At 32.8% G+C, this 64,377-nt stretch overlaps 8 protein-coding genes across 13 annotated transcripts; 3 read left to right on the forward strand and 5 right to left on the reverse strand.

Moving 5' to 3' along the window:
• The first annotated feature begins 804 nt into the window (after positions 1-804).
• On the forward strand, positions 805-4,952 carry LOC111015393 (transcription factor bHLH133). The gene is made up of 8 exons (XM_088116832.1): positions 805-1,188; positions 1,265-1,556; positions 1,630-1,710; positions 1,877-1,942; positions 2,149-2,214; positions 2,423-2,488; positions 3,140-3,184; positions 4,394-4,952. The coding sequence occupies exons 1-8, from the start codon at positions 1,052-1,054 to the stop codon at positions 4,547-4,549; spliced, it is 909 nt and encodes a 302-aa protein (XP_087972958.1). The 5' UTR covers positions 805-1,051; the 3' UTR covers positions 4,550-4,952.
• A 1,909-nt stretch (positions 4,953-6,861) lies between these two features.
• Positions 6,862-9,158, forward strand: LOC111021389 (Isochorismatase family protein). Of its 2 annotated transcripts, XR_002602834.2 has the most exons (6): positions 6,862-7,022; positions 7,095-7,208; positions 7,640-7,874; positions 7,967-8,083; positions 8,230-8,358; positions 8,851-9,158. XR_002602834.2 is itself a non-coding variant. In XM_022298346.2 (5 exons), the coding sequence occupies exons 1-5, from the start codon at positions 6,975-6,977 to the stop codon at positions 8,301-8,303; spliced, it is 588 nt and encodes a 195-aa protein (XP_022154038.1). In that variant the 5' UTR covers positions 6,862-6,974; the 3' UTR covers positions 8,304-9,158. The 2 variants fall into 2 exon arrangements, 1 of the variants encoding a protein (XP_022154038.1); XM_022298346.2 differs by having other exon boundaries at positions 8,230-9,158.
• A 9,731-nt stretch (positions 9,159-18,889) lies between these two features.
• LOC111020557 (protein NRT1/ PTR FAMILY 1.2) lies at positions 18,890-25,133 on the forward strand. Its single transcript, XM_022297255.2, has 5 exons — positions 18,890-19,117; positions 19,210-19,427; positions 20,277-20,827; positions 21,878-22,838; positions 23,548-25,133. The coding sequence occupies exons 1-5, from the start codon at positions 18,985-18,987 to the stop codon at positions 23,563-23,565; spliced, it is 1,881 nt and encodes a 626-aa protein (XP_022152947.2). The 5' UTR covers positions 18,890-18,984; the 3' UTR covers positions 23,566-25,133.
• On the reverse strand, positions 23,279-30,755 carry AAE13 (AMP-dependent synthetase and ligase family protein). 4 transcript variants are annotated; one of them, XM_088117289.1, is made up of 18 exons: positions 30,389-30,529; positions 30,079-30,230; positions 29,559-29,728; positions 29,036-29,194; positions 28,494-28,683; positions 28,321-28,409; positions 28,113-28,184; positions 27,958-28,008; positions 27,702-27,809; positions 27,237-27,335; positions 26,922-27,014; positions 26,703-26,780; positions 25,544-25,636; positions 25,146-25,236; positions 24,164-24,237; positions 23,881-24,060; positions 23,620-23,673; positions 23,279-23,541 (listed from the first exon to the last, which is right to left on the reverse strand). In XM_088117289.1, the coding sequence occupies exons 3-18, from the start codon at positions 29,706-29,708 to the stop codon at positions 23,497-23,499; spliced, it is 1,626 nt and encodes a 541-aa protein (XP_087973415.1). In that variant the 5' UTR covers positions 29,709-29,728; positions 30,079-30,230; positions 30,389-30,529; the 3' UTR covers positions 23,279-23,496. The 4 variants fall into 4 exon arrangements, with proteins under 4 accessions (XP_087973415.1, XP_087973417.1, XP_087973414.1 ...); XM_088117291.1 differs by lacking the exons at positions 30,079-30,230; positions 30,389-30,529 and adding an exon at positions 30,609-30,755; XM_088117288.1 differs by lacking the exon at positions 30,079-30,230 and having other exon boundaries at positions 30,389-30,746.
• Positions 30,756-34,801: 4,046 nt separating this feature from the next.
• LOC111020535 (PLAC8 family protein) lies at positions 34,802-37,499 on the reverse strand. Its single transcript, XM_022297235.2, has 4 exons — positions 36,753-37,499; positions 36,289-36,360; positions 35,874-36,086; positions 34,802-35,208 (listed from the first exon to the last, which is right to left on the reverse strand). The coding sequence occupies exons 1-4, from the start codon at positions 37,066-37,068 to the stop codon at positions 35,117-35,119; spliced, it is 693 nt and encodes a 230-aa protein (XP_022152927.1). The 5' UTR covers positions 37,069-37,499; the 3' UTR covers positions 34,802-35,116.
• Positions 37,500-37,635: 136 nt separating this feature from the next.
• CCMH (cytochrome c biogenesis protein family) lies at positions 37,636-40,519 on the reverse strand. 2 transcript variants are annotated; one of them, XM_088117096.1, is made up of 5 exons: positions 40,406-40,519; positions 40,234-40,266; positions 38,910-39,086; positions 38,176-38,307; positions 37,636-38,083 (listed from the first exon to the last, which is right to left on the reverse strand). In XM_088117096.1, the coding sequence occupies exons 3-5, from the start codon at positions 39,051-39,053 to the stop codon at positions 37,883-37,885; spliced, it is 477 nt and encodes a 158-aa protein (XP_087973222.1). In that variant the 5' UTR covers positions 39,054-39,086; positions 40,234-40,266; positions 40,406-40,519; the 3' UTR covers positions 37,636-37,882. The 2 variants fall into 2 exon arrangements, with proteins under 2 accessions (XP_087973222.1, XP_022152937.1); XM_022297245.2 differs by having other exon boundaries at positions 40,234-40,458.
• Positions 40,520-41,001: 482 nt separating this feature from the next.
• GC5 (golgin Putative 5) lies at positions 41,002-49,931 on the reverse strand. The gene is made up of 20 exons (XM_088117095.1): positions 49,648-49,931; positions 49,087-49,297; positions 47,173-48,284; positions 46,868-46,939; positions 46,263-46,337; positions 45,769-45,883; positions 45,446-45,507; positions 45,309-45,356; positions 44,764-45,048; positions 44,601-44,660; positions 44,412-44,495; positions 44,241-44,306; positions 44,056-44,154; positions 43,764-43,982; positions 43,325-43,439; positions 43,035-43,255; positions 42,745-42,804; positions 42,537-42,650; positions 41,339-41,413; positions 41,002-41,216 (listed from the first exon to the last, which is right to left on the reverse strand). Exons 2-20 carry the CDS (start codon positions 49,232-49,234, stop codon positions 41,181-41,183), a joined length of 3,066 nt encoding a protein of 1,021 aa, XP_087973221.1. The 5' UTR covers positions 49,235-49,297; positions 49,648-49,931; the 3' UTR covers positions 41,002-41,180.
• Positions 49,932-51,329: 1,398 nt separating this feature from the next.
• On the reverse strand, positions 51,330-54,599 carry LOC111014410 (CURVATURE THYLAKOID protein). Its single transcript, XM_022289130.2, has 6 exons — positions 54,315-54,599; positions 53,121-53,209; positions 52,765-52,851; positions 52,556-52,618; positions 52,229-52,266; positions 51,330-51,589 (listed from the first exon to the last, which is right to left on the reverse strand). Exons 1-6 carry the CDS (start codon positions 54,415-54,417, stop codon positions 51,535-51,537), a joined length of 435 nt encoding a protein of 144 aa, XP_022144822.1. The 5' UTR covers positions 54,418-54,599; the 3' UTR covers positions 51,330-51,534.
• Positions 54,600-64,377: the final 9,778 nt, after the last annotated feature.

Here is a 64,377-nt window from a genome sequence, read left to right on the forward strand (position 1 = left end):
TCTAATATAATTGATAGTTAATCGAGAGTGCTTCTAATCTAATTAAAGTTTTTAGATTTTTTACTTGAAATCATAATGTTTTGGAGTAACACAAAAATATTTTTGAACACACTTGGAAATGTGAGTGAAAAAGTAATTTATAAAATGCTTATGATTCACGTGCTTGATGAGGAAGTACTTTAAAAATTGAAAATAAAAAAACAAAATTTTTATCAAAAACTCATGTCTAGATATATATATATTTTTCTTTATTATTTATATATATGTCACAAGTATATATATTGATTTTATGCGTTCAAAGATTAGGTTACATTAGGAAATAAGAAGATTCATGATATATTAAGTAATTAAAAACATCTCAACATGGGTGAAATATAATCAAATTTATGTGGATTTACAAAAAGGTAATATTCATTACTATAAACTTATGAATAGATCTGTCACGTCTTAATACATAATACTCACCTAATTTTGTAAATACATATAAATGAAATACTATAAAATCTTTATTTAAAAAGAAAACCTACAAATGTAAAAACAAAAATATTTGTTCAATTTAAGTATGACTCAATTAAGGTAGGCTACCCATGACCTCTTTAGGTCAAAGGTGTAAATCTCTTGTCCGACCGAGTTCAATAAGAGAAGGATCCATTAGTAAAATGACACCCAATTAAAACAGTAGTCTAACTTTTGTGGCCTTCCACTCATACTAAAGCAAAGCAAACCATAAAAAAATAAAATAAAATAAAACATAGGAAAAAGAATTACCAAATAAATGAAACAAAAGGAAAGAGAAAAAGAAAAAAAGATACAAATTAAAGTGCTCCCTCAACCTTCTCATCCTCCATTGAAATCTCCCTTTCAAGTTTTCCTTCATCTCCTCCACACAAAATCAAAACTCCAAAAACCTTCACTCCTCCATAAGAGCATGCTCAAAAATTCCTCCATGAAAATTTCCCACTAGAGCTTCTTCTTCTTCTTCTTCTTCTTCCCTCAAAAGGGTTTCTGTGTTTCTTCTCCATATCAAAATATAAGACCTCAAATTACACAAATGATGGCTGGAAACCCTAATTGGTGGGCCATATTTCCACCTTCTTCTTCTTCTTCTTCTTCTTCTCTTTTTCCCCCTCAGTTTCCTTCTAATTTCTCTGATCACCTTCACCCTCACTCATGGAGCCAACTCCTTTTGTAAGTGTGCAATTAATCAATTTTAATTTGCATGTTTTTTTCCTTCTCTTTCTTATAATTATTACCCTTTTTTCAGAGGTGATGAAGATAGGGTTATTAATAACCAAACCCAGATGGGTCATTATCAGCCAAAAAATTTGGAGAATTGGGAGGACCAAATATTGAATAATAACCATAATCAATCCCCTAATTTTGTTGATATTGTTAAGCAAGAAGTCTCCAACAACAGGGATCAGTCTCTAATTCTTCAGCCTGACTCTACTTTAACTTCTTCTTCTTCTCACTCCAACAAATTCCTAAACTTTACTTACAATAATTCCAACCCAGATCACAACATCAATCAATCTGCCTCACAACACTCCCCAGAGGTGAGAATTTTAATATTACTGCCAAAATTATATTTCCTCCCTTCTCTCCTTCTAACTCTCTCTCTCTGAATAGTCTAACCGGTCCGCCGCCTCCGGTGGAGCGTGTAAGAAGGCTAGGGTTCACCCGCCGTCTTCCAGCCAGCCACCTCTGAAGGTACACCCGACTAGTCTAAGCATAATCTAAGCATAGTTCCGTTGTTAATATATATTTAAAGGGTATCGCTTAAACATGTGGGAATAAACATTTTTGCATGAAAGTTTGCATCTTTTTGTTATGATTGTATTTTATGGTGATCCTAAGTTTGAATATGGCATAGCAGGTGAGGAAGGAGAAACTTGTGGATCGAATAACCGCTCTTCACCAAATTGTTTCCCCATTTGGAAAGGTAAAGTTTATTTTTGGTACTGTTTAACACTAAAAAACGAAAACGATTCGTAATTTAACTGATTAAGACATATATTTTTGCATTCAGTTAAACCCTCTAATTTGTTTTTTCAAACAATCAAAAGGATTGCAGGCTTTAAATGCAAGCTGGTTTTGATGCTTTTTTTTCTTTTTTTTTTTTGTATCCTTTTCTCTACCCTTTTGCAGACTGATACTGCCTCTGTGTTGTCAGAAGCTATTGGGTATATCAGATTTCTTCAGGGACAAATTGAGGTGATGCCAATTTTATATAATCACTTTTTTTTTTTTTACCATCATAAATTGTAGGCTCTGCAAAAGAAACCCCATTAACAATATAAGTGGAGACTGGAAAAAGCTTTGCAGTTAAAAAAAAAGTAACTGTAAAATCCCCATGCTTTTCTGAACATTCTTTTTTGAGGATCCTCAAGTCATGAATTTTATTTACTTTTTTGACCTGCAGGCTCTTAGTTACCCTTATCTGCGCAGCAGTGCTCCAAAAGATCTCAGAAACTCACAACAACCCGCTGTAAGTATACTAAATTTATACACATTTTCATAAATAGTATGAACAGGGTATATATACACATATATATTTGAAATTTCAAAAATTCAACTTCTGGGTTTTGATATTTGAGAGCTCAATTGAGAAGGGTTAGCTTTCTTTTTGTTGATTTGAATCATTTTTATGAACTTTTTTTCCGATATTAATTGAGATAAAATTCATACAGTTTGAATCATTATTGATCGAGAATGCAATTAAAGTCTCACATTGGTTAAATAAACAGAATATCACGAGTATATAGGATGGGACAATATCTCGATTGAGATTATTTTTAAAACAATAAAAAACAAAGTTGTGAGAGTGTACCGTTGTTCCTTACAGAAAAGAGATTTAGAAAGGGGGCAGTGGGGGACTCGGTCTAAAATATAAAGCATCTAATAGACTATAATATATTGAAATAAAGTTAGTGAAAAAGAACAAGGTTCTCAGCTTTATACACCTTTAATACTTATTAAAAAGTAAGCCAAAAAAAAGTTGTTGCTTGGGGCTGCCTAATTGTTTTAGAATCCCAAAAATAAAAAAGAAAATTAAAAACAAAGAAACAACAAAAGTTTTGAGAATGATGGAGATTTATTAACACTTTTTCTTCCCTCTTTTTCTTTTTGGCCAATCCAGCTTTTGAACGACTCGTGTCCCAGGAGAAAAGCCACCCTCAACCAGGTATTTTCCCTTGTAAAAAAAAAAAATCATTATAAATTAATCTACTCACTTTTGGGACCCTTTAAATTAAGGTCTTGATTGATAATCATTTTATTTTTTAAAATTATACTTATTTCTCATAGTATTTTTTATATGTTCTCTACCTTCCGTAGAATACATTTGAATCCTTGAACCAATATCGAAATAAACAAATTTTCAAAAACTATTTCTTTTTAATTTTCAAATTTTATTTTAGATCTTGAATTTTTCTTTTTTTAAAAAATAGATAATAAAACAATGGAGCACAAAATTGAAGTAGTGTTTCTAGGTTAACGAGGCTTAAATAATTATCAAACAAGACCTAAATATATATGTTTTAGTATCTAATATTTCAATGTTTTTTCAATTTAATCTCTGTAGTTTAAAAAGTCTTGATTTAGCATCTTGAATATTAAAATTTTAAGTTATATCATTGCATTAAAATTAGGTTATGAAAAGCTTATAATTTGTCCTCTAAAAAGTTAGGTAAAAATTTAATTTTTACTTTTCACTTAACTACTCTTTCAGATTTTTGTCCACTCATCAAAGTAGTGTATCAGGTAAACTTCATTATTAATTAATTTTAATAACACTCACTCACAAGAATGATATAATGAAAATTTTCTAAAACATTGAGAGACTAAAGCAAAATCTTTTTACCGATCTAAGTTTAACTTAGGAATAATTGACACCGTCTCTGACCAAGAAGTCATGAGTTCAAATTCTCCAGAAAAGAAAAAAACAATTTTTTTTTAAATAATGAAAGACTAATCGAAAAAAACACTAAAAAGTCCACTTAAACCGGTCTAAAACATAAAAAAAATGATCAACTTTAGCCAACATGATTAGCATAGTTTCTAAAAAGACTTTTTATTAAACAAAACCACACTGAAAAAAAAACCCAAACTTATTCTACGTAGTTTCTTGAGATATACTTCAGTGGAATCGAACTCACAATCTTTTGGTTAGAAATATATGTCAATTAGCTCTGTTCACTTTGGTTGATATATTTTTATGATGCATATATAAACCCTTTATATATCTCCACTAATTTTATTGTATAAGAATGAGTATTATTGTCAACTTTTAGTACAGTTGAACTAGTTAATACATATAAAGATCAAACAATCGAATTCTCATCTTCATATAAAAAAAATAATATTATTTTGATGCGAAAAATGACAAAATTAGGGAGAGGAAATGATGAACCAAGAGAAGCCATTGAAGCCATTGAAGGACCTGAGGAGCAGAGGGTTATGTTTGGTACCAGTTTCATGCACACAGCTTGTTGGAGGAGACAACAATGGAGCTGCCTACTGGGCTCCTGCCTACAGCACTGGCTTTTGAAATATTCTAATAATTTCCAAACCAAGAAGAAGGCAGCCATTGAAGACCCCATCAAAAGCTTGCCAAATTAATGCCATTATTAATTATGATTAGCATATATAACATCATGACCAGTCACCCCTAAGTGCAAAACCCTCCATGGCTGTGACTGCTCAAGATGCTATATAATAATATATATACCATCTTATTCATGTAAGGTTTTAAATTAATCATAATCTTATATTATTGCAGCCTCTTTTTTGTTTTCTTTTGTTTAATAAACATTGTCATTAGGGCTTAATTAATTAATTTTCTCTTTTGAGCTGTAACCCACCAGATGTATAGGGCAAAGTTTCAAAATAACACAAAGTTATATTGTGTGGACAAAAGATATATGATTCACTCTTATCTTATCTATGCTTCATTTCTAAATTGCTAAATATATATATATTTCCCTTTTGGGCTTTTGTTTGTTAATTGGGTTTAATTAAGTATATTCTCCCTATTAGTTATATGTTAATAACTTCAAGTAGTTGACATTTTATTTCTAGTTTTTTATGTGTAAAATAAAGTGGTGTTTTGTTGGTTATAAATGTTTTTTTCGTTTATACAATTTTTAAACAAATTGATATCTTTAAACAAAGTTAAAAGAAGGAAAAAAAAACTAGATTTTTTCAAAGTCCCAATATAATATTTTTAGTTTTTTTTAAGAAAATTATTTATTAATTTTTTTTACAACATGTTGGGGGGATTCGAACTCATAACCTCTGAGTTGGAATTATATGGAAATTGTTGTTTATTTTGTTTTAATATGTTTTTAAAACCATGTCAAAAATCTTTAAAAATTTGTACGTACATTTTATAATTATTATTTACAACTTTTATTCATTCTCTCTTTTCTCAAGGAAGATATATGTCAATTACGCCGACTTATACTCCTTTAGTTAATAAGACTAATTATGACTTTTTAATTAATTGTGTTACATTTTTATTATTATTTTATTTCTATCTACTAATACTTTTTTATACAACTTTTATTAGATGATGTCATTATTACAAATTTATATTTAATTTTTTAATGTTAATTTTTCGTATTATTTAATATCAATAAATTTTTGAAAATAAATTTATTATTTTAAAATAGTAGAACAATAAAATTTAATAATATTTTATTAATGGTGTGGTTGGTCTAATAAAAAACTCTTTTTAGTTGGTGCAATTTTATTATAATTATTAATTATTTATTAGTATTAAATAAATTGTTATAATAAAAAAATATTATTATTTTAATTAAAAAAGTATTAGCATAATAATATATTTATAATTATCTAGAATAAGAAATAGGTATACTCAATCTTATATATTTGAGTCTTATTTCGAATATTTATTAAACAACATAAAAAAAATTTATGATTTTGATGTCATTGTGATTTCGATTGATTTTGATTTCATTTCGATTTTTTATTATTCTGATTTCTTAATGTTCTTATTTCAAATTGATTTAGCTCTCATTTCATTTCGATTCCTTATCAATCTGATTTTTTATAAGTAAATAGGTATTTCATAGGCCCGACCTGATCGACAAACAATAATAATATATGGAAATACACAAAGAAATTTGTCAAAAATATGCCTAATGTGGAATGGGGTTCTGATAAAAAAACTCTTTTAATTGCCTAATTTTATTTTAATTATTTATTATTTGATAATATTAAATAAATTGCTATAATAGCAAAAATGATAAAATAAAATAAATTTTATTATTATTTTAATTAAAAAAGCTATTAGCACAATATATATTTGTAATTATCCATAATAAGAAATATGTACATGAATAATGGTTATACATTTGAGTCTTATTCAGATTTTTTAGTAAATAATTTTAAAGGGTTTTTTATTTTGATTTCAGAATATCATTATCATTTTAATTGATTAATTTTCATTTCGATTTTTTGATGTTGTGATGTTCTTATAAGTAAATTGGGCTACTCATTGTTTTGTGGGTCTGATCTGGTTCGAAACAGTAACAAAAAATAAAATATATAAATGTACTAATAAATTTGAATGGGGTTGATTCACTCTAATATCATATTAAAATGTTAAAATGTTGGGGAGGATTGCCAAAAATATCTCACTGCCTTATGTTAAAAAACTATGATACCGAGGAGATTTTAAAACAACTTATTAGATAATTTATAATAACTAACCAATCTAAAATAATATTGAACAAAATATTTTAAATAAAACAAAATTATGTAATTTCTATTTAAAAATAAAAAAAAATAATAGTAATTTGATCGGTGGATTGGTTCACCCGTTCACGAAACTTTTGCGATATTTATCATTTTTCAAGGAATTCTGCGTCCATAGAAACGTCGCTTTACCACACCCAATTCATTGTTTCGCTGTTCCACAAAATTGAATAATCTTTGATTCTCTGTTGGCCATGGCGAATCAGTGGAACCACACTGCTCTTCTCGTCATTGACATGCAGGTTTTCCTATTTTCTACTAATTTTTCTTTCCCTTCCTTCCTGCTCACGATCAATTTCTTCTCCTTATTTCAGAGAGATTTCTTTGACGAACGGTCTGTCATAGCTATACCAGGAGCCTATGCTATAGTTCCGAGCGTGGTAGATGCAGTCGAAATTGCTAGGAAGCGGAGAATGCTCATTGTTTGGGTCAGTTTCTTCCTCTATTTTCGGTTCTTTTCTCCTTGGAATTATTCCCGCTGTCAAAATCCCCGAAGAGTAGTCTCTGATCGTTTTTACTTCACAGAATGAATTAGGTTTTCTAAATTGTGAAACATTAGGGTTACAGATTAGTCTGATATGTATAACAAAATGAACCCAGGTGCCCTGTTTTAAGTGTTTGGTAGCTGAGAAAATGTCTGAATGAAAACTATTGGAAAGAAAGATAACCTCTTTTGTGTTTCTGTTCCTTTGTTTATCTGATTGCTGCGCATGTTAATTATGCTTATTTCAAGCTGCAGCATCCATAAATTTATTTCATTGACTTTGTTAGTTAACTCTTCCAACTCTTGAATTCAACTGATTGCTATTCAATTAGCCTAATTGAAGAATAATGGGGGTGATTTTTTTCTTTATCATAGGTTGTACGGGAGCACGACCCTGAAGGACGAGATGTCGAACGCTTTCGTCGCCATTTCTATGGCAGTGGGAAGCAGAATCCGGTTGCGAAGGGAAGCAGAGGGGCAGAGTTAGTAGATGGCCTTGAAATCAAAGAAGGAGAATACAAGTTGGTTAAAACCAGGTTCAGTGCCTTCTTTAACACAAACTTGCATTCACTTCTGCAGAGGGAGGGTATTAACAATCTGGTTGTCGCGGGTAAGTTTCGACATATACATATCTGACGTTACCATATTTCGAATATGAATTTGTAGAGTGGAATGTTAATGAATGGTTGATGCATATTATAGGTGTTCAAACCCCGAACTGTATTAGGCAGACTGTTTTTGATGCTGTAGCGTTGGATTACCATTCTATCACCCTTCTTCATGATGCAACAGCAGCCGCTACGCCTAAAACTCATCATGGTATGTCATCTAAATCCTTTCCCTTTCTAAGAACAATACATAGATGGCTATGATTTTGCTACTGGTGAAGAACATTGCTGACAAAGTTTGGGAGATGAAATCAAATGAATGATGAGGGAATTTCTGAATTTTTTTTTCTGTATCAGACAATATTGCTGACATGGAAAATGTGGGAGTTGTGGCCAAACGAGTCGACCAATGGGGCGAGTCTGATGATTGAACCATCTAACATTGGAAATGAAGTTACCATTCCTATGTAGATCTTGGTGTTGCTGGTAATTGATATTTTGTTGTGCTGATGTGTAGTTGAGTTGGAGTTTTTTCTTTTTTAGTATTACAGTATCGAGATTTCATTGCCAAGATTTTGGCTACCTGTCCGTGTGGGAATCTCAAGTCCTCTTTGAGCCGGAAATCTTTCCTAGCCTCATCTTGTTATCCCTTACTCGTTTTTGGGTTGGGTTTCTGGGCACCTTTTCTCTCTCCTTACCCGTGCTGTTCATTTCGAATTTTGTTTTGCTTTGCTGAAAAGAGATACCTCCCTTTGTGTTGATCTGATGACCTTCACTCTTTTTGTACCAAGCCAAATTCTTCTTGAATAATGACTATCTTCTTTTCAGGAACTTCATAGTACACTGCAATAAATCACTGTTGGATCTCAACCCGCTCAATATTACACGTCCATCTTTTCTTATTAGTATTTTGATATCTCGATACGTTGATATCGAAATTATCTTAACAACCCCATCTTCTATTGCTCTTTTTCCTAGGAAATTTGGTTTTCTTTCTCTGCAATCTGCATGATGAAAGACAGCCACATCCTTTCATTGTATACAAGGGTCTTCTACTGTTGCTTAGAAACGAAAAAGAAGCCTTACACAAATCAGACTCTCCAAAACAGAGAGCCAATGGTGGTTGGAAGAAGTTGTGATCATGGTAAATTATTAAGTGAAATTTCATATTTATTCTTAGCCATCATGTGTGTTACTTTCCCCCTACAAAATTTTCAAGAAAGTGTGAGATGATAATGAATTATTGATAACTTAGTGAAGTTACATTGATTTAATGTTTTTATTTAGATTTCAACCTCTCAGTTATCTTGTGTGCCAAAATAAACAAAGAAAAAAGAAAATGTTAGTTTGATTGATTTTTTACTTTAAAGAGTTTTAGTTCTTTATGGGGCAGGAGGATCCGGTTGTCTCCACCCCATTTAATTTCCCGTCCTTGAAACTTTTTTCATGAATTATGTCGTGAAATTACGTTGCGAGATCCGGTTTAATTCATGAAATTATTTTTCATTTATTATTTTATTTTTTTAAATAATTTATTGATTATATAATTTTTTTAAAATAAATTTTTAATACAAAAGGTTTAATTCTCAATAATAAATCTCCATTTACATGGTTAATTCATCATATATACGTGTGTATATACACGTATATATATAATGGAGTGGAGACTATTTCCCTCCTCGTCCTGTTTAGGCGGGTCCTCGTGGAGAAAATGGACATCCTTAATAGTTGGGTCAGTTCATGGAAATTTAAATTGTTTATTAGATGCACGTGGATTTTAATAATATTTTCGTCATCACATTTTTATGTCCAAATTAAAAAGTGTAGTTCATGTTGATAGTACTTGTACAAGTTAATACAAGATTTATTTTATAATACAATTTTGTAATATATAATATTAATAAATAGCATAATAATTGATATATTGAACCATAATATTAGAAACTTATGTCAAAAGATTATATATATATATATATTTTTTTTTGGTTTCTGAATGATTTGAAAAATAAAATATCTAGATGAAAAATGTTTTTGGAAAACTTACAAAATTTTAAAAACTAACAAATTTTATTTAAAACAAATTTGTTACCAATGTAATATTATTAAAAAGTATGCATATATAAAATAAAAAAGAAAATCTGATACTAAACACTTCGAATCTTATTATAAGATTTGTGGATGGTCGTGTATTCACCTGCACTGAAAAAAATTAGTTTATTATTTTCTATTATCAATTACAAAAAGACAATAAACTATTATTTCTTTTCCATTTCAACATACATTCCCTTGAAACGATAGAGAATATGAAAACAATAATACATTTTTAATCATTAAAACCTTGTCCTAACAATAAAATTTTCAAAATTTTAATCATATAATATACAACATATTTAACTTCACTTAAAAAAAAATCCAAACGTTTCATATCATATTAAAAAGAAAAATCTATTTTCCTTTCAACTAAACTTTCAAAATTTCTATTGAACAAGTGGGATATTGCGTTAGGTACTACATCTTCCAATCCTACAATTGAAAAATCAAATTGTGACAAATTATCCAAGGGTTAAAAAAAAAAGTAGATATTATTAATTTCACACCAGACCAAAATAAATAAATAACTAAAGAGGAGGAATAAATACCCAAAAAAAGTTCCATTAAAATTTTTGTTTCAAAACTGTCAAAATTGTGTGTAATTAAATTTTTAACAATAAAAATATCTAATTAATTCCTAAATTGATCTTTATATTTTAAAAAATGTCTAATAGATGTATGAACTTTAATTTTGTAACAAATAAGACTCTAAAGTTTGAATCTATCGGATACTTTTTAAAATTCAATAATTTATTATATATAAAATTTAAAGACCTATTAAAAACAATTTGAAAGTTCGAGACTTAACATTAAAATACACAGATCTGTCATATACGACTTAAAAAATTTAGTGACCAATCTTATAATTTAACAAAAAGAAGAAAGAAAGAAGAACGTTCGAGTCCCGTGACAACTTCCATGCTACTACGAGTCAGTAATACTAAATGATTTAAGAAACAGTTTATAAGATGGTGAAGGGAAACAAATCATGTGATTTATTCAACATCACTTTTATAGTGTATCTACGAATATTTGGTACTGATTATTATTATTTAAAAAATGAAATTAAAAAAAAAAGTTTTCCAGCTGTGAAGGAAGGTTGATAGATTAGTCGCTGTTAATGGGTCAAATCACCCATGCGGAGTGGGCTCACGAGTGGTCAAAATAGTCCAACAAATATGTGGGCCCAGTGGGCCGCCGGTCCATCGAAACAGGCCATATTTTAAGTCAAACCAAAGTTTGACCAAATTATTTCTGAAAACGACGTCGAATTTTAGATCTATGTCGGGAGGCGGACGCGCAACGCAACCTCTCCCCCGTCCGGCCCGTGCCACAGAGGCTCTACAAATTATTAATTTATTTCTTTAAGATAATTCAACAATGTTATTTATTATTACATTAAAAGCTTTCTTTTCTAATTTAAAATAGGTAATTTTCCTTTAACCCAACAAGAGAATGTCAATTTTTATCGCTTTTTATACCTTTAAATAAACCATGAATTTGGTCACTTTGGCCTTTAATTTTCAAAACATACACTTTAGTCGCAATTTTGAGAAATAAATTTTAAAAGTAACATAATTATTAGTTTTCAAACCATCAATCTAAGTTTTTTCCTAGAAACTACTGGTTATGTTAGCGAAGGGATCTTTAAGTCTATTTCTCAAAATTTAATCAATACACCTCCTTAAAATTTAAAATTTAAAGTGACATAATTGTAAAATTCAATGACCATCTTGAAAAAAGAGTCCAAATTTTAACATATGCGATTACTTAAATATTGACATAACATGTTATGTTGACATGAAATGACGTGGCCGTATAAAAGAAATAAACTAGCTAGATAAAATAAGAAGAGTCGAACGAGCCAAAAAAAATACAATAGTGTGGATAAACCTAATAAATTGTAAATAATTTTTTTGCCATCGTCTCTTAACTGTTTTTATCAAACTAGTTTATTCATTTGTGTTACGTCATGTCTCTAAATCCTTATTAAAATTAAAATCCGATCAAATAGATACAATAATCATGTACTAACTTCACAATTTAACCTTAGACAAAAACCCTATCACCAAAAGCTTTTTCCAAAAATACCTTTAAAGAGAATACGAAAAAATCCAAGCAAGAAAGAGCCACAGAAAGGGGAAGGATGAACAGAAGAATTAAATTATTCAATAATGATTTGAATTGAAAATGACCGAAAAAAAAGGAGAAAAAGAAAAAGGAAGATTCAAAGCATCATCTATAGAGGTTTGTTATAAATTGAAAAAGAAAAAAGAAAAAAGAAAAAAGAAGAAAAAAAAGTGAAGTGTGGCCGTGTGTCTTCTAATTCTATAACCTCTCTTTTTTACTTTAAGATTCGGATAATCTTTGTTAAATATTTTGTGGCCTACCCTTGAGATGACCTATCAAAACTAATAATTCTAATTATAAAATCATTCATTAATTCATGTTCATTTTTCTGTTCTACTATCTTCCTTTTTGTTTTAGTTTATTTCAAATAAAATAACAAAATATTTGCATCTTTTTTTTATGAAAGATTGTGTCTTTTGAATGAAAACATTTGTGTAATGTCTTTCATGAATAGTAATGCTTTTTTTCTTTTGTCTTAAAATTTGGCTTCTTTTCATAGCGAGAATTTAATTTAGAATCGTTGATTTGCATTTTCATGTTATTGACGGGTTCGTTGTATCTTTAGTGCAAGATCCTTGATCCACATTTTTTTGTTTCCTAAGACATCACAATCTCAACCACGTTTTTTTTTCCTTTTTCACAATTTGAGAATGAAAATATTATCATTAGCGTTCAAGAGAAATTTATATATGAATAATGTTTAGACAACTATATTTGTTTCATGAGATTGATTTCATAAGTTTGTCCATGATTTTAAATCTTAATTTGGTTTTCAAATTTTCATGTTTATTATCTCTGTTATAGTTCTTAAGTTTTCAAATTGTTTTGTTTTAGATCACCTAAACTTTTCATAATAAATAACTTAAATCATTTTAGTTAACTTTTTAAAATCATTTAACAGAAAAACCTAACATTGAGATCTGTATTTTGAAGCCTGTGTGAGCTTTGTAACAGTCAAATAATTTTCTACTTTACTAAAACTATTTAAAATATATAGGAAAAAAAAACAGAGAAAATTTTCACTTTTTTTTTTTTTTTTTGAATAATCTCTCCCTCAAATCACAATAAATATGATTAACATTTAAAGATCCCATACTTAGACAGACCATAAAGAAACAAAACTTCCATTTGTTTGGCATTCAATCTTGAAAACAAACTTGTACTGTCTTCTCTCTTTCATCAACCATTTTCTTTATGTATTCTTTATGTAATTTATGAACTTTGTTTCCACTCTCTTTGAATTCTAGCCATGAAAAATTATATAAATACTAGAAAATGAATTTTTTTTATTGTTAGATTTCTTAAATTGGGGGTGGGGGGAGGGGCTGATTTTGTTTAAAAAAAAATCTTTATCAATATTTCTAATCAAAGTCGATTCAAGAATTTTCCATTCATATATAGTAAAGTTTTACTCTTGATAGTGATATAATAATTTTTTGCTAAAATTAAGGAGCGATGAAAATTAAAATTAACCCGAAACCTAACTAATGGAAAAGAAAGCGAAACACAATCATGATTGAAAATATTTAATTGGGTGACGTAATTGAAAATATTTACTTGTACTCTATCCATCCCCTATTTCCTTCCTTCACTCAACATGATTGAAATTTGAACCAAGTCCAAAAGGGTGTAAAAGAATGTTTTAATTAACAAAAAAAAAAAAAGAAAACAAAATTGGAAAAAAGAGAGATTAAAAGCAATAATAGATTGGAATTTATGCTTATATTTGGGGGGATGTTGAGTGGGTGAAAAGGAAATGAAAAAGCAACTTCTAGATATGGACATTTAGACCAAACCAAGTACAGAACACTCACAACATGTAAATATAAACCATCTCTCACATATTTATATATTTATATAATAAATTTAAATATTTAAATATTTAAATATTTAAATATAGAGAGAGTTGTTGAGTTATGGACAAGTGCACATCATAGGCAGTGAAATAGCTCATTTGAAAAGTTAAATGGTAACTTGTAAACTCAAAAATGTTCCCATTTCCCAAGAAAAAATTCACCCCTTGTTTCTTTGCCCCCCACCACAAGAAACCTCTTATATTCTTACTCTTACTTGATAGGGTTATTTTACTTTTTAGCTTTAGGTTATTTTTTCATCTCACTATTCTCAAAAGGTTTATTTTAGTTCATGTTTTTTAATTTGTCTATTTTAGTGTGTATTTGTTCTCTCAAATGTCTATTTTTGTCTCTATACTTTTAAATGTGACTAATTTAGTCTTTATTTGTACAATTTCAACAAAAAAATTATACGTAATGGAAACACTTTAATCCAAATATATGGTTACGTTTTAAAAAATTTAGCGAGTAAAGTGTTATGTTGTTAAAATTATGGTTGAAAGAAATGAGATGAAAATGATATAATAAAGAGATCAATATGACAACTTTTGTTAAAGTAGAATAATCAAAATGGATGTTTTGAGAATACAAATAGTAAAATGAACAAAAGTCAAAACTACAACGATCATATAAAATAAACCAAAGCTGAAAGTACATGGATCAAAATAACCTTTATTTTTCTCTTTTAGTTTAGCGAGTCAAGTGTTATGCTGTTAAAATTATGGTGGAAAGAAATGAGATGAAAATGATATAATAAAGGGATCAATATGACAACTTTTGTAAGAGTACCATGATCAAAATGGACATTTTAAAAACACTGATAGTAAAATGAACAAAAGTTAAAACTACAAGGACCATATAAAATAATCAAAGTTGAAAGTATAGATACCAAAATGGTATTTAAATCTTAAATATATTATGACGTATTTGGGAGTGATTTTTGCATAATTAGAATTATTTTTTCCATTTTCTAAAGCCACTTATATATATTGCCAAAAGATTAGAGCATGTTTAGATTTTCTAAAACCACCTATCATTACCAAAAGATTATGACATGTTTAGAAGTGATTTTGATTTTTTTTTTAAACGATTGGTCATATTTTCTAAAATAAGGTGTATATTTTTGTCAATTATTAGGACATGTTTATAAGTGTTTTAGCATTGTCATTACTAAAATCGATCACTTCCATTTAAAATTATAATATTTTACAATGATCAAAATGAACGTTTTAAGAATACATATAATAAAATGAACAAAAATTAAAATATATAAAATAAGCAAAAGTTGAAATTACGGGGATGAAAATGATATTTCAATCTTAAATATATTATGTCATATTTGAGAGTGATTTTGGCAAAATTAGAATCACTTTTTCCATTTTCTAAAACCACTTGTATATATATATTGCCAAAAGATTAGAGCATGTTTAGAAGTGATTCTGATCCTATTTTCTAAAACCACTTGTATATCATTGTCAAAAGATTAGGACATGTTTAGAAGTGATTTTGGTTTTTTTTTTTTTTGGAAACGATTGGTCATATCTTTGTCAATTATTAAAACATTGTTATAGGAAGAAAATAGAGGTTAGACTAAACAATCGAAAAGAGGAAAGAGAGTCGAAGAAAGAGCGGACCTGAAGAGAGGTAAGTGGGTCGGGGCCCAGCGGCCCGGGCCAGCCATAGGTGAGCCAGGGTTGGCGCCGTGCAGTGCTCGGTGCCAAGGGGTTCTTGGCCCAGTGGTCGAGAACCTCTCTGATGAACCTCGACCCCTGTGCAAGCCCAGTCCGAATCGACTTGGTCTCGGTCCTATACTTTATACTCAACTACTCCGATTCTGACTTAAGCATCGGAGCCTGTGTGGCAAGAGCCACACCGGTCTTTAGTGCTTTTATACTTTGCAGGTCTCGTCGATCTCTTTTATTATTGAAGATTGGTACGAATTTGGCGAAATCTCAGGTGACCAAGTGTTTTTAACATTGTTATTACTAAAATCGATCACTTCCATGTAAAATCATAATGTTTTACAATGATATATGAGTGATGTTAGAAAATGCCCAACAAACTTTCATTGTTTTGCTTTGTTATTGTTGATTAATTGTTATACTATATTGAACATAAAATTTAGGTGATCTCTATTCTTTTTTTAATTGGATACCATGTTAGACATTAGTCTAGAATATAGTACAAGTTAAACAATGTTATACAATATTTCTATCAAATAATAATGTAATATGAATATCTAATGACAATGACCACACACACGCACAAATAGTTGATGCCAGAGTCTTTCTTTAACATTTATTTTACTTTTTCTTTATTCGTGAGTAATAAACAATATTTATTTCAGGATTTTTTTTGTTGGATTTAAATAAATATTGTGAATTTATTCGTTTATACTTTTTTTTTCTTTTAGAAATATCATTAGACATCAATAATGTATTGAGATATCTATCATTTTCATAAATTTGAGAAGTAGCTATCCGTATTAAACTCAAATTCTCTCTACCGTACCCACAAATTCATAACTAAACATCTATATTAATTTTTTAAAAAAAAGCTAGGTAAAATTTAAAAAAAAAAAAATCACATTTACTTCGCTTAATCATAAACTTAAAAAATTGACTTAATTTTAACTTAACCTTAAACTTTTAATTTCATCCATTTATATTTATTCGAAACTAAATTTAAAACTTTTCTCTAAATTGTAAATTATAAAAAATTCAACGACTAAGCACACAAATCATCAAAACCTAATCACTAGAAGTATTTAAATTTATTCAACAGTAAGTCTTTATTTTTTCTTATTAAGAAAAGTCTTTTTCAATATTTTTTATTCTTATTGGATCATTTGTATTTATATGTATTAGGATCCCGATTCATAGATCTCTCGATTCGATAAATCAAAATAAGAGACTTCAAGACGAGCAAATAATCGATGCTCAAACTTAAGAAAAGTAAAATGTCCAAATCCAACCAAATAAAAGCATTCAACACAATTAAGAAAATTGCGATCTATAAAAATAGTCTTAACTAGGAGGTAATTTAAACATAACTAATGGAGAATAGTAGTAACCTTCTTTACTCTCGAGATTTGAATGAACGAAATTGAAAGTTCAAGATTAAAACGGTTGAGTAAAAATGGGAGTTTCCCCATAGAAAAACAAAACCAAAATTGATCGAACAGCATGGGATGGGATCAGAAAGTCAAGATTCACTTATGATTCATCCATTCATAGCATCTGTCTAAGGACACTGAAGAAATATTTTTTTTATTCTTTTCTTTTCTTTTTTATTCTATTTTTTAAAAAATTAATATTCTTTTTCAACAGTGGCCCGTGATTGCAATGCAAGAAAGGGCACGCAAAAATGGACACGGTGGACCATTGTAATTATTGTAAAGCCTACCGCACTATATCCCCTCATGCCCCCGTTATTATCCTCCATTTTCCCCTCTTTTTTATTTCAACCTCAACCCCTCCTTTTTATTACTTTTAAATTTTTAATTTACTACATGCTAATATAGTTTCTAGCTTAATTCATTCTTAAGAATAGTATTTACCGTTTGATGGATAAAATAAAGATTTTTGTTGACCACGAATACAAATTTTACACTTACCTTTTCTTTTCCTTGCAAGGAAAGATAAAATTTCTCACCTTTGTCGTTGACTATATTATTTTTTAGGGAGAAATCCGAACAGGGAACGTGTGAAGTCTTGGAGGATGATAATTGGAAGGCGGACTGCATACGCGTGAATCGTACGAACTAGAGATCAGGACTGGGGGTTGCATGCCCTACTACTGCACAATATAGGAGACGTGTTGCAGCTGCAGACGACAGTATGTAGATAAGACAGACTGGTAGATGACAGTGTGTCTACTGTGCATCAAGAATATCCTCGCATGTCCCTTTCAATCTCGTACGATGAGGAGCACCGCTGCACCACATATAAAATGTCCTCCTTGGTCGGCCATGAACAACTATAAAATGGAAGAACCACCACCATTTAATAAGTGAAACTATCACTAATTTTCTAAGGGTCTCTTTGCTATTTTTACTCTAACGATTATTGACTTGGTTGTTGGAGTCCATTAGGCGGAGCACTGCACCGGTGTCGAGGATCGTTGTTGCAAGCTCGTTTGTGCATGAAACTCCGTTCTAAAGAATATGTGGACATTTTCGAAACTCGTCATCAACACTCTTATTTATAAAAAATAAAAAAAAAAAACATAACGGTGAGCAATTAAAAGTTCCTACAAACGAGCCATAAAATAAATATTATTCAAACTCTAACACAAAATACAAAACACTAGCTCATTATCGCGTAACTTTAAAACATACCACATAGACAACTTGGACAACCACATGTGTACGATTTTATAAAATAAGGACCGCCAGAGCTTAAAGTAAATCCACACAATTACGGGAGTCAAAATTAAAACTTCTAAATACAAGGAGTAGATTGAAATTAATCCAAAATAATAAGGATCGAAATACAATTATTTTCCTTTAATTTCACAAATCAATATTGTTTGTTTTTTAGTACACCACGTGGAATGGATAATCGAACTAATATACTCTTAGTTGGAGATATATATTCATTATCGTTGAATTATCCCTCGAATCAATAATTCATAATAATCACAACCCAAAGTATTCATAATAATCACAACTCAAGTATAATTAATAGGTATATTACCTTTTCAATCTTCGCCCACGAACTCAAGAAAAGAAAAAAATAATAATAATAATTGTTGGTTCCGGCGCCTTTTAGTAGCCCAGACAGCGCCAGCTAAATTCAACTCCCTTGAAATAATTTTGAAAAGTTTCTTCCAAACCCTCATTTTTTTATTGTTATTTTATTTATTTTTTTCTTGCTGAAATTGTAGACAGCGATCGCATCAGCAAATGGCCCCTTTATATAGGAATGTCTACAACTCCCAAAAAACCCATCTTTTTTTTCCCTCTCTCTCTCTCTCTACTGCCTTAGCTTCTTCTTCTTCTTCCCGAGAGAGTGAGCCAAAATCCAGAGGCCCATCCATGGAGGAATCTGCAACAATGCAGAGCAGTAGTGTGAACACACAACAAACAAATCTGGAAGAAACGACGCCGTCCCATGACCACGCACCCAAATCAACAAAAGGCGGCCTCCTCACCATGCCCTTCATCATAGGTACGGCTCACAAAATAAAATAAAAAAGAAAAAGAAGAAAAAGAAGAAACGACATCGTTTGGTTTGATGGGTTATGGGTGGTGTTTTTGCAGCGAACGAGTCGTTCGAGAAAGTGGCGAGTTACGGACTACTGCCCAACATGATTCTGTACCTAATGAAGGATTACAATTTGGGATTCGCCAAAGGAAACAACGTCCTCTTCTTCTGGTCGGCCGCCACCAATTTCATGCCCCTCCTCGGCGCTTTCCTCGCCGATTCTTATCTCGGCCGCTTCCTCACCATCGGATTCGGCTCTATTGCCAGTTTCCTGGTAACACTCTTTTTTTTTTTAATTTAATTTATTAATTTGTCTGTTGGTTTCGCCACTTTCGGCGTTGAAAACCATGGACAAAGACAAAGTTAGTAGTAATTTAAGGATTTTTTTTTCCCCATCTCCATCTCGCATTAATTATTTTTTTATTTTTGGGTTACTGTTTCTTTTCAAGAAGATCTTCTGATTTCTGTGTTGTGGTAAATGAGTTAGAGCCTGTCTTGTTGTGGGTCTCAGATTTTGGATTTCTTTTTTTTTTTTTTTTTCTCTCTTTTCTGATAATACAGAGATCGAAAACAGTGAGATATTCTTTATAATTTTACTTGTATTGCTCACTTTTTATTTTTCTAACTTTTCAGAACTCTCTCTCTCTCTCTCTTCTTTTTGTGTAATAAAGGTGTCAGTGATGAGATGGGGGTAATACTTTACTGTTTGTTATATGTCTTTTGATTCAGATATTTTTTATTTATTTATTTATTATTATTACTCCACTGTGACTTGACTTGGCCTTCTAATTCCCTCTCTCCTTTCTCCTCCTGTTTTTTTCCTTATTATAATATTAGCGACTTTTCTAGTTTTTTTTTTGACAGGTTAAAATTTTCAAATGCAGTCAAAAATTGCTTTTAATCAATTGTTTTTTCAAAATATGTTGAAGCAATGATTCACTCTCAAATTCATTCTAAAATAATACTATTTTTTAAGAAGCTTCAAAATAGTTAGTTTTGTGTTTTGTAAATTACTACCATTAACTCTCCACATATTCAGAGTTTTTGAACGGTGGTTCATTAAATTAAACATTAAAAAGGCTTTACGTACGTGGTCGTTTTGGTGTCTCTGTTTCTCCGGCAGGGCATGGCGCTGCTATGGCTGACGGCGATGGTTCCGGCGACGAAGCCACCCGCCTGCGACCCACTCCACCCACTAACCTGCCGGTCTCCGAGCGCCGGCCAAATGACCCTTCTGGTGGCCGCCTTCGGGCTAATGTCGGTCGGCGCCGGCGGCGTCCGGCCCTGCACGCTGGCGTTCGGCGCCGACCAAATCGACCGGCGAGAGGATCCCAACAACAAGAGAATTCTGGAGAGATTCTTCGGGTGGTACTACGCGTCGGCTTCGTTCTCCGTTTTAATCGCCTTGACCGGAATCGTGTACATTCAGGACCATCTCGGCTGGAAAATCGGATTCGGAGTTCCGGCGAGCCTCATGCTTTTCGCCACCGTCCTGTTCTTCGCCGCTTCTCCGATCTACGTGAAACAGAGGGCCACCAAGAGCTTGTTCAGTAGCTTCGTACAGGTGGCGGTGGCGGCGTTTAAGAACCGGAAGTTGCCGCTCCCGCCGCCGGCGTCGGATAAATGGTTCTACCATAAGGATTCTTATCTCACTCAACCGTCTGAAAAGCTCAGGTCATTTTTATATTATATGTTTTTTCATTATCGTGAGATTTTGGTTGTGGAAGTTGATTTTATACTTTATTTGTTAGAAGAATATTTTTGTTGTTAAATTAATCGTTTGTTTTTGAAAGTTGTTCCATTTTTACATTCCTTCAAAAACACATATGATTTTTTTAGCCATTTTTTAAAATAAGATTTTGAAAACATTCCAGAGAGTTGATTATAACATAAAAGTAATACATACGTGAAGGTGACTACTGTAAGCTTAATTTTAAAAAACAGAAAATCAAAAATAAAATACTAAATTGGTTTGGTGGGATGAATATTTAATCTGATCCTTATCTTTTTTTTTTTAGTTTCAACTTAGTCTTATTACTTTAGATTTAGTTCCAATTCATATATGGTGCACTTAATTTTTCCTATTTTTAACTTACTCTAAACTTGAATGTTCAATAGGATCGAAATATATTATTTAATTAGTTGAGTTATATTTAAATTAAGAATGATTAACATTAAACACGTACTTTAGTAAGATGATTATATATATCTTTCCTTGCTTTCTACTTTTAGAACTAGAAAAACTATTATTGGTTTTCTTAATTCTAAAAGTTCATCTGGAAGGTCGCTGTCTTAAAAGTAGTCTTATAAAAGGAAATTAAAGATAGCTAAAATTAGAGTGGAAAAAAAAAAAAGTGCATTCTGTTTTCAAACTCTCTCCACTTTCATCGACTTTTTTGATACTGCTATTACGATCTAAAGTTCTTTTTCCAAATAAATAGTATCTTTAATTTATGACATGTTAAAATAAATTGAAAAAAATTGTTAATGTAAGAAGTACACATCTCAAGATGATTTTATTATCATTTCACTTCTTTCTTTTCTTAACACACATTTTTCGGCATTCAGAACCTGTGTTGGAAACTTGGAAAAGGTTCCAAGTTCAAAGTAATATTATTTTTCGAATTTTGTATTAAAACATATATTTTTTGAAGTTTTATTTAAACATTTTAAAATTTAAAAATTACAGTTAATTGATGAATTTGAAATTGGGCTTCGGGGCAGGTTTCTGAACAAGGCGTGCGTGGTGAAGAACGCAGAGGAAGACATTTTGGCGGACGGCAGAGCTTCAGATCCATGGAGTCTGTGCACAGTGGAGCAAGTGGAAGAACTGAAAACCCTAATAAAAGTGATTCCGATCTGGTCCACCGGCGTGATGATGTCCATTAACGTCAGCCAAAGCTCGTTCCCTCTGCTCCAAGCCAAATCCATGGACCGCCGCATCTCCTCTGCCTCCTCCTTCCAGATCCCCGCTGGCTCCTTCGGCACCTTCGTCATCATCACCATCGTCCTCTGGGTCATCCTCTACGACCGCGCCATTCTCCCTCTCGCCTCCAAGATCAGGGGCAAACCCGTTCACTTCGGCGTCAAGTCTCGGATGGGCGCCGGCCTCCTCTGCTCCTTCCTCGCCATGGCCCTCTCCGCCGTCGTCGAGAACGTCCGCCGCCGGAAGGCCATCCAACAGGGCCTCCTCGACGATCCCAACGCCGTCGTCGACATTTCGGCTCTCTGGCTCGTCCCGCAGCACTGCTTGAGCGGATTGGCCGAAGCCCTAAACGCCATCGGCCAGACCGAGTTCTATTACTCCGAATTCCCCAAGACGATGTCCAGTGTGGCTTCTTCTCTGTTCGGATTGGGGATGGCGGTGGCCAATTTGTTGGCCAGTGCGATCTTGAGCGCGGTGGATGAGGTCACCTCCAAAGGGGGGAAACAGAGCTGGGTTTCCAAGAACATAAACAGAGCCCATTTCGAGAATTACTATTGGATTCTTGCGATTCTGAGCGGCGTCAACATCTTGTATTTTGTGGTGTGTAGCTGGGCGTATGGGCCGTGTGTGGACCAGCGGAGAACCGCCATGGATGACGGCAAAATCAGCTCCAACGAGGAGGAATTGTCGATGTTGGAAGCTAGGGTTAAGGAAGAAGAAGGGAAGATGGTAGAGTTGCAGAGGCCGAAGGAATTGCAGGTTTGAACATGGCGTTTTGTGTGTACTGTATATATTGTGTTCTTTTGTGGTCACTGTTTCATCAAACTGCCAAAAAGGCATAATCATATTCATATATAATATAATCTTAAGTTTGGATTTCCATTCTATTCAGACCAAATGTATCATTTACTCGAAAGAAATAGATTTCGGTTCCTCGACGGACATTAAATCCTCGATCAAAAAGTCAAAAGTTCGATCCAAAAGTCAAAGTTCGATCCAAAAGTCAAAGTTCAAGCAAGTTAAATTTCATGTATCATGCTCATAGGTTCAAATATATCCACAAAATGCTTTTTTTGTTAACAAATTTAACAACTCTTTCAAAAATAATATCCAAGTGAAAATTTTAATCTTAAAGACATTAATATGTTCAACCTAAAGATTATTTGAATGATATATTGACCATGTATAATGACTAAATATGACCTATAAATATGAAAATTTATTTTTCGTTTTAGAACAGTTTGTGTCTCTTTTAGTGACAAGATTAAGAACGACACAATAGATGAATGGGGGGTATTTGTGACTTTTCCAACTTGCTTCTTCAGTTGGCTGGGAATGCTATTACATTACTGAAACTACAATCAATGCTAATAATACTAATAGTAAATATTTATGCCTCACTTTTAATCACCAACAGTTAGTCTTCTGCTGCCAGCTTATTCTTCAACGCTTTCTTGTTGACCTGCAGTTTCAAGACAAGTTTTAGTCTCCACCACAGCAGACACAACAAAAAGCAATCTCTTCTGATGCCAACTCTTACCTTTCCCATGGCGTTCCGAGGCAGCGACTCCCACAGCAGTAACTTGGTCGGTAACTGAAACACACGCCGTTGTATTATTGTTATGAGTTAAGTGTCTATTAGAACTCTAAACTTTCATTTTTTTATCTAATAATCACGTAGAGTTCAAGAACTCAGTAGATACAAAATTAAAAGTTTAGAGACCTATTAGATACAATTCTGAGAGAAAATGGACTAAACTCGTAAAGAAGAGGAGAGAAGGGGATTCTGTAAAAGAATTACCTTGTAAGGAGCAAGCTTATCTCTGGCCCATGTGCGGAGTTCAAGTAAGGTGATAGCAGGCTTGGAGTCATCAGGCGGCGTCCTTTTGAAGTTAGGCTCAAGCACAATGATTGCACACACACGTTCTCCATAGTCTTTGTCTGGTAATCCCAACACACAACATTCTATGACAGAAGGATGCTGCACAAAAGTTTTTTTGCCTTTTGGTCATTTCACCTTTCTTTTCTTTCTTTTTCCTTTAGAGAGAGAGAGAGAGAGAATAGAAGAGGGGCAATTGGGTTACCTGCAAAATCACTGATTCAATCTCTAGTGCTGATAGTTTATATCCCCCGACTTTCATGATATCAGCGTTCATGCCTGAAATGTCATAAATGAAAAAAGGATGTCAAACTAAACACGGAAATTATCAACACAAACAATCTCAAACGGCAGGATCAATTTTGTAGATGATATGAAATTACGAAAGATTAAGAGATGACAGGAGAAGAGGTGGCGGCAGTTAGTTATACAGTTACAATCATGGAAGGAAGGAGTACACGAAGAAGAATAGTGGGGAACTGACAAGATAGTGGTGGGGTATTTCCAAGTTATCTTGTTTTTGGCTGACTCAACTGTAGGGGAGAGAAACAGGGCCCCTGAACTTCTTGTGTTACCCACTTTGGGTATTACTTATTTGAAGGATGCAAATTTACATGTCAATTCTATTGCCTATTGTCATTTGTGTGTGTGGGAGCATAGCACTAAACCAGGAGGGTGTTGATAAAATCTACTAAAATATGCACGTAGCTGACAAAAGCATGCAAAGACATCTATGAAATGCTTTGCTAACAACTTCTAGCTGTCAGATGCATGTACCACCATCAAACTGTACTCCTATCGAACTGGCAAGATGGAACGCTGAAGGATCCCACAACACTCTCATGCCCAACGCAGAATAAGACAGCATTTATTCAACAGGGTAGATGATGATGATGATGCTATATGTCTAACAGGAATCAATTCTTCTAGTTCATCACATGCTCAGACCATAAAACATGTCATCTGACAAGCAGGCCATAAAAGTGAAGAAAAAAGAGTTTGACAACCATTGATAAGACTACATGGTATAGCAGAGCCAATTTATGAACAAAGAACTAGATTGTATTGTATTGGCATATCACTAAAGCAGCAAGCATCTTACAAGAAAGGCATAGCTGACTCGAAGAGTGTATTCAGGTAAATATATACTAATCAATAGAAGCACTTGTGTAGTATTCGTAACTTACGTCCTAGTATGATGTAATAACCATTTTCATCACGTCTAGCAGCGTCTCCGGTCTTGAAGAAACCACCATCTAAAAACGATTCTTTGGTAACCTAAAGGATGAATTGTAATTAGAATAGAAGTTGCATGATTTATTTTAATCAAATACAATTCCTAATTTTGTTTTGATAAGATTTTAAATTTCAAACTAATTGAACTAATTGAGTTGTCACTAGCAGATGCTTCAATTATTTAACTTATTGTGCATGTCAATCATAAAAGAGTGATACCCCATTCTAAGATCCTAATATATTCTAAATCTAGACAGTAAAATACTCAGAATCAACATGACACATTTAAAAACGAAAAGAGAAATGAGAAGTAACGAGGCAAACTACATATTTGTACGGTTCTATTTACCTCGGGAAGCTTCCAATATTCTTTAAACATCGAAGGACTTCTAATACATAGCTCACCCTCATTACTACTCTCATCATCTGCAACAATCTTGGCCTAACACACGTAAAAGTTGAGCATAAAAAAATTAAGTTAAAAGGTACAGATAAAATAGTGTATGATGATTTAATGGTCAGTAGATCTTTCACCAGTTTTACAGCCTCATTACATCTTTGCAATCAAATAAACAAAAAAAAAGTTCACAAGGGCTGTTAACACTATGTAATATGTATGAGTGTGCATGCTTTTATTATCTATAGGATTTCAAAAATGGTTCGTCCAAGATCCGAACCAATCGAGATTATGCAGAGTTCCTCCTTCAGTGCCTATGAAGTTATCCATTCTGTGAAAAACCAGCACGTGCTCGGGGCGTAAATTTCAGAATCTTTTAAGGGAGGAGCTAAATACCTTCCTAGAGTTTGTAATTTTCCTATCTCTAAATGGAGCATCCTTGACAATGGCTTCTTGCAACTACCCATCTGGCCATCTCTTTTGCAGCCTCTGCAAGATACGTTGTTTTAGGGCGATAACTGATATCTTATCCCCTTGTTTCGTTTTTGTTAGCTTTATGTTCTCTAAATTAATTTAGTTTTTAGTTTCCAACAAATAGTAATAATAATATGACAAACTTTTCCTAGCTGAATTCTGGGATCGGAAGGTGATCCTGAGTGTAGTTTTATCCCTCTATATTTTTCTGTTATACACTTAATAGTATTACTCCTCAAAACTGCTGAAAGTTGAAAACAGAGGAAAGTACAGAGAATTTGGGCATTTGTTCTCGAACCAGAGAATTTTAAGAGTTTGATTCTAACACACACAGCCAAAAGGATCTCACGAAATTTATTCTTGGTGCCTCCTTTATATAGATTTTTGTAATGATAAGCTTTTGCATGTTTATGCCAATTGAGAAGCCTCTCTATAACTCCATTGGTCTTGTGGGGATATCCCATCTTCCTCTGTTTATACGCTCGTTTTGATTAAACCATTCTCTGTTTTCTATACATTAACAAAAAAATAAAACAGAAGACTGTACAGGAGGACCATTCAGATTGGCAAGAAATCTTTTTCCAGAACATTTTTTAGATTAAAAGTTAGATTCCACGAGTAGGGATTAGTTACTAACCTCGACGCCAGGGAAGGGTTTGCCAACAGTTCCAACCTTTCTCTCACCATTTAAAGGATTTGAAATTGCCATGACAAACTAGAAACACAAACATAACCATGAGAACAATATTTGTGTGTTTTTACTAGCTATATAGGAAAACAAAAGGTTGGGAAACAAAGTAGCGTTATATCAATAGAATATGACCTTGACAAAAAATCTCAAACCAAAGTCACTTACTTCGGTCATACCGTATCGTTCCAAAAGTCTGTGTCCAGTTACATCCTCCCATTGTTGCATGACTGGAGGGGGAAGTGCAGAAGAGCCACACATCTGGGGGAGTGGGTAAAGTTTAAGGCAGAAGTAGGGAATTTTGTTAGTAGGAAGCAGAAAAAAGATGTTAGAAAGATTAAATGATATACTATTGGAGTCAATTATCCTAGGATATGAGACATATATTCAAGACCCCAATAGTACCAATATTGGTTTCAAAAAACGAACCATTCATAATTACAGCATTCAACAGACATCTCATGGTCCTTTCCTCAAACTCACCATAAGGCGCAACTGTTTCGCAGCAGAGGCAGAAGCGACCTGTAGCTCCGGATCCATTGCTTCGTAACCTTGTAGCAATCGAGCGTACATGGTCGGAACCTATACAACCACAGATATTTAATTAGAAGGCACATTTAATATAGATAAGAACTTCTGAATTTGAATAATGGTGCTCCAAAGATAAGAAGAAAGTAAGCTGCAATTTTTGAACCCATATGTAATCTCTGTTTTTCCTTCCTATGGGTAAGAATATTAATAAATGAAAACGTTCTAATAATTCATTAAGTCAGACAGCCAATCGTTGTAAGAACCAATTGAGTTCAATTGACTAGATATATATATGAGACAGAGTCAAGTCTCACGGCACTTGTATTTGGTAAGCATTAGCTATATGCTGTATTTATAATCTATGTAGTATAACAACAAAAAAGAAATATGCATGCTTGACATAAGGACCACGCTTACCCCGGTAAAAACTGTAATAGCATCATCAGATTTCGAACTGTTGGATGGATATGATTCCCGCCACCTTTTCCAGATGCCACTGACACTAAATTTTGGCATAAACTCGACCTTGATTTACACAACGTAAACATGAAAATGAAGCCAAAGTCAAGCTGATGTTCGATATTGGGCTAGAACTTATATGCCTAAACAACAGCAGACGTGAAAGAAACAAACAACCAACTTTACTAAAAAAATGTTGGTAAGGTTAAATTACCGTGGAACCCGCATAGATAGGAGCCAACAAGCCATTGAACAGCCCATGAACATGTAAATTACTAGTTAAAAATCAACAATCGTTCCACTATATTTTTAATTGCAGAAATAAGACAAATAAGGCGATACTGCAACAAATGTACTAAATTCAAGGATATGATGCAGGGGAAGACAATGCAGAAATTGGTCGGCTGACGTATATTCCCAAGCTTTTGACAAGGTCTGAACCTGAAATTAGACCAAAGGATCAAAAAAAAGATTTATATCAATTATCAATGCTTGACCTCACATGTATTATTGTTTACTTTTGTGGGGGGTGAGGTTGCTGATTATAATTTATCACACACAAAAAACCATGCCATACCTGTGAAGTGATACTCTTATGCGTGTGAACGACTCCTTTCGGTTTACCTGTTGTACCGCTGGTATAAATTATCAATGCAGGATCATCACCTGCATATTTGAAATGACAAATCAAGAACATGGTTTGATTGTTACTATGTATAATCTCTACCATTGCTCAATCATCTATCTTACTCAAATTCTCAATCGTCCCCTGAAAAATTCTATCTGCATCTGCTTCTATATCTGTTGGTTGTTCATGAGGATTTCTTTCTGAAGAAATATGAGGAACTGGTGGAATAAGAGAGAACTTTGCAGCAGTTTTAGCAGCAACACTTTGCATAAATTCACCACGATCTTCAGTACTCAGTATCATGGAGACCTCCTATAGCCAAGTATATCATTAAACACTCTACAACTTTAAAAATTTGTTGGTAGAAAAAAATCCAGACTTCACTCATCAGTAAAAGTAAAATGGAAACTAGAAATAGATACTAACAGATTTAACTAGTCAAAATAGAGCTTTTCAGTAAAAAGAATAACACATATTCATAATTTAAGAGCCCAGAAAATGAGAGATATAGTAGGACTTTCTGAAATTACAGATGCACTAGAGGATACACAATTAACAAAATTAACGGTGTGTGAAATTTGACACATCAAATTGCAAGTAGAAGGCCAGATAAAAAAATTTACAAGGTAACAAAAAGGTGATGAGAGGATAGGCAAGAGCTAACCGAATCATTCAAGACGTGTAAGAGCTCAGCCTCTGGGTAGCTGAGTGCAAGTGGAACAGCAACACCTCCACTTAGCCAAGTCCCCAACACTCCAGCAAGAAATTCAGCTGATGGTTTTGCCACAATTCCAACTTTAGCTCCACCAAGATTCCCATGTTCCTTCACATCATTTAATAAGATCGTGATTCAATTGCGTGATGAGTGTTCAAACAACTATAAAGCGTACACTTAATTATACTTAAAAGAAAATACAGCAAGAACTATAAGTAATGCCTCAAGCCTGAAAACAATAATTATTGTGATTCATAATTGACATTTTCTTGAAAAAGAAAAACACATTTTAAAGTTAAATGTGTAACCATGTCAGAAATCTCATTTTTTATCATCCACATCATAAAACAGCAATTAGAACTTCTACTCAACAATCACTAAAGATTCACCTCACACAAACAAAGACAACAAACAAAGGCCACAAGATCAAACTAGAATAATATTCAGTTTCCACTATATAAATTGGACATACAGTTTTTATATCGCTGCTAGTCAATAGAGCAGATATCTTCAGTGCAGATGATATTAGTTGACCGTAACTGTGACTTTTCTGGTTAGCTCTAATAGCGACACTCTCAGAAAAAGTTGACCCATGCTTCGCAGTTGACTTGACCACCTCCATGAAGGTATGAGAACTTATTACTGCACAACATGAAAAAGAAACAAGAATCAGTAATAAGAACCATTGGCACCAAACTTCTATACTTCCAATTAGAGGAATCCATCACGTTGTTACAAAACCAGCTCCCTGAAGTTCGTTTCAACTATACATTCATGGAAGCTAACAGAAAGATCACTATGATCTGGCCCAACCGAGCCAGACAAGTGAGGTAACCAAAATTGGATGAATCCTCATGGCTGAACGACTGGTCTCAGATTTAATGAGATTATACTCATTGAATAGTAGCAATGCCATGATTGAGCTTCAATTATACATACTAGAAATCTATAGAAAGATCATTTCAAAACATAAAACTAGAATATGGCCCCACCAGACGCTAGGTAAGTGGCCAAGCCAAAATGGACCGATTGTCATGGCTGAATGACTGGTCTCAGATTGAAGGAGATTATAACCGTTGCCACTTCCCCAGATACAGCAATCCATTCAAAAATATTAGAACAAAGAATCACAACGTACTGGTGTCTGAGAAAATGAACAGCTAAAGTTCAAGAATCCGTCCCACACAAGGAAAAAAAGATCAGATGAGAGAAAATCTAAAAGACCCAGAAACCAAATGGAAAAACTTTCCATCTCATACGATTTTCCTCAATAATCAAACAACAGAAAGTGCAAAAACTCACTAGAATACAGCCGAGAACGTGGAAAACGGAGCTTACGGATGCTCCTACCAAGATTATAGCAAACAGAAAGCGACCGAGTGGTGATTAAACGAGAAGGGGCAAAAGGGGGTTGACAAATACGAATGAAAAAAAAGGTGGGAGACTTAAAGGTGGAAGAGTTCATTAAGAAATGTTAGGTGGGTAAGAAATAAGGATGAAAAGGTCGGTGAGCAGTAACTGCCTGTATCAGATTTTGGTTATGGAGATTGCTGTTGAGAGGCGCAAATTTAATCATCGGGCCGCTGGCAAATGGCGAAAGACTTGACCCTCTGAAGTTTTGTTTTGTTTTTTTTTTTTTCAATTCTTGAAAAGTTTGTTTTTTCAAGTTCAAATTCCACGCGAATTTGATGGGCTTTGAGGCGATCGCGAGGTTCGTAATCAAAGTTGTCCAATTGAAGCCACCATCAACGTTTCTTATTTGATTTGCTCACCGCAAATCAAAGCTGTTTTTTCTTCTTAGAAGAGATAAAGTGAGGAAAAAGGATTTTCTTTTTCAAGTTTATCTCAAGTTTTTTAATGTTCGAAGGTAATCTAATAAGGTTTAACAATGATTTTTTATTTCTTAACAGAATAACCATTATTGAATCAAAACGTAAAAACCAATCTAATTCTAATTCAGTCGGTTAAGACATGAATTAAAAAAAAATCTCATTCTAAAAAAATCTTTATAATTGGATTTGTAATAATATTTAATTTTTCGATGAGTGGTCTATTTTTTTGTTTCATATATATATATTTAAAAAAAAAAGAAATTAACTTTATTAGAACTACCACGAGCCTAAAAGGCCGAGTCGAGTACAGATCCTTCTAGATTTATTGGTCCTTCTTTTTAGTCCCCGTGTATCTATTTAGTCCGTTTCAAAAAGTAAAGTTTGGTCCATGACTTTTAAAAAATAATTTTAAATGGTCCGTTGATTTATTTTATTTTTTCTATTACAATATGTTGAGAGGGAATTCGAATTCATAATTTTAAAAATATATGTCATTTACTACGTTTCTTTTTCTTTTTTTTCTCTTCCCCTCTTCTATCATTTCTCTTAAACGCCATCACTTTCTTAAAAAAAAAAAAAAAAAAAACCACTGTTCTAAGCTCACCCATGGTCGACGATGGTTGCCATTGATGAGGAAATAGAGCTCCAGAAAGAGACATCGTGGAAGGAAAGAGAGAGGGGAAATGGGTGGGGAATTCCGATCATGACCAGCTTAAGCTCAAGGCGAGTGAGGTAACCGTTTAAGGCCCCGTTTTAGGAAGGCCTCATATTTTTCCTATAATATATAATATTGGTATTTATTTAATTTAGTTTTTAATTATAAATTAATTTTAAAATATAAAATAATTTACTAATTACTTTTCATAACTTTTTTGGGAGGAATTCATAATTTTTTTTATAATATTGAAAATACACCCGGCTAAAAAAATCTACAATTAATAGGCTCATAAATTTCTTTCAATTTTGATTGGCTTACATTTCAAATTTGTTAATAAATTTTCCCCAAGTATAAGTTGGAAATGCGGGAGACCTTCCATATTTTTTCATCTTTTTATTATTTTTTTTCACTAACCAAAACTTTTCAAGTTCTATAAAAAAACCTTCATAAATATATTACTTAGGATACACTTAATATCCCTCTCTCACTCTCAATTTCTCTTAAATATCAAATTTTCCTCTTCATTATTTGTATGGTCTCACAATATTATCAATTGTTAGAGTAAAAATCGAAACTTCTTATCTCCTCAACTCAACCTGGTGACTTCAAAGTTCCAAGTTTTTTGTTAAAAAATTTTTACTTTTTTTTTTTTATAAATTATTATATTGTTGATTGCTCAAAATCTAATACAAGAGATTTGCTTACTTAGAATATCAATATGTGAAAATATGAATCTAGATATGAAAATATAAAAGAAAAGAAAAGTAGAAAAACTTAAGCTTGAAAAGGTGCTATCGATAAATTTTTCATTGAAAGTAAAAGTAATAAAAATGATGAAATTATAGAAGAAATGATAAATATAAACAAATCAAGAGATGAAATAATCATAAATGAAGCATCTAATCATGAAAAGCAAACTAGAGTGAGGAAGTATAGAGAAAAAGGATTGCTAAAGAAAATTGCAAATGATATGAAAATACAATCAATATTTCATGAAAAAATAACGATTCGAAAAATAAAAAATAATTTGATGAGAATGTTGATATTTAAGAAACACGATCTTCGCAAGATTCAATTTTACGTATTAGAAATATCTTTTAACTTCTTATTTGATATGAAATTTTTTAAGTCATTAATGATAATCTAAAAAGATATCGGAGTAATTTTGAAAATATATTAAAACACGATACATTTACTGAAACTAGGTTTAGATTAATTTTTTAAATTAAAAATATTAAGAGAAGTCTTGTAAAATTAAATTGATTGTTCTATTAAAATATTAAATTATATAAAAAGGTAAACGCTTTTACAAATGCATATATTGCTTACAAAATATTATTAACGATATCGGTAATAGTTGTTTCTGTTGAAAGAACCTTTTCAAAATTAAAATTAATCATATTTAAGGTCAACTATATCACATGATTAAATGGATTGGTCATATTATTCATTGAAAATGATATATCAATGAACTTGGATTATCAAATTTTAATACATAATTTTGCATCTTAAGAAAAATAAATTTTAGATTATATTTTTTGTATTAAGACCACTAAATCAAAGTTTTGCAGTCCTGTATCATCTTGAGCCGCCCGATGGAAGAAACGGAGGTTTTGATAAATGGCAGCAGTAAGAGAAAGTGAAAGAGAGAAGAGAGACATGATGGGACCATGTGATGAAAAACCCACTCTTCTTCAAATTTATTTTTTTTCCTTTTTAAGAAAATTACGGTGTTTCAGAGAAAGGATGGAATCATCGATATTGGAGAAGATGAAAGGAAGAGAGAGGAAGAGAAGAAAAGAAAAAAAAAAACATATAATATAAAATTATTTAACATTCATGTAATCTAAAATTTGCTAACTCAATTATGTCACGTTATTTTTCCGTTAGTCAAGTCAAATAAGTCTGAGACTATTTAGAACTATTTTCCAAAAGTCGGAGGCTAAGAATATTGTTTACTATAAATTTTATGGAATCGTAATCAGAATTCATTTGATATTGTTTACTAAAACTGTCTGAAATCGGAATCGGAATCGGAATCAGAATCAGATATATGACAATTACTAATATATCTCTTCCTCCTTTTTAGCTAATTACAAATATATTATTGTGCTAATCTTTTTAAAATTAAAATAATAATAAATTTTAATTTAATTTATTACTATATTATTGATAGTAAATATTTTTTTATTATAACAATTTATCTAATATTAATAGATAATGAATAATTAAAATAAAATTTCATCAAATAAAATATTGTTTATCAGGACCATCAAACTTTAATATAACATATTACTAAGTATTACTAAGTTTTATTATTCTAATATTTAGAAGTAATAATTCTATTTAAAAATTTATTGATATTAATTAATATATTATATAATAAAATCACATCAACTAATAAAAATTGGAGTATAAATAGAGAAGAAATTATAAAAGTATAAAAAAACTAATTAAAAATTATATGGATTTAATTTATAAATGAGAGAGAAATGGTAAAAATGGTACATTAATAGGATTACACTTGGGATTACAAAGTCGATAAACTGGGCCTTAGAACCAAATAAACACCTATCCTAGAACTAAGGGATTAAAAGTGTATTTTACTTTTTTTTTAACATTAAAGTTTAATAAAATAATTCATAACCCTTCTTGCAATAAAATCTAAAGTCACATTATTATTATTATTATTTTCACTTAAGAACATATTTAGACACGTTCCTGAATTCAACACGTTTCTCACTCTAAAATAAAGAAAAATGCGCAAATATTAAATATTTTTACTTCATTATATTTAAAATAAAAAAATACGTATATTAAAATCTAATTATTTGATTATATTAGACCTCTTGAATATAGCTAAACTATTTAAAATATACATTTTCGTCCCACCAGAAGAGGATTCAAATATACTAAAAAAAAATTATTTGATTGCTGTTAGTCAGATGAGATTTGTTCATTCAATTTGATCTCACCAACCATTGCCCCAAGCCATAACCACAAGTGTGAAGTTTTTTGACAGATTCAATTTATTTGGATTAACGTTCCTTCTCGATTTTAATTGTATTAATTAAAATAAATAAAAACAATAAATAAAAAATGCAAAAAAAATCAAATAAAATAAAATGTCTGTCACATCTATAATACTATATTCTAAACAAATTAGAATCGTTGATAGAAGAGATAATCGTACCGTAGATATTAAATTTTCATGGACATGTCAACTACATAATATTTTCATCATACTGTAAAAGATTAACCAAATATAACAAAATATATGATATTTTCGTAAGCTAGACATGCCTAAACTATTGGACGTATTTTTCATTAATTGTTGCTTTCTAGGCCACAAGGATTTGTCAGACAAGGTACAACATTGAACAAACGTACAAATCAGTGGGCCAATTCTCTCACATGATTTGAGGGGTAAAAAAACAAATCACAAATTTAACAAATTAAAAGTCTAGTGAGGAAAAAAAGAGACAACACACAAACACATACAATTGATATTGAGAATGATTTGACATGTTTTTCAGGTGTTTAGAATGACATGTTTTGTCTTGGAGGAGGAACTTCCACTGTTTCAGGCTGTCCTACTCCTGCCTGTCTTTGAGCCAAAATTCCATTCCATCCTGTAACACAAGTTTGGGAAACAATCCTTAATTAAGTTGCAAACCAGAGAGGAAACTCGAACTACATCTTAGAAATGATCGACTTAAATAGACGCTTTTCGTAATTTATTTTCCTCCCCTTCACACTTGCCAGTAGGTTTTTCTTAAGTACCAATAGAAACATACAAATAGAAATTTAATATATGATTATGAAGTAGAAATAAATTTGTTAAGATAGTGATGGTTAAAGCCTAATGCAGAGTTTCAAGACAATGAAAGTAAAGTTATCAATCAGGTGAGGCTAGCGCCTAAGCACACTTCTTTCAGAATTATACATCCATCAGCATGATGCAAGTCGAATAGTGTCAAAGTTAAGCTGCGATCGGGAAACTTGGTAGAAGTGATTTGTATGACATTCATTTCTTAATTATAACAATTACGGTTTCATTGTGTAACGATAAGTTTTCAATTTATCTTTTAGAATTATGCTTGTGACAAAAAAAAAACATATCCTAGTCTGAAAGCAGTTATTATCCCCAAAGTTACAATATCATTTGGGAGTTATGAAGGCACCCTTGAAAGGCAGAAGCTAATTCATGTGTGCAGGGCTGATCTTTGCTACCGCTTAACAAAGTTCCTCAATGAGTTCTTCAGTTTATAAATAGAAAGGAAAGAATTATAAGTACCTAGAGCTGGGTCGAGTCCTCTCTTTCGGAGTTCTCTGAACTCTTGGCATAGTGAACAGCATGGGCAGAACACATGAGAGATTATATCAGTATATGGAGCTTCTACCAAATTGTATCTATTCCGCAGTCTCGTTCGATATTTTGAGCCCATGAGCCATTGAGAGCACAAGGCAGGCATCATCAGAGCGTATATAAGACTACCCAGAGGACAGGCTGCAATGAGTATCACAAATATATCATCTATTAGTTGCTTGAAGGCAGCAAGATACGTAGAGTTCACAATTCACATCTAAAAATATAATAATATCTTGACTTAACACTTAACAGAATTGGAAGTTGTGAAATGGTCACCATAATGAGAACAACAGGAAGGAATTGGAAAGAGTAAGGAGTTGAGGTTAAAGGGTGCCCTTACTCAATTCTCCTTGATCCATTACTTCTGCAATCTGTCCAAATGTCACACAAGGTAGGAATGCTGTCATGACCGCTGCCAACACAGATTAATATGTAAAAGATGTACTCCATCCTCAATATGAAACCATACACATTAAACTGGGATCTCCAGATCATAAGGATCCATAACTTCAAAGGACAAGAAATTTGTAATTTCAACAGTGAAAGAAATGTGTTAAAAAACAGGAAGACTTTGATTCCTCCTACCCCTAGAGGCATGAAGTTGAACCACCATTTTGACATCAATACAGGCCTCTTCTGAAAAATAATACCTTTTTTCTGGTGTTGGATGAAACTGTCCCTCTCAAAGTACCAGACAGTCCATATAGACAAGTTTAAAACACAGAAACAAAGTTGCAAACTATACAGACAACCTTAAGAATATACATACAGTCCCCATCAGCCACATTATCTGCAAGAACTAACCATTTGTCTCATCTTCATGGCAATCAAATAATCCAGTGCTCCAAACAGTCCCCCGAACTGTATTTGCTTGATACATGGTTGGACCTGAGAATTCGGGTTCGGCAGATTGTGTATTTCCAGCATAATCAGGGGCTGGGCTCGCTATATTTGCTTGATACATGGTTGGACCTGAGAATCCAGGTTGAGCAGAATATGTATTTCCACCATAACCAGGGGCTGGGCTTGCTGTATTTGCTTGATACATGGTTGGACCTGAGAATCCAGGTTGAGCAGAATAAGTATTCCCACCATAACCAGTAGCTGGGCTTCTATCCATCTGATCTGTAGGAGAAGTTTCTCTACTCGAAGATGAATATGCAATATGTTTTTGTACCTTGCTTGCTTGGAGGTTGGTCTTTTAAGGAGTTTTACAATGTCAAAGTCTCCCACCATCCGTATCATTCCACTCATCAATCATAAAAAACAAGATTAATAAAATCAAGTTGAAGAGTTGTGTCAGCCAAGTTCATCGCTTAAATTGAAGTCAACATCGTGAAGGGTGGCGAGAGACGACTTGCAATAGTCTATCTTTCCCCAAACTGTCGCAAACAGCGTAGCCCATTTTTTTGAACGCATAATTGCATTTACATGGAATTAAGATAGATCTGAACACCAAAACATTTTCCTGTCTGTGTTGGTGGTTGACTGCATAGTGGACATAGCAGCCCGCCTGACATTCCTTCAGCAATTTGCCTATGCCAGCGCATGGAACGGCCATGATCCACCATTTGAGCCTCAATAATGATTGAAAAATTACAAACAAGTACCAAGCACTTCGTTTCCTTCAGAAAAGTCAACGAACCTAGCTGGGTGGGCGTCTAAAACTAGCCATAAGAAACAAATATAAACACAATTGTTTGGTGCAAGTACCATTTCTATGATATTTCTCGGTAATATTTCTAACAGTAATCACAAATTGATCGTTGGATACAGCACACAAAATCAAATCACGATTGCTAGGACAAAAACAAAATATAAAATTAACCTTGATCAATGATGATTGTCACATTTGTTATCTAATTTATTCTTCTGCCCACTCTGGAACTCTTTTGAATTGTTGTTTTGTTCAAGCTATCAATAAAATGGTTGCCTCATTGCCTTCGCCAACTCCTCCACCAGGAAGAAGCAGTTCTCTGAGGAGGTGGAGGTGTGAGGAGATCTAACATAGTTTGCTTCTCTTTTGGTGTCAATGGAACACCCCTGACCAGATTTAAAGCCATGATGTGAACGTTAGTCTTTTGCTTGTGCTTATTGTATGCCCATACTCCTGCAGCAGCACCAGCCACTAACACCTATTTGGAAGTAACATATTTGAGACCAAAACTAAAAGAAATAAGCATAAATATTTACTTAATTTTGTCACTCTTACCAAATATAAACTTACCGGTGATAGCCATAATGCTGCAGTTTGAAGGTCAAACTTTGGGGTATAAAGGACCGTCTCCCCATAATCATCCTCAAGCTTTCTATAGATCTCCTTGTCTGATTTCCCAGATCGAATCTCATCACGGATCAACTATGGTGATATTACAAACACAACCCAATATCAGGCAAAACCATTGCATAAAAATAGTGATCTAAAAATTATTGGCCTAAGATATAGAACTCAACAAATCAGTGAGTAATCATTATGTAGCAAAGGTTCATGATCCGTTAAATCAGTCTTTCTCGTCCATCGTTAGGCCATAAGGGGTGGAGTTTATTGACAAATGTGCATCATTTAAGAATTTCCCGGGACTGCCAGCATAGATGGTTATTTTGAAGGTAGTCTCGTAATCCACAGGAAGATTTATTGCGTCCCAACACCAACTCTAAAGGCATAGTAAACCAAAAATCAAAAACCCTAATTCATTTCTATTCCCTTTAGGTATTTTATGCAAATAAAATAATGAACTAGTGTAATGCTACATTGCTGCCCCTTTATCACAAAAGCTTGGACCATCTTTTGTGAAACTCTCAACCTACATTGGTACTTGCCATGTGCTGGAGGATTTCTGGCGCAAAGTACTAGTGGAAGAATTAGAAAATTAGATTGTGATGGTTTCACAAGTTATTCGGTTTGATAGGAACAAAGAGAACATAGAACCCCTCAATTGGAAATATCTAAATAATTGGTACCTTTCTGAGGAGAATCGCAATATCTGCTTGTGAATCTTCAATGGATTGACTCCCGCACTCAATGCACCTGACATTGTGACTAATATTTCTTGCTCGCGCTTCCACCAACTGTGTTTTTTTTACAGCATCATCGTTACTCTCCATTTTAGACACTGTGACACCTCAGCTCCGATCAAACTGCAGGGAAATACCATGAAACCAATCGAATGCAAAATACAAGTGGAAGATAAACCAACTTTAGTTTAAACTCTCCTCAACTGAAAACCCCATAAACATCAGGAATAAAATCCATCAAGTTTCAGTAACAATCTTATGAAACTACGAAAAGAGAGAACAGAACATTATGAATCTACCACTCGTTACTCTTCCTAGACTATTAAGAATTCCCAATAGGATTGATATAAGGAACTGAAAAGTGAAAAAAAAAAATAATTTTATACCGAATTTGTCTAAGAAGGTGCCTCAAAGGTTCAAAAGATTAGCTTTCTTAGCAGTAGGGACTTCCAAAAGTTATTTAAATAAATAAGTAAAATCGAAAATATTCCTGGATATTTATGTTCACTTTCCATTTAAAAAAAAAAACCACTGTATTTGGTTGATAAATGAAAATTACAAGGAAAACCCAAAAAACTAAATAACAGGAAATAAGTAAAAACGTTACAGAAAAAAAAAGGGTACTGGAAGGAGGAAAATTTACACTCTTATCCTTTGCACAAAAAAAAAATAATAATAAATACTGTTATTAGGTTCCGTAATTCCGCAACAGAATTCAATCCAAGCTTACCATTTTATAATTTTTATATCAGTATCATCGATATTTTGAGAATAAATAATCCTAAGAAATTTTAGAATAGAAAAAAATGAACAAAAAAAAAAGATTGATTTTTTGAAACGGAAAGACTGGTTCGGTTCGCGCTTGGCAGTTTTTCTAGGTTCGAGGCCACGGCTAAAAATACAGAAGGAAAGAAAATGTGACATATTAAAGAACTAAAAGAAAAAACAAAGGATTTAGGAAATCCAAGATTAAGCCTATTCACAGTAAATCGGGTGCAAAAGTCAATTCATCGACATGATTATGAAGCTATTGACGATTCGTCATTGTGGGTACTAAGAAAACTATTAGCAAGTCAGGTAACAAGGATTGGGGAACAGAAATTTCATCGAAGGAACCCGTTCTTGGCCCAGGCCCCATTTTCCCACCATTAGGGCAAGGAATGCAGCAAGCAAAACCAATTCGATCGAAAATCACACGAGAAGGCAAAATTCAATACAGGAAAAAAGTTACCCAAAGAAACATCATCAGAATAAGTCACGGTCATGTTACCTGGTAGTATCAACAAACTGCAGCAGCGAGGGACTGAGAGAGACCGTACAAGGGAAATGAGAGAATGTTCAATGAATATCAGTAATCAAATCAGAAAAGCAAAACCCTAATACTTGAAACAACAAAACAAAGGGATAATTGATAGAGAGAGAGAGAGAGAGAGAGAGGAGACCGCGCGAATGAGAAGAGAGGAAGAATCAGAGATCGAATGAGCGGGAGAGCTATTTATTTCCTCCATTTTTTTTATAAATCAAAATACATAATCAAAATACATAATTTTGGTACTATGTCAAGTCCATGAAAATCAATTTCCAAAAAAAAAAAAAAATCCATGAATCAAATTATTCTTCGACCTAATAGTTTCTTCCCGCTTTATTAAGAGTATTCATTTTATACGTTACCCGCCAATTTTTCTATATATATATAATAAGAGTAGAACCCTAATTCTATTAGACTAAGATAAAATATTATTTTGTTTTTAACCATGGAAATAGAAACTAAGCATTTAATTATAATTTTTTTAAAAAAAAAAATTGTTTAAAATAATACTAATAAACAGAAAATAATTCCCTAGAAAGAACCAATTCCCACAAAATATACTTGATTTAGTCTTCCCATGAAAAGCTTCAGTTATGTTACCAATCTGAAGATGACTTAATAGTTAAAATATATTTGATCATAAAATGTCCACCAGTTTAAATCCCAACTTCTGTATTTGTGAAATAATATTCTTAAAAAGAAAACTTGAGTAAGTATTGAAACCATCACTGATGCTGTAACAAGTACACTAAAAATGAAGGTATATTGTAAAATTACAATGCGGTTGGAATTATGTAACACTTTCAAAAAGATCAGTTTCCGTTTGTTCAGTACATACACAAAATCTCAAAACTATCCATCTCCATCTCAATGAGCTTCGCTGGGTGCTGCTACATCAACTTATCTTCTCAGGCTGTACTCGTTGATGGATTCATTATCTGAATCTGCAACCAAATATCACAACAATGCCCTCATGACTCTTCAAGGGAGTGGGGGGGGGGGGGGGGGGCGTAAAGAAAGATTAGGGCAAGAATAAAGCCTTCTTTTTGTCTTTCTCATTGCATACCTTGTTCACAAGCAAGTTTACTTGTTCTCTATACATCTCCTTCAAGTCCACGATATCGGCACGGAGTTCCTCCAGCTGCACCAGCAACCAGTTTCAAACATTGGGGATTAGCAAACAAAAGGCACTTTCTGAAGTGTGATCAAGATACGCCACAAGCTCTAAGTTAACCTATTTGATTTGGATCTTACCCCTATAGACTCGAGATGCCAAAACCATCTTTTGACCAGATTGGCATCTTTCTTTCTTCGACCAAAATATTTTAGATCACTCGGGAGTTGGGTGTGTTCAGTCTTCTCACCTATTTGTATTATCTAGGAACACTATAATTCTAGTAAACTACAGGTTGCTTAAATAAAATTGATAGGATAGTGTACTTATCCAATTACAGGGTACCTGTCCTAGTAAGGAAAACTCATAGTCGCTAAGTATGGATATTCAGTTTATTATGAAAAGATATCCCCCTCCAAACGCAAACTTCTACTGATGTTGATTTTCTAGAGAACTCCTTTTGGATTGGAGGCCCTTCCTATAGGTTTAGCACTCTTTTTGTGGTCGCCCTTCCTTAAGGAGCACTCTTCTTGTTGGTCTTTTTTCTTTTTAATACTCTCTTTTATATTTGTTAATGATTTTTTAATTCCTAAGTGCACATCTAGCACCAGGTTTTGGCCAACCAGCTCACCCATTGCGAACATAGCTGGTACGGGTTTCAAAGCCTGCTTAAATACAGTAATTTTGAGTACAGTAACCTTCCTTGGAACTCAGGAAACAGTTGTACAACCTATAGAATAGATCCTATTCTACAGTAATCTGCACCTAAAAATCAGTAACAAGAGAACTCCCCGGAACCTCCAACTTCATGAGTATGTCCCTTTGGGACCATTGCCCTTTTACAAACTGATGCACCCTCTACAGCCAAAAATTTCAGCCTTGTCTGGCTGATGCAATCTACAATAGACTTTCTCCTTCATCTTATATTGTGATATTGTGTTCATTCTAGTGATTGCACGCTCTAGTGGCTTCTATGAAATAAACATCAACTTTCAATAACTCTTTATTTTAAAAAAGAATCTCAATCCAACTGAATCTCTATCAACCACAGTACGATAATTAATATAATATTAGTGGGGGAGGAGGAAGGGTTGGGCTTCCACACGTCCAATTTATTAAGATTTCCTCACAGAAAGTGATGTGTTATTACCTCCTCATCACGTTCACCCATTAGCTCTAACGCAGCAGAGTGCCTTCTTCTCAGTGCTTCAAGTTCTGCTCGTATGCCTGGTAACATACCGGCCTCTGCCCTTAACTTCTCACTCTGCGCATCAAGCAACAGATCACATGGGAAGTCAATGTAAGTGGCCAAAAGCTCAATGGGATAAGAGAATAGCAGACGACCAGTCAATACCAACCTGTGAGGTCAATTTCACTAGCTCCTCAGCAAGAGAGTCACGGATAGATTCGATTGATTTCTGGTCAAATATAAATGAACATAAAGCTAAAAGATTGAACATATAATTTTCTTAAAATTTGAAAGTTCCCCTTCCTTAGCAACTTAAACTAAGGGTAGGGGCATGAAATGCACTAAACTCTCATCACGACAAAGCAGCTCAACGTAAATAGAATATAATACAAGGAATGCAGATGATGCAGTAAGCTGAAATGTATGAACTGAGGAGCTGCAAGGATTTAAATTACAAACCAGACGAGAGACATATGATGCAAGTTCCCCTTCCTTCTGACGAAGGGCAGCCTCAAAAGCACTAGGAGTCATACTCTTCATATAGTACGGACTCATGGCTATGTCCCCAGTAACTTTTCTATCAGAAAAACTTTCTGACGAGCCCAACGATGCTTGAAGAAAATAGCTTTCCTCCATGTTTCCTAGGCTACTAGAACTTGAAAGCTTACGTGTCAAATCACCTGCACAAGTACCAGAGCATAAGGCAACACATCTTGCCAAACGATGTCATCCAAACTAAGGCATCATACCATTCTCAAAAGTCCTATTATGCCTTGTTATGGAACTATGATCAGAAACATCAGTAGAATGGAGATGAGCTTTCCTCTCCAAATCCGATCTGGCAGCTTTCTCCTTCTCAATCTCCTGTCAAGGATTGTCAATAAACATTTTAGGGTGAGGGTCTATGTCAATAAACATTTTAATTCCAAGGATTGTCCAAGAAGTGTCTTAGTTTATTTAAGTGTCCAAGAGTGTGAATATTATGTATATTTTTTCTTTTGACCCAAGGTATTTTTAGGTGTCCGGGCATATGGTTTTACATACAAGTCAGGTAAAGCTATGTTCAAGTGTGTTGCATGTTGGAGTTATGCCAAGGTGTGTTCAAGTCCCAACATGGAAACTTTCACTTATATAGGAGTCTGTACTTCCTAGGCTAAAGGGGTTATAAGTTCGTATAAGAACCAAGACCTGCTGCAGCAGCTCCCTACGCCTCAGAGACTCTTGCAACTCTTCCTTGTGTTTCCTTCTAAGGTCCCGAATTTCTCCCTCAAGTTGGTTTGCACGACCCTCTTGAGTGTCAGCTTCCTCTTTTGCTGCAAGATACTCCTGCCTGATTTCAGCTGCTCGCTGTCTCTCCTTCTCAAGGGTTTTGCTTAATTGGGTCTGTTCTGCTCTCAGACATGAGACCTACAATATAATTCTGATGTAAGGTAATATTCAAAAGGCAAGGTGGAACAAGAAAATGATTAGCAATAAGAACCTGCGCCTCAAGAACATTAATTCTAGATAATGTTTGGGTCAAGCGTTCATTTATAGATCGCTCTCTTTCTTCGGCAGCAGCAGCTTTGGCTTCTGCTTCCTGTGCATTCATCATTAAGAATTCATTAAAAACGTGTATATATGCTGCGCAAATAGTACATAGCCCAAAATAACTCCAAAAGCAACCTGAAGTCTAGAGTTAAGAGATCTTTCAACAGCAGCCCATGCTTCTGCCCTTCTAGCTGTAGTTTCCTGTTATCATGACGAGAGGTTGAGAGATAAGTCCAATAGACCGTACTGACTTTGATGTGTAAAGATCAATATAAGATCTCCAAATGCATAGTAACACGTACTGACCTGCATTGCTTCAATCTGCCTTAAAAGAGGCCTTGTAGACTCTGGGACTTGTGTGATCAACTCCTCGCAACGTCGCTCACTTGCCTGTAAAACAATTACCAGGATATAAAAGAAAGAAGATCATAAGATTCAAAAGAAGGTGCACCATCATAGGGAATGCCACATTGCATCATAGGAAATGCCACATACTTGGTAACGCTTTTGAAGGTCCTCAATGTCCCTACGAAGCATATCTTCTCTATAGACGGCCTGCAAAGCAAAATCAATAATAAAATCATCTGGCTCCTCATTGCGAGAAACTGACCTTAATTAATTTAAGACAGTGCAAACGTTTAAAGCAACAAAAAAAGACCTGCTGCTCCTTTCTACTTAAAGTTTGTCTTAATTCTTCAAGTGTCTGAACAAGCATTGTTTCACGTTCCTCGGCCTCCCTAAGACGGCTTTCTAGCTCAGTTCTGGCTTCATTGTTTACACGTGCCTCTGCCAGGGCTTCAGCCTCCTTGGCAGCAGTTAAGGCAGTTGTATAGTACTCTTTCTGTGCTGCTAGTTCTGTTTGGTGCTTTTCTATTGTTTCTTGCAGCAACTTCTCTGTAGCAGTTTTGTCCCTCTTGATGCTATCTACTTTATTTTCTTCCACCTGGAATCGAGGATAAGATTCATGAAAATGACTGCTCCTTGCAAATTGTAGGTGTAACACTATAAAGTCCGCAAAGACAAAATTCCAAGTAGAATCCTTTATGCTTCCACCATGATATAATAAAAAATATTCTATAAAAAGTAAAAAACACGCTACAGAAATCTGATAGTGCAGGACCAAAGACATTTTTAACATCATTATTTATCCAAGGAAATCTTATCCAATATAGAGCTCTAACAAGAACTTTACAATTTGCTTACCTGAAGCTTGGTAATTAATCCCTTCTTCTCCTCTTCAAGCTCTCTGATCTAGCTTCCAGAAACCAATTAAATTAGTATTCATCTGAGTAATGTAATTAGATTCTAAAAAATCATAGTGAAAGTGAACCTCAGCATACCTGAGCCCTTAATTTCCTAATCTGAGATTCTTGAGCAGCCTGCTTCTTTGAAAGCTCCTCACCTGGTTGGTAGATGAATATCTTCAATGGTTAATCAAATAGGAAGACAAGCTTTCCAATAGGAGACTCTTACATGCATTGTCAAATTAGAGGACCGAGACTGGGAGAATATAAGATTTATTCGGACAGCAAACATTTTATCCCCGCCCCCAACAACCCAAAAAAGAAAAGTAAAGGAACTAGCCAATTTTTAATTATGCAAACATGAAGAAATAAAATACCGTTAGACATAACATAGAACAAGACTAAAAAGTTCCTCTCACCTTCTGCCATAACCTGATTAATTATTTCATCTTTTTCTTTCAAAAGAGCAGCTGCATCACTTTTCTTATTTTGCTCCCTTCTAAGTGTATCTCTCTCCCTGGTAAGGGCGTAAACCTGTAATATTACGATCCAAAAGCATCTAAGAAATCACTCAAGCAAAATATAATAGCACAATAATTCACCTTCATCCCTTTCATTTTCTGAAAGGGTTACCAGAAAGGAAGTTGCAATTTGGAACTAGAGAGAGATTTAAGTAAAACAACTACCAAAATCCCATTGATGCTTGATAGAACTCTAAACTTATGGTTAGTATGTTTAATAGGAGTTCAAACTTCATGAAACAGACCCATTGGACGGATAAATGTGCAAGGGTAACACAAAAATGCTATTCAAAAGCTCAATCTGTCGTAACTACTTTTATTAAAATGAAGAGTAAACTTCCGATGCAAGATGTAAGAAATAGGAAATAGAATATGAAAAAGAAAAGACAAACCTTCCTTTCGAGAGTTGAGACTCTCTGATGGTATTCCTCTCGTAATGACTCAATTTCAGCATCACTGGATTTTTTCTGTTCCATTAATGATGGACGTGAGTAATTAACAGATATTTCCTCTTCCTCTCTACAGTAGGGTAGGAGTGCAAATTAGTTTGCACTGTGTAAAAATTGTTAAAACATTTGTACAGGTGCCAATATGAATAATGAGATGACAACATTTACTTCACATATTGACAAAAAGAATATTCTCAAATGAAGAAAAAAAAAATGTCAGTGAAATAGGCCAACCAAGGTTTCATAATGGAATTCAATGATGTTGTTTAGGAGTCAAACTTGAAGCGCCAGGAACCAACATACAAGCAGGTATGAAAACAGGTCAATTGGTGCACGATTATGAAGGCAAATGCAGGAAATAATCCGAATAAGGTTGTGTTCAAGTACAAGGTCAGATGGGTCAAATCTTCACTTTATTCTTTTTTTGCTTTATTTGCCAAGAGTTGCCCCTCAAGTAAGTGGGTTTCCTATCGACCACCACATCCAACTACTCAAAACAGGATAACAAATTACGATCTTAATTGATTGACATAAAAATAAAAAAATACCTTTAATTCCTCAATCACATTATTCAAATGCTCGTTTTCATTCATCAATTTTGCAATCTCATCAGCTTTTGCCTGCAAGAAGTCAGATTCAATACTTCACAAGAGAAAGAAACATAAAAGGAAAGGAACATTTCAAATTTCAACCACTTCTTATGTAAGGTCCCATTACAATCTAATCTCAATTATCTACTGCTCAGTCAAATCTAGTCATTTTTCAATAGCAGGAATAACCGTGTAAAAGCCTTTAGGCACAAAATCTATCTTTACCTACAAAGTTGTAGGTAATGTTTTGCCACATGTAGTACCTGAGCTTGTCTTGCTGCACCTTGCAATGCTGTTTCCATCATTTTCATGTCAGCCTTCACCTTCTCTAGTTCATGCATAGAATCTAAATGATCAGGTATATTTGTCCCTGAGCTCAAACGTTGCTCTTTAGTTTCTTTCTCACTACCTTGGGTTCGCTGATCCATTTCAATTGCTTTAATTGTTAGATCGCTATCATGAGAATCTGAACTGGAAATGTGCATAGAAGCCTCGTCAGAAAGAGGTGCATTGGACAATTCACTTGCAGAAACTTCACGAGGGCCTTCTTTTACCTCCGTGCTACCAGACTGAATGCTAGAAGAATCACTACCACCTTCACCTTGATTATCATCAGATGACTCAGCTTCAGCTTCAATATGTGAAACCGTTTTTAATTCCTCCTTTTCTTCTGTTTTTATTCTATCAATATTCTCTACCTCAATAATTGGTTCATTTATCCTATCTGTTAGCAATTTTTGTTCATCACTTTTGTTATGCACGTCAAAAGAACTCTGAGATTCAGCTAACAGCTCATTACTTCCTTCATCTTGATACACATCAGTCGCTCCTGATTTTGTACCTAACTCTGGATGAATAGAAGTTTCTGTTTCTGAAAACTCTTTCTGCTGTAGGTAGTGAACAGAATCTGAAGTTTGTGCAGTGGGTTCAGGAGTTTCAACAGATGTTCTTGGTGATCCATGATTGGCTTCACCATAAGATTCTGATACTTCATCATTCTCAAAAGAAGATCCAATAATTCCAATGGGCATGACTGGTGATTCAGATTCAGCTTTTCCTTGGCTTTCCTCTTGTATATCTGGCCTTTCATCATCCTCTTCTGCAGGCACTTCAACGTCTTTTACAGTATTTGATTCCTTCAAAGAAGATGGAACTGCCTCAGTTTCAATGCCTTCTTTTTCATTTAAATCGGATTGAATCTGTGAAGAGTCCTGTTTCTCTGATGATTCCTCAACTTCGGTTGGCCTTGGTGAAGATTGTGATTCACTTGATGACTCTTCTTCAACACTTTCATCAGTTTTATTCTGCCCAATTAATGCCCTGACCGGATCGAAGAGTGCTTTCCCTTCGGTAGCTGATTGCCAGAATCCAGGAGCTACAGGTAAAGAGAACATGATAAACAATCGGCTAGAAACTAACATTTAATTTTTTGTAAAGACATCAACCAATTCCTGAATCTCAAGAGCCATTGATTAACAACGGCAACGGCATGCAAGAACAACTATGAACACAACTCACAAAATAATACACTTCATTTTGTGGCAGTTATATTTATCGACCAACTTTTCTTATTTATCCATTTTGTGCTTTAGACTAAGCATAATAGTGGCCTCAGAAGCAGATCAACTGGGAAAAAGCACACTGTAAACAACTTCACATGAAAAAGAACTTGGAACGAAACCATCTTTGATTTTTATTCCACACTAAGTTCTCTAGACGATAGACTCCGGCACATGAATAGAAATTTCATTCTGATTAACCATTTGATAATCATCTATATAAGCAAAATAGTGACTTTTATACATCCTTATTAATTTGAATTTACTAATTGAGGTTACACAAAATCGGGGCCAGAACGGATATATTTTGATTTAAGACGAAAAATTAGATCAAAGTTTACTATGTTAAATTTATTTTGTATCGTCCAAATTCCCTTTGTGCATGTGCTCCCAGGAAACGTATAGTACTCTATGCCATTACAAAAATCTGGTGTAATCAAAAAAGCTAGACCCAGTACGGTATTCTTTCGAATCCTGAATATGATGCTACCAATAATTGTGGTAATTCACATATGTCACATATGTCTTTCTCTCATCAATCAGTACTCGTTGAAGAAATAGAAATTACCAAAGTACCAAATGATAACTGGCAACATGATATATAAAGTGTACAATTACCATCACTGCTGGACTCCGACTTCTCTTCAAACCCAAGGGCAGTGTCAAAATTCTTTTCAATATTCTTCACGCTCTCTTGGAGCTTATTTACCGCTCCAGCAAGATCTGCAAAGTTACCCAAGGAAACCCTCCCACTAAACCACGCCATTTAAGAACAAACGATAGATCCACAATTCAATTAACTACTGCTACCACATAAAGCCACCTGATACTGGAAAAAAAAAACGAGATATAATTCAATTAACAGAGAAAGCTTATTGAGTATAAGAATAACAATAACCATTAAATCAACCAAATTTAGCGGGTTACAGTATTTGACAATTCGCAATATGAGACGGAGGGAGGGGGGATTTCGCCAGTGAGCTTCATTGTCGCCAGAGAAAACAATTAATTCATTCATTTTCTTCACACCCATCGATGACATAATGCAAAAAACGAAAAATTAATACAAGAAAAGTGAAGCTGCGAGATCCACAAGGAAATGGATCAGAATGGGCACTGGGTATTAAAGGAGGAACGGGTAGAATTAAGTTAGTATCCAAAGGCAAAGCTTTCAATAACCTCGTCATCCGCCGCGGAAGAGGATCCAATTGAGTCTTTATGGGAGCAGTGAATGCCACAGGATCAAAGAATCACATCATAGGTTTGCGTTTGCTCTATTGAGCCGCGGACAATTTCCGCAGACAATTGGCTTTGAGTTCGAGATTCAGATAGAAAAAGATCGCCGACGGTGAGGTCGAATCAGCTCTGGGTATGAAATTGAGCGAGAATACGAATAACAAGGGTGAAGAAAAACTGGGTTCTGAAGAAAAAATGGACGCAGTGATCGATCTGAAAAATGAAAGAAAATGGATTTGCCTTTGCCTTGGCCTTTGCAACAGAGACGACAGATCCGAGTCCGACCCGACACGATTCGGTTCCAATTAGATCCGATTCCAAGCCAAACGTCGTCGTATTGAGTATCCAACCAACCAACGGACGTGATCACACCGCTGGGAATTATTGAGTCACAACCGTAGAATTGCTGAAGCCGTTATTAACCGGTTGGGCCAACCTTTTTTTGGTAGATTACAAGAGAGTGAAATTATTGAACACATCCTTATAAATTTTTAACGTATATATTTTATAATACCTAATTTACCCTTTATCGTTACACGACGTCAAAAACAATCCAATTTCTATTTCTATTTATTTTGATTTCTATCTTTTCAAGTTTTGATTCCCATATAGAATTATATAATTGAAATTTTGATTCTCCCTTTTGCAAAGGACTTTTTATTACTTTGTCTCTAAGATTTTCCCTTTCTACCTAAGATTTTTTTTTTTTTATGTTTCGCATATTTAAAATAAAGTAGAGGTGTTTAAATTCAAAATAGATGTTTACAAATGAACATATTATGTACTCAGATGATAGAACAGTACTTTCCTGAATTTAAATTTCCTAAATTATATTTGCTTACACTTTCACCTTTAGTTTTATATTTTTAATAATTATAATATCTTTCTTTAACAGCACTTTTTTTTAACAAGTTAAACAACACTTTCCAACTGACACAGAAACCAAAAATAGATTCTTGAAAACTACTCAGGTAAGAAATTAAACTTTTTTCCTCTTTTAGCTGAAAATTGGTAAGCCACAGTTAAAACATTAGAAACTTTTTGAAGAATGCAATCCTTTACCACTTAAAACATTTTTGGTGCAGCTCGATCGAAAAAAAGTTAGGGTTTCCTGGTTCGTGATTTCTTATTTCCAAGGATTCAATGTCATTGTAGGCTAAAGAATGCTAAATTCGAATCTTCTTTTCCTCTACCCTTTTTTCAATCCTCGTCCTCAAACTTCCCATATCACGAGTAGCCCAAGCTAGAACCTTCGACATTTCGTTCCAATCGTTTACCAGAAATCACCGTAGAAGCAAACCCCATTTGCAAACCCCATTTTTTAATACGAACTTTGTTGCAACATGACAGTCCTCACAACACAGATATGGAGGAGAAACGAGCATGGAGAAATTCTCTTTGGGCACAATACAATGTGAAGAGGTATTCGACTTGTAGATTAATTCGTTAAATGGCGAACTCCATATATATAAGAAATTTTGAGAGAAATGGATCATGAAAAGAGAAAATGAGAACAAAACCGTTGGGAAATTACAACTGTTCGATATACTCGACTTGAGAAACTTTGAAGCATTCAAGCAAAAAGATGAAACTAAAATAAGAAAAAGTACAGATTGTTTAAGAAATTATGAAAAAGAAGGTTTGGGATTGTAATGCATTGATGAACCAAACACTAAGATTCGTTAAAATTCACACGTTGAATGTAGAATACAGTTTAGAAAGTAGACCTCTTTGAGTCCTTCCTCACCACTTCGTTAAAATGAACTACTAATATAATGGAGAGATTGGTCCAAATTGAGCCACTTACATTACAAAACAAACAAGGACAATTTACTGTCCGAGTACATCTGCTATTGACTTGTTGATTATCTGCAAAAGCTCTTCCCTACAGTGAAACAGACACAAGTCAGTTCAAGGTTCATTGCTATTATCGACAACGAACACAAGCTGGTTCGATAAAGTTTAGGCAAGATGTACACAAAGAGTCTTTAATCGTCATGAGTAATTCTCAAGTTGGTTAAAATTTTCAACAATGTATCTATTGAGATTCTCATGTCCATTCAGTAAAAATTTGATGAGAAACAGTTGGTTAATCATTAAATTATTGTTTTATTAGTATATCAGCACACATGGACATATCACTCTAATGATATTTGTCAAATGAAATTCAACCCAAAATCCACCCCGCACATCAACAAAATCCTCTTATTTAGTGGCATATGTCCTTATGTCTAAATATGTTCATAAAACAATAATTTAATGAGACATAATATTTTTCTTGACAAATCTTGATAAGAAAAAAAAGTTAGAAGGCCATAAGAGAATTTTCAGAATATTGGAGGTAAGTTGAGATTTTTAAAAGATTAAGGACTAAATTGAAAATAGGAACATTTGGTATATTTTGCCTAAAGTTTATGACGATGGGGCTTTAAAGACAACAAAGATGTTGGAAATATTGGATAAAAAAAAAAAGACATCACATCACATGCAAATAGAATGAAAACTCCAATGGATTTTTCCTCACCGATTAGGTTTGAACAAGAGGTAGCGATACACGAACCACTGGAATCAATAGAAAAAAAAGTTCGGTCAGGAATAGGAATGCAAGGACAGAAAACAAAACTTCAAAGTTCAGAATTGCCAAAGGCAGTATAGAACTTCTTGATATATAGAATAATAATTAGGGGTTGACCTATTTTAATGTTGACCACCATTAAAATTTGGACAAATGGAAAGAATATCTCTCTTATTATATTTCTCTTTCCTTCTTGTTAAAAGTTTAATGGTGGTCAACAAGAAATGAGTTCTCATCGTTCAGCACCTAAGTAGTATTGTTCATCTTGTTACTTACCCAAGAAACCAGTGCTCCTATGAATTCTAATAAACCTGGAAGCAGTGGCAGCTTGTCAATAGCCTACAAGCAAATGGGAACGAACAGGTTATGTGTTGAAGAACAAACAAAACATGAGAAATAACAGACTCGGTCAAAAAATCCAGATGCGGTGTGACTTTCTCATCTCTCAAAATTCTGATCCAAAAGGATCATTGTTTTTAGATTACCGTAACAAAGTTTGTTGCTGTCCATAAAGCTGCTACAGCTGCAAATCCCAGGCCAAAAAGTCCCAGCCTATCTTCAGGTTGATCCCACTATATCCCAAGTTAAACCAGAAAAATGTAAGTACCAATAAGCCATCCACAGAATGAGAAATTTACTAATTGTACAAAAGTGTCGTCCTTTACTTTCTGGCATTCTTTCCTCAAAAATCAAACATCGCTTATAAATTTCAAACGAAGCAAACCTTCAACATCCATGAAGAAAGGAAAATTTTAGAACTAAAAAATTTAAAAAGTTGTAATTAATATGCTCTCTCTATATATATAACTTATATAAAAAAGGACAGAAATAAAGAGCTTACAATATTTTGAACAGACTTAATAATACTAAGGGAAGAAGAATCGGAGCTGTCTCCAGTAGCCTTTACAACAACAGTCGCAGAACGTTTCTCTGCAATTTCGAAAAATTATTTATTAATAACAAGTAGTATGGTGAACAAGGTACGAGAACTTCAATCAGTTGCAAACAATCAAACAGGGGTGCCGGACCATCACATTATCTCCAATAGATGGCTAGGAAGCAGGGAGCTACGTTTTGCAGTTTAATGTTCAACTTTGAAATATTCATATAAAGAAAATTTAACCATTTTAGATGCAAATTTCCATACAATTCAAAGTTGCAGCCACCTAAAGGGTCCCAACTGCTAGAGGCAGTGAAGAAGACTCCAACTCCTATTGAAATAGACAGTAATCTGCTATAATATTAGTTATCACAAGGGCACACGAGACCTAAAAAAATTGTCAATCACTAGAACTGTGCGAGTAAGTTGTGTGGTATATTGAGAATGTGAATGTATGGAAAGAAACTAGCAGTCCCAAATTGTCTATGCTACTACATGTGAAGTTCATTGACCACCCCTTTTGTTGAATGAATAGAAAATTGCAATGCTGGTTCTTATAATCCTGAAAAATAAATTCAAGTTCTAGAAGGCAGTTGCAAGGCCTGTTTCTAAGAAAAAATGATGCAAGGAATGTGAACCTTCTGGAGTTTGATGAGGATTATCCACCAGGACTACAGAAATTCCAATTTCATACTGATGTTCAAAGCTTCAATATCAAAAATCAATTATGCAGACCGGTTTAAACAGTTAAAACTCTCTAAACTAGAAGATTTTAAGGTTCTAAACCTATGAAATGAAACCCTCTCCATCTTCCACAATCTCAAGGCCATGTTAGACATGGAAATGTAAAGACCAAAGAGTAACAAGCGCCATTTTCCACCAGAGGAACATAACCCTAGGGAACCCTTGTCGTTCTACTCCTACGGCTACTACAAACTACACATTAAGACTTAAACTCCTAATGGAAATTGTTTCTGCGTCGCATCGGAGTAACCTAATCCTTCCACCTACCAAGTATGCGCCATTCATTCAGTTCAAAATTCAAACAAACACAAACAAACATAGAGGAATGCAGCACAATAAACATGATCGAACGAACATCAATATTCAACGCGGAATTAAACTAAATGGATCTCAATATTAGAATAAACTTACTTGCGATGGGAAAAACAGTGAGCTTCTGAGAAGTATTCAGAAGGGTGAAGCTTTTGCCAGGGGCCAACAATGGCGGAGGTAGACTAGCAACAATGGAAGCCATGAATACTGCGTGCAGTGGAGATCAATAAACCTTGAAGTGCAAAATTACACTCCCAAATCAAAGATTAACTCGAAATTTTGTGATTATACAAAATCATGGCCTCGGATTGAGGAACCAGTCCCTTTCGTTGCTAGCCTTGGACAATGGGCGTGTTAAAGGATAGGCCTTACTGCTCTTCTCAACCTGCACCACAAAATTTTATCATTATTATTATTTCTTTTTTAAGAATATATGAAAATTTATATTTAGTCCTCATTTAACCGTAATTCCATTTCCAATTGGGTGTCCATAACCTATCAATTTTCAATTTCATCTCTACAATTTAGACCTTTATTTATTTATTTATTTAGTTCCTACATCTTATACTTGTAGATTCGGTCCGTATAACTTATTCAAATCTGATAAATTATTTATGTCATTACCATTTTGACATCATTTTAACATGGCAATAAGATGATGATGAGGTTTCTTTTTTAAATAAGTGGAGGGGGATTCGAACTCAATTAGTTTCGCGTGACAGCATGTAACGAATCGGGTGAAATATAGAAGTTTATGTGTTTGATGGTTCTCTACGTGGCATTCTCTAGAGGGTTTAGGCTTGAGTTGAGGCTGTTGGATCTTGATCTCTCGACTACTTAACTTGGGTATGGTAGTTCGAAAGGTTTGAATTTATTTATGAGTTGTCACGACTATGATTAGGAAAAAGTTTCCTACAAATACCTAAGTGTTGGTTGCCTGGATGAATAGGTAACTAGGTAAAAAGTTTCCTACAAATACAGGTGTGGTTGTCTAGATGAATAGCCAACTAGGAAGAGGTATCATCTTTAACCAACTATTTTTCTTTTCACATTTTCCAAGAGTCCAAATCATGTCCAGTTAAAATAAATGTCAATCATAGTTAAGTTAAATTCATGTTGGCACAAGATAAAATTTTCTATTCAACTAGTTATACTGATTGTTTGTGTTATGGTTCACGACTAAGTACAAAATAAGAAAAAATATGTGGATTTGTTAAGTGAGTAAAAAACAATTTAGATTCACAAGGTCTAACCAAACTATAATTACCAAGATTACCAAAATTGAAATTGAAATGAAGCGTACAACATAGGATCAACTTGAAGCGTTTAAAGATATTTATACAAAAATTGAGATTGAATCATATTTATAAAATATCCTTAAATTTCTCAAATATTACATTTATATAAAACCATTTCATTATATGACCTAAAAGAAACTATTTAATTATACACATGTATTTGAAATATATTGAAAGGATTAAGAGAGAGAGTTTTTTGAGAGAGAAAAATTAATTTGAGAAAGGTGAAATTTATAAAAGGAAACATAAAATATTTTGAAAGAAAAAGAGAGAAAGATATTGGAGAAGAGAGAAAGGGAGAACGAGAGAGAATTTATATTTAAAAGATGAAATTGTCCTCAAAATATAATGAAATTTTTTTAATTACAATGATAAAATAGTGAAAAAACAAAGATGAACTAAAGAAACTATTTAATTGTCCATATGTATCGGAAATATATTACTATTAATAAATAGGTGCAAACATTTACTTGAATACACCTAAATGGTTAAGAGTTTAATAACATTTTATATAAATCAAATGTTGAATAAATGTGTGAGTTAAAAGATTCGAACTCTTCACCTTCTAGTCGAATATATCTGCCTCGATCAATAAAGTCATATTTAGATGGGTGCAAAAACCTATATAAAATAATATTTCACTCAATTGAGTTTTATTCCAGTGACCGTTTCATTTGTATTTTGGAAGGCTTGATACGAGTATCATGGGCGGCCCATTTAAAAAAGCCCATTAAATTATATAAGAGAAATAAATTTTATAGCGACGTGGGACAAACAACAACCTTTGCACCTCTTCAATTTTGGCTGTCATGTTTTTCTTTTCTGATTCCTTGACATTTTATTTCTGATTTTACCTTTCATCTCTCAATTTTTAACAAATCGATCAATATTTTTTCACAGCAGTAATTAATAAATGTTGTAAAAATTATTTTTTTTCTTTTAATTGAATTACATAATTTATTACTATTTTTTTCCTCTTTTTTTAGTACAATTTATTATTGGAGTTAACAATTAAGCTTTTACTTTTATTTTGGTCATATATACTTACTTAATATTACTTATGTTGATGCATTTTTTCCCGAGCTCTCAGATTGGTCACGAGCTAACAAGGACGAGCTGTCGAGGTGCTCAAGTCGTTCTCAGAGGAAATTACATACCTGTTCCATGGACAAAGTGTCCCTTTTATAGGCAGGTGAAGGGAGACAATACCGTTAGACGGTTACGACATGTGGTTGCGGTTGTCGGACTCTTCAGGTCAGTGGTCGGACCTGAGGTCAGATTCCTCACGTTGGCGAATGTATTCTTTTTTATCTCAGCTCGGTATTGATTAGTTCGTTGGATTCTGATGGTCTGTTTTCTAAGATATGGTTCTCCGAACTGAGTTGATACTTACCCGTGTTGATTATGATTTTGATCACCAACAACTTATAACACGAAAATTTATGATATTATTATGTGTTGTATATGAATATTAAAAATGACAAATTATAACATATTTAAGTCAATGTTAAAGTTGTTTCAAAAAAAAAAAAAAGTCAAGGTTAAAGTTGGAATGTTTCATCAAATTAATTTAACCAGGTCACTTGAAATTTCATGATTTATATGATTTATTTTTTTAAGTTTTCACCATGGTTGATTTTTCCTTTGACATATTCATAGAATTGAAATAATTTACATCAATTCTTTCTAATCGATTGAAATAATTTACATCATTTTTTTTTAATTTTCTTTTTTTTGAAATTTTCGTCCATATCAACATTTCAATATAAATATTACAGTTTTTAAATATGATGATAATTGTATCGTAATTAAAGTTTCATTTACTAATTCAAATAATTCTTATAAATTCTCATTATTTTCCTCTAAATTTCATTTATATCGAAACGTCCATAAATTTGGAACCTCAACATTTTCGCCAACATCGACATTTCAAACTTTAATTTTGACTGGAACAAAACTAAATAGTGTACGTATATATTGACACTGGTTGAATATTATATAAAATTCTCCTAATATTTACATTTAATAGGAGTATAATTCTCCAATTAAGACATATACTCATTTTCTTAAATTTCATCTTTGACATATGTTACACTGAGAAAAAGAAATCACTAAACTTGGAAAAAAAAAACCTACTTTTTAATGGTATTGAGTTGGCAACTAAGCAATAGAGTAGTATTAATTAATTTTCATGCGTAGTACAGGGATAGAAGAAAATTTTCCAGCTCACTTTTGTTCCACGTGTAAAATGCTGATGTACGACAAGTCGTCCCTAAAAGCTACATGAAATATGAATTTAATATTGATAACAACGGGACGCACCAGTGGGAGGCCGGGGAAATTATCCACTGCTTCGCGACCACTCATTCCCGCCGCCTTGATCAATCACAACTCCTCACAGCCGCACGATTACGAATTCCTTGACTCAAACTCGTCACATTTTAATTAGAGAAATATACCAATGAATGCCTTTACAATTTAAATACGTGTATTATTTTGTCATTTCTGTTTTTGCCATTTATTATTTTTCTTTAAAAATATTTTAAATTGGACCTAAAAACTTTTCTCGTCTAATATTTTCGATATGAGATCTTTAAATCTATAGTGAACAAATCAACAAACGAAATAAAAGATTTTTTTTTTAATACAGCAGTGAATCGAATCTCTTATCTCTAGAGAAAGAACAAAAAGGAATATGAGTGTTCACATGTTAGGTTGGGTGGGATTAGGAGGAATTTTGGGACCAACCCGAATTTTCAGGTTGGCGTTGGCTATATATAGGAACTGTCGGATTTAAATTGGATGGTCAACCCAACCCAATATTTTCAATGTGTGTTTTTTTTTATTTTTTATTATCGTGGCGACGGAGAGATTAAGTTACAAAATGAAAGAAGATAATATGAAAATCTTAAAAAAGAGGGTTAGTTTTATTATTATTATTATTATTATTATTATTATAATATATAGGTTGACCCGATTTTTTTAAAAGTTGAACCTGAGACTCAACCGGATTGGAAAAACTATAACCCAATCTAATCCTTGCAGTTTGGGTTGGATTCATCAGATTCGTTGGAATGTCAGATTTTTTGAATACCTAGAAAGGAATTTGCAGCTCTTTCAAGAAGTTTTAGCTGTAACTAAAATGATAATTGTCGCTCAGGTTTTGTCCTTCTTGTAAAAAGCCAAACTAGCAAAATAAGATTGCAGCTTTGGGGATTTTCACAAAATAGTAGGGTGAGATAAATAAGAAAGAAAAATACATGGAAGTTTTTTCCCCAATATTTCAATATTAGGAAAAGTTTTTACATTACGTAGAAACTTTAGAAATAACAAAATCAAATTTCCTTTATTTTTATTTTCTAATTTTTTTCAAAACACATATCTCATTTTTTACTGACAAAATAGACAATAAATATCAAATATTGAATATAACAATAAAAAGGTTAAAAATTTTAATTTCCATGTAAAATTTATATTTTTAATTTGAAATTATAGAGAACGATAAATAATAAATGGTTATCAAACACGTTTCTGTTCAAAGATTATTAAATGCAACTATATAATTTGTTTAATTGAAAAAGAAATAACGATAAATACAAAATAAGAACATTATTTTGCTCGCGCAAATGGCCAATTATTTTGAAGGTAACGTAAGTTGTTTTGTTTGCATTTGTGAATTGGACCATGAGTACTAAGATGTTATTATTATTATTAATTTTTAGTAAAATAAATCAAGACGTTATTATTAGTATAATTATAGCAAAAAACAGGTAATAGAGCCATTATTTACTTTGTTTTATTTAAATTTTATTATCATCGTTATTTTCTTTATGGAATTTTCATTAATCTCGCTCATTTTTATATGATTTAATGTACAATAAGTATTTTTGATAATAATATTGTACTAAATCTAAAAGCATGCATCTAATAGCAATTATTGTAATATTACTAAGTCATATGATAGTGATAGTGACACAAATTTGGAAAAAATGCTCACTGATGTAACATTCTTTGTATCCCAAAAGAAAACTAGGATGGTTAATGAATCTGTATGAAAGACAAAATAATTACTGTGAAAGTATATGAGATTTAGGGACTATTTATTTTCAATATACTTTTTTTTTTCAAACCTTATCCAATGAATCAAAACTCCATTTATAAATAATTGTATTTAATAAATGGTAATTTAGAAAAAGAAAATAATTCTTCTTCTTTTGTTCTCTAACTAACTTATTTCCAATAAATGTTTGTTATTTTTTGCAATTTAATAAAATCTTATTGTTAACTTAATTTATAATTATAATTAGCAATATAAGCATAACTTAGTGAGAACTAAGGTCGACGACGAATTTTGGAGAGGTCCACATGCGGACGAGTGACTTCACTTGGAAACAAATGAGTCTGCAATCAGAGAACTCGATATCGGTGCGGTGTCCCACCTAATAACCTCTTCAGCGTCGGAAGTTATTAGGTGGGACACCGCACCGACATCTAGTTCTCTGGTTATATGCTCATTTGTTCCCAAGTGAAGCAATTCGTTCGAGAGATACGTAGACCTCTCCAAAAATCGAGAGCATACCTGCACTCCGACCTTAGAGTTCGACCCCTTCCAGACCCTTCCGTGGTCGTGGAGCTAGGCCCTCGCGGCCCGTACTCCCATGTCCCAACAAAATAAGTTTTCTTTTTAATACAAAAAATATACTTTTTGGTATTTGATATTTAACTCAAATTTCCATTTTTCTCCCTAGCTAGGTTCCAATTTTTGAGAACTTTATTTTTATGGTTCTAAAAATTGTCCAATTCTTATGGTGAACTTTTCGTCGCTCACTTTATAGAAAATGGTGTGGATACGATGCCGATGCAAATTTTTTTCTTATTATTCAATATTTTTTTATTCTTTAATATCCCTTCATGTCATATACCTTAAATGCCCCAACTCGGATCCCTGCTCTCATGTTTTGGTTAAAATTGTCTCCATCGCATATTTGGTTAGAAATTCCCTCGTATCATCCAACTTTTAAAATTCATCACTATAAATTCAATCAAAGTAATTAAAAAAAAAAACTAATGCTCAGCAATGAGCGTTAATTGACATATATCTTAAGAGGTTATGAATTCGATCCCCATTCTCATATGTTGTATTAAAAACAATAAAAAAAATTAATATTAACCAGAGTAATATAATAATAAAGAAGCTTATTAAAAAAAACAGAAGGTCCATGTTTTGGTTAACATTATCTGCATATTTGGTTAGAAATTCCCTCATATCATTGTACTTTTAGAATTCATAATTATAAATTCAATCAAATTTAAGACAGTAATAAAAAAAAATCCACGATTTCTCACTTTTATATGTTGTACTAAAAAAAATTAAAAAAGAAAAAACTATTATTAACGAGAGTAATATAATAATAAAGAAGCTTATTGAAACAAAACAGAAGGTATATATTGATTCTCATGTTTGGATAAATTTGTCTCTATTGCATATTTGGTTAGAAATTTCCTGATATCATTCTACTATTAAAATTCAAATTCAATCCATTTTAAAAGATATAGAAGTAGTTTTCAGAAAGTAATTAAAAAAAAAAAAAGAAAAGAAAAATTAATATTAACGAGAGTAATATAATAGTAAAGAAACTTATTAAAAAAACACAAGGTCTGTACTGATTCTGACATTCCGAAAAACGACAAGAGAACACGTTTTTTCTTCCTGTTCTTTTGAAATAATACGTCATTTGTATTTAATAGTCGTTAGAGTCTGTGCCACGTGTAAGCCATCCACATACGACACGTCGTCCATAAAGGTCATAGGAATTAATACAGATGGCGATAGGTCTTACCGTGGGACACGCATGTTATTATCCCCTGCTTCGCAGCCACATGGATGGTCTGCGCCTTGATCAATCACGACTCATTACAGCCGCATGATTAGAATTTCACTTCTCTTTTATTTTTCACTTTTGTCCTTTTCGTCTCACGCTCAACTAAATTACAAAAAAAATTATTGAATTTACTTTTGTTTTAAGAATATTTCTTTTCTTTCAAAAGTTTCAACCTTGCTGTTATAAAAATATAAACGTTTTAGAAAAATCTTTTAAGTAAACATTAATGTTTTAAACAATGAATTGGTATAGTGTAACAATTAACATTTTTCATATGGTTTAATGTACAATAAGTTTGCCAATAATATTGTATTAAATCTAAAAGCATGCATCTCGCACTTAATGTAATATTACCAAATCATATGACAATATTAGTTCATTGTATTTGGGAAATTTTGAAGTTAAAACAAAAACAAGCCTAATAAGTCAATAAAGTTTGTTAATTTTAATATCTCAACAGAGAAGAAAGTTTGTAAATTTTCCAAAGTTGGAAAAATGCACATTAACATAACATTCTTTGTATCCCAAAATATAGTTTGGCTGGTTAATGAATCTGTATAAAAAGCCAAATCATTACAGTGAAAATATAGGAGATTCAGGACTATTTGCTTGTTATTATAGTTTATTAAATATATATATATATAAATTCAAAACCTACTTTTATGGAGTCAAATCCACTTTTTAAAATAATCGTGTTAAATAAATAGTAATTTGAAGAGGAAAAAAATAAAACAGTTATTTTTTCTTTCTTTTTTTTTTACAGGAAAAAAAAAACAACAGTTGATAAAAACAATTTTTTTTGTTTTGTTTGTTTGTTTGGTTTTTTATGAAAAATTACATCGCAAGGTAGATTTGTTTCCTTTTATTGATGTTCTCCTTCATGATTTTTTCTCATGTTCCGAGAGAGATTTAAAAAAAATAAATAAATTAAAGCTTTCGTTCTTAAACTTTTTTTTTTCTTTATTTTTTATCCTTTAAAAATTTTTATTAGGTGCTTGAATTTTCAGAATCCACGTATAATTATTTTTTACTTTAAAAAGTTTCAAATAAAAATTTAAACTATCAATTATGTTTGTTTATACTAAGTTCTTGTTTTCAATAAATCTCAATAGTTAGCTAAAGATGATGTGATAGGTTAATTTTAGACCTATTTAGATAGTAGGCAGGTGTAAATTTAAATAAATAGAGCTATCTACAGGCACGTATTAACCCATATTGAAATATTATCCGAGACCAACTAAAAACTTTTAAATATAGGGAATAAATAGGAACGTTTCAAGAATTTATTAGAAATTTTTAAAAGTACATGGACTAAATACGTATAATTCGAAAAGTTAAGGTATCAAATTTATAATTTAATTTTTATTTATTTATTTATTTTTCCTAAGTAACAACTAAATTTACTCTCTTAATGTGGAAATTTCATTTGTTTGTTAAATAGATATTCAAATATACTCTAAATTTTTTTAATTTAAATGGTAAGATGAAAACACTTTGAGAACCAGCATAGATAAAGTTAAAAATTCATCGACGAAAAAGTAGAATTATCATTGCATATGTCCAAACTTTGACGTGGACTCCAAAAGAAATAATAATAATAATAATAAAAAGTAAAAAATCAATAATTTCAAAGAGAAAATTACAGGAAACTTATTAATAGAATTAGCAAAATCTAATGATTAATTTTGTATCTTACTCTTAATAAGGAGTTGGTTGAAATCATTTTATTTTATTAAAAGATAAATTAGTTTACACACATATTTATTATTAATAAAGATTAAATACGAACTAGGAAGGATCTCTATAATAATGCTTGGAAAAAATTTCCACTCAATGATATAAAATTAATATGTATTTTAGAAAAATGTTTTAAATTTTCATTTTGTTTTTTTGTCATACTCTAGTTATACTTTGAATGAATTGTTTTTTTTTAATTTAAATTTTATGCTATATTTAAAAATACATATAGGTATGTAATTACAAAAAAAAAATCAAAAGAGTTGGATATTTTATATAAAACATAATATTGATTTTTATTTTGAGAGGAAAAAAAGAGGGATAAAAGAACCAAAGGTGGTCCAATCTTGTGGTTCATGTGGTTCGCAAGAATGTGATTGTGCTCAATGTCATTTTATCAAATACAATCATTCATATCTTTTTCTTTTTCTTTTTCTTTTTCCTTTTTTTGTATCCAAAATCATTCATAGTTAAATTTCTATTGAAAATCTATTTATTTTTTTTAACATATATAATAAATAGGGCAAAAAATCATGAGAGGAAGAGACCTTGTCATCTCTAATTAAATATGATTAGGTATTTTTTTCTAAAAAAAGACAATTCACCCATAAATTCTTAGGCTCAAAATTATCTTTTTAAGGAGTATCATAATTATTTTGCTATCACCTTCAAAATTTCGACATTCTATTCTAGATCTTAAATTTTGATATACATTCTATAGCATATATGTATATAAAGTCATACTCATATATAATAGGCGAGTGTCAAATTTTAAAAGGAGTTTAATTTTTTGTCCAAGACTAAAATATATTTTCTATACAAGTTAATTTAGAAATTGAGAAAGAGCTTAAGATTCTAAAATAAAAAGATAAAACTAAAACTTAACAGGATAATTTTATATTAAGTCAGAAAAAAATATTTTTTAAAAGTACTTTAACAATAATAAAAGTTGGAGAGAGATATAATTCCTCTTTTGGGTAAAAGGCATGAGTCATTTATGAGAGACTTTTTCTTTTTCTCTCTCTTTATACTTTGTATTATTGATACATGAATATCCAAAACACTTTCCTCCCCACAGGATGTATAAATCTTAATATGGCTTGAAAATGTGTGGTAGTGGGTGAACCAATAGCTTGGAAAGTTAAATTAGGCTCTATTTTTATTTATTCGAACATAATTTAAGTGGATAAAGTAAAGTACAATGTCATTCTAAAAGTTAATTACATAATTTAAAACTCAGTAGAG

This window comes from Momordica charantia, assembly GCF_013281855.1.
Source record: "Momordica charantia cultivar OHB3-1 chromosome 9 unlocalized genomic scaffold, Mcharantia_2.0 BLBB01000009.1, whole genome shotgun sequence".
Classification (NCBI taxonomy): domain Eukaryota; kingdom Viridiplantae; phylum Streptophyta; class Magnoliopsida; order Cucurbitales; family Cucurbitaceae; genus Momordica; species Momordica charantia.

What these genes read in the sequence shown, in the direction of transcription:
- LOC111015393 (XM_088116832.1), top strand. Translation starts at nt 1,052, where the DNA reads ATGATGGCTGGAAACCCTAATTGGTGGGCCATATTTCCACCTTCTTCT. An exon ending in TCATGGAGCCAACTCCTTTT is followed by an intron (nt 1,189 to 1,264) that starts GTAAGTGTGCAA and finishes CCCTTTTTTCAG; the next exon opens with AGGTGATGAAGATAGGGTTA. An exon ending in TTGTTTCCCCATTTGGAAAG is followed by an intron (nt 1,943 to 2,148) that starts GTAAAGTTTATT and finishes ACCCTTTTGCAG; the next exon opens with ACTGATACTGCCTCTGTGTT.
- LOC111021389 (XM_022298346.2), top strand. Translation starts at nt 6,975, where the DNA reads ATGGCGAATCAGTGGAACCACACTGCTCTTCTCGTCATTGACATGCAG. An exon ending in GGAGAATGCTCATTGTTTGG is followed by an intron (nt 7,209 to 7,639) that starts GTCAGTTTCTTC and finishes TCTTTATCATAG; the next exon opens with GTTGTACGGGAGCACGACCC. An exon ending in TACGCCTAAAACTCATCATG is followed by an intron (nt 8,084 to 8,229) that starts GTATGTCATCTA and finishes TTTCTGTATCAG; the next exon opens with ACAATATTGCTGACATGGAA.
- LOC111020557 (XM_022297255.2), top strand. Translation starts at nt 18,985, where the DNA reads ATGGAGGAATCTGCAACAATGCAGAGCAGTAGTGTGAACACACAACAA. An exon ending in CACCATGCCCTTCATCATAG is followed by an intron (nt 19,118 to 19,209) that starts GTACGGCTCACA and finishes GTGTTTTTGCAG; the next exon opens with CGAACGAGTCGTTCGAGAAA. An exon ending in CAACCGTCTGAAAAGCTCAG is followed by an intron (nt 20,828 to 21,877) that starts GTCATTTTTATA and finishes GCTTCGGGGCAG; the next exon opens with GTTTCTGAACAAGGCGTGCG.
- AAE13 (XM_088117288.1), bottom strand. Translation starts at nt 30,551, where the DNA reads ATGAACTCTTCCACCTTTAAGTCTCCCACCTTTTTTTTCATTCGTATT. An exon ending in CGAAACAGTTGCGCCTTATG is followed by an intron (nt 27,015 to 27,236) that starts GTGAGTTTGAGG and finishes CCACTCCCCCAG; the next exon opens with ATGTGTGGCTCTTCTGCACT. An exon ending in AATATTGGAAGCTTCCCGAG is followed by an intron (nt 25,237 to 25,543) that starts GTAAATAGAACC and finishes TTCATCCTTTAG; the next exon opens with GTTACCAAAGAATCGTTTTT.
- LOC111020535 (XM_022297235.2), bottom strand. Translation starts at nt 37,068, where the DNA reads ATGGATAGAAGCCCAGCTACTGGTTATGGTGGGAATACTTATTCTGCT. An exon ending in AATGGATCAAGGAGAATTGA is followed by an intron (nt 36,087 to 36,288) that starts GTAAGGGCACCC and finishes TACTCATTGCAG; the next exon opens with CCTGTCCTCTGGGTAGTCTT. An exon ending in AGGACTCGACCCAGCTCTAG is followed by an intron (nt 35,209 to 35,873) that starts GTACTTATAATT and finishes CTTGTGTTACAG; the next exon opens with GATGGAATGGAATTTTGGCT.
- CCMH (XM_088117096.1), bottom strand. Translation starts at nt 39,053, where the DNA reads ATGGAGAGTAACGATGATGCTGTAAAAAAAACACAGTTGGTGGAAGCG. An exon ending in TTGCGATTCTCCTCAGAAAG is followed by an intron (nt 38,308 to 38,909) that starts GTACCAATTATT and finishes ATATCACCATAG; the next exon opens with TTGATCCGTGATGAGATTCG. An exon ending in CAGCATTATGGCTATCACCG is followed by an intron (nt 38,084 to 38,175) that starts GTAAGTTTATAT and finishes ACTTCCAAATAG; the next exon opens with GTGTTAGTGGCTGGTGCTGC.
- GC5 (XM_088117095.1), bottom strand. Translation starts at nt 49,234, where the DNA reads ATGGCGTGGTTTAGTGGGAGGGTTTCCTTGGGTAACTTTGCAGATCTT. An exon ending in GTGCAGCAAGACAAGCTCAG is followed by an intron (nt 46,940 to 47,172) that starts GTACTACATGTG and finishes GACTTCTTGCAG; the next exon opens with GCAAAAGCTGATGAGATTGC. An exon ending in TAAACTTGCTTGTGAACAAG is followed by an intron (nt 41,217 to 41,338) that starts GTATGCAATGAG and finishes ATTTGGTTGCAG; the next exon opens with ATTCAGATAATGAATCCATC.
- LOC111014410 (XM_022289130.2), bottom strand. Translation starts at nt 54,417, where the DNA reads ATGGCTTCCATTGTTGCTAGTCTACCTCCGCCATTGTTGGCCCCTGGC. An exon ending in CAGCAACAAACTTTGTTACG is followed by an intron (nt 52,619 to 52,764) that starts GTAATCTAAAAA and finishes ATTTGCTTGTAG; the next exon opens with GCTATTGACAAGCTGCCACT. An exon ending in CTCTTGTTCAAACCTAATCG is followed by an intron (nt 51,590 to 52,228) that starts GTGAGGAAAAAT and finishes GTTTCACTGTAG; the next exon opens with GGAAGAGCTTTTGCAGATAA.